A 72,089-nucleotide genomic window follows, 5' to 3' on the forward strand; every position below is an offset into this window, starting at 1 on the left:
ACTTGGTACTTGATGGAACTTTCTTTTACAGGGAGTCTTGGGTGATGAACACAACAAGATGGAACACATGCTTAGTAAGATTCAATTTATGAAGAACACAAACAACGTATCTCAGCAGGGGGCAACACTGGATTACTTGCAGACTTAAATACCAACAAATTATCCTTTGAAAACTACAGCACAATGTGAGGCTGCAGACGGATTTACAAAATGAACAAATATGTAAAGTACAAATAACAGACATATATTGAATATGCTGGTTAAAAAGCAGAATAAAACAGTAGCCCTTACCAATGACAATAAAGGACAGGCCAGATATCATGCATGATTAGGCCTTCATAACTGTGTTTTTTTTTCCTTTAAATATAGAGGCTATATCATCTTGAAATAAAGTATCATCAACATAGCATTGGCGATTATTTTGAATTGACGTGAATTAACATAGGCCCCAAACCAATTAGGTTGTAATGTGAAGACTATCAAATTGTTCAAGGGGTTAAATGATGAACTATAAAAACGGGCAACTCTCTTGCCTATCCAATTAGTCAACATTTTGAAGCGAAAACTCAATTAGCCAATCACAGCCTGCCTGTTGAAGTTTTTAACCACAATGCCCCATGAAAACTATTAACACAGTAGGCCTAAGGTATTTTTCCCCAAGTGTCCATAATGTCGGAAGTAGAATGATTTTGCCGGAAAAATAAAACTGAGAGCATCAATTTACACAAGATGTCCTGTCATAATACAACGAGCATTCAACAAAGGTTTATACCTCACAATAAACACACTGAACCGAAATGAATCATTACCAGTTTTGTACGTACGGTATAAAGTATGACGGTGTCTAAAGTGACTCAGCCTTTATTTTGAAGGGGCGTATAAGGTTGCCCGATACTGACTTCTGTCTGACTTGACGTCGCCATTTTGGCTCAGTTTCTTCCTGAACTTTTGAAGCTTCGTCAACTTCAATCGGAATTGAGAATTAAACAACCATGGGTGCTTGTTTGGCACTGGGTTCCCTTGCTAGTTGTGTGAGTATACATTAACTGTTGTTATCGTACATGTGTGATAAACGTAGATACGTGGTTTTTTTACGTATTTAGCTGGATTAGTGTTGTTTTTTTGCGTCGTTTGTTCAAGGAAGCGTTTACCTTGAGGCGATGACGTCATGCTGTGAAAGTTGTTTTTTTTATTTACTGCTTTTTTACAGAGAAACATACATGATTAAATAGACATTATATTTTCAATTAATAATTAAATGAAAGGGTTTAACCAATTTATAGTCTATTGCTATAATTTGAAATATAGATTAAAGTAATGTTAGATTAACTTTGATGTAAGCCGCCCTTCCTGCTTGACAAATTGTTAAAAGAAAGCGAACAAACTATTTTGAAGAACTTGTGCCGAGTTTCAATGTTAACCATATACCCTACCCCAACTTACTCTAACTTTTAGACATAGACATGTCAAATCTTGTTGACAAAATGGCTTTCTACAAGGAAAAAAAAAAAAAAAAAAAGTCCCTTCATGAAAGGTGGAGTTGCCAGATTTCTTACAGAGTTTGGTGTCAGAGCATGGACTTCATTTTGCTTTCGTTTCATTTGTCTTGTAAAATAACTCACAAAAAGGCCTAACCGCGTAGATAAACAGATTGTAGTGCTGTGTTTACATCTGTTGTTTCCTCAAATTGTTTCCTAAAACGGCGCCGTTTCCGGGTTTCAGTCGGGAATCTGCACAATGTCCTCCGCAGTCGGTTGTCGCTGTATTGTTGTTCTTACGTTTCCTTCATAAACATCCTTGCGTTAACTTAGATTGTATCCTTGTTTGTGTATGTTTCTTTGACTTTAGCATCTTATATTTTTACAACATATAATCTCAATGTGTTTATTTATGAGATTCTTGACACAATTCGTAAAACTCCAAGCTGCAAAATGTTGTGTTACAATACGCGTTAACCTCTTTAAACCTGACCCCCTTTCTAATCTTCACCAGTTAAAACAGTCATTGAACAGAGTTTTGTTATAATTGCAATGTAGATTTTGTTTTTTTAGTTTGAATGTTGATGAGGTCAAACACGTGGATCGGGAAGATCAACATGCAGCTTTGTCAACTTTAAAAGTTGCATATTGAAGATAAAGGAAATTCCAAACAATTACACAACTAGATTGTGATCACATGCTCTTTGTAACATTGGAAACTGTAGCTTAATCTGCCAAATAAATAAATAAATAAATAGCCCTCAGTACATTTAAGTAATAAAGTAAAGTGTACTTTGCCAATATAAGAGTTGAGTAGTCTTAAATAGTTTTGGAGTAAAAGATGATAGTTATCTAATTTAGTGGAAATTGATTTGAAAGCCTTTATTGTCATTGTATGACAAAAGACTGTGAGATTAAGATTTCTACTCCTGTTCGGTGCACAGATAACACAAGATAAAAACATGGGCACAGATTAGGCAGATAGAAAGAAACATACTCGAATGCAGTACCTTCCCGTTACAGATCTGCAGAAAACAACAATGCTTAACATGACAAGAGACAGTGGTGGGAGAGGTTACAGGTAGCTTGGGGGTTGGACTGCAGTACCAATTTTAAACACCATGTGTCAGAGAGTTACATATTACTTCTTTAACTATTATTTCAGTGGCTGCCATTGGTGGAGATCTCTATATTGATAGAATTCAATTGTAAATCCTAAAACAATTAGCCTAAATCCTAGATAATTTTGAGTGATGGATTCATTTTTTTTTTTAATCTTAAAGGTTTTGATACAGAAAAAGCTGTTGAATAAATAATCTGCCGCACACCTGAAAAATACTTTTCTGTGGCTTAATTGCGTGTGAACAACGTAGCGTTTCTTCTGTGTCTTCCTCAGCTTAGCCCAGAATAATCACATAGGCCTATGCAGGGTGGTCTGTCACGTGACCCTTCCGTATTTAAGTCATTTTTCAGTGTGCTGCTGAATAGTCCTGCAACTGACCAACGCTTGAGTCGATAGGTTGGCTGTGCGTGGAGTAACCGGTTTATCGTTTGTGTAGAGACAAAACAAAACTAGTTTTCTCTGCAGCAATGTCTCGTCCAGCTTCCGTTAAGATCTCTGCAAAACTTTGCCAGTGAAAAAGTACACTCAAGCATTTTCTGGTCTGCGTGCTGTGATTTGCCTAGTCAGAATCCCACCCACTGACAGTGATGATGATAGGCATTAAGAATATCCATATTCAAATCATCACTTTGTCATGGTTGGTCCGGTTCTTCTTTTGTCGGTCATATAAATGTATTAGCATAAGCTTAGCCTGTTTCATAACCATAACCTACCAGTTGTAGGTTTGAGTAGTCTTTGTATTTGGGTAGCTTTTCTCTTGACTGTTCAGGAATATGATTATTTGTAAGAGTTGTTTGTTGCTCAGGTAGTGTGGCCTGTCGGATCTGTGGAAACTGGATTCATCCCGTCACGGCGGCTGAGCTGTTTACACCCAGGGCTTGTGTACTCTGGTGCATAGTTAGTGAAGGATGGCTGATCTCAGCTACAGACTCTGCCTCAGTGCCTCACACACACACACACACACACACACACACACACACGCACCTCTCAGCAGTGTTCATCTGAATCATGCAGGAATCCTCTATGATCGTGTTTCACAGCACAAGATCAGAAACAGACAGGGAGAGATTTGTGATGATGGCTGCACCAATCACAAGTCTGATTGCTGCTGCTGCTCTAAACCCTTATTACTCTGTCTCTGCCTCTCCTGAAGAAGAAGAAGAAGAAGAAGAGAGATGGTTTCCCTGACAGCAGACACAGTGCTATTTGTTGTTTTGTCATCGCAGGCCATGCATGCATTACCCTGATTAACTGGCCTGCCTCTGACTGTCATAAAATCTGAATCTGAAGAAGGCCTCGCTAATTCTCTCCCTCATCTCTTCTCCAGGCGTCCTGTCTGTGCGGCTCGGCCTCCTGCCTCCTGTCATCATGCTGCCCGTCGACGTACAACTCCACCATAAGCCGGCTGGCCTTCTCCTTCCTGCTGCTGCTCGGGACGATGGTTTCTGTCATTATGATTCTGCCTGGCATGGAGGAGCATCTTAAAAAGGTACATTAGATAAGACGAGATTAGATCACATTTAATGGTCCCCACAGGGCTGCTGCATAAGGGTCTGTAATTGTTTCGTTATGTTTTTCCTCAAAGCACATGGCATTTCGAAAGCTGGAAGAAAAATAACTCAAAAGTGGTTTCCTGAGCTGTAACCCCGGCAACAGAAATACTGTAGAGCAGCTGGGCAGGGTGCTTGGATTATGTGTTTATTAGGAATGTTAGTTTTAATTTTGAACCCAAATGTGCTGTTATTTTACGACCATTGAATTCATGAGCAGTAAGTAAGGATTGTTTCTAAAAAAATTTTTTTATCACTTTGAATACAACAAAGTATAGTTTACTGGTAACCTGCTGCTGCCCTTTTGACTTCTCATGGTCACTGCAGGAGTCGGAGATGATCGAAAGAGCTGGAAAGTTCTCCCGCTCTTCTCAAGGCATCGTTGTTGAATTATTTAGCCTTCTTTGTCAGACTGGAGTCCAACTGTAACATATCAACGACAACATTTCATTTATCAGTGTCCTGATTTTGACCCTGAAAGGGGAACATTCCACCAAAGCAGTTTTCGAAGTTAATTAAATTGAATATACATATTTTAGAATCCCATTTACTAGCAGCTGTACTGTGTTTAACCACAGCTTTAAAAACAGTTGGCTAGTTTTCTGTTTACAATTCAAAGAGCTAACCATAATCAGGCAAAAGGTCAAGGGTCACAAACTGAGGTTAAAACCCTAAATCAGGCTTATTTCTGAATGTGCGCATTTCCAAGTATACCCTCTTAGACCTGAGTAATGTCGGCACATCCCCCATGTTTTAACTAGGAAATGTTAGGCTATGTATTAGGCCATTTATAATTGGGGATATTCATTCAAACAGATATTGCTTTTTACATGACGATGTCTGTGATCTGTGTAATGGTACATCAGGCATATTGTTTTAAACTTGTTGAACTGACAACAAGTTCTCAAACAACAAAAGTTGTTCAGTCCATTGGATTCTTGCTCTGCCTGCGCTTCATCAACTGTTCCCTTTGTTTGTCTTCTCACTGTCAGATTCCAGGTTTCTGTGTTGGTGGCTCTTACATACCCAGCGGGAACAAGGTGAACTGTGATGTCATTGTGGGCTACAAATCAGTGTACCGTATGTGCTTCGCCATGGCCTGCTTCTTCTTCCTCTTCTCCATCATCATGATCCGTGTTCGCAGCAGCAAGGACCCCCGAGCCTCCATCCAAAATGGGTTCGTACTGTAACAGCAGCTTCAGTACCACAGCCCTGTGTGATTAAAAAAAACCATGCTGCACTCTGGTGGCTAAACAAGGGAACTGCATCTTTAATATTGTATTTATATTCATATATAAAAAAAAAAACATGTGTATTTTGTGTCTTTTCAGTTTCTGGTTCTTTAAGTTTCTCATGCTTATTGGCATAACTGTCGGAGCCTTCTTCATTCCAGATGGCATCTTTACTACAGGTAAGAAGCACACACCTGAGTATTGTTGGCTACACCTGAGAATTACCGGCTCAGTTTTTCTAAATGTTAGGCTTCATGACTTTTTAACCCAGTTTGTGTTCATATCAAAATCAAGTGAAGTTTCCGTTCCAAGCAGAACTGATCAATGTTGACCTGCAGTGCCGCTTACTATCCTGAGAGCCTCCTTCTGCTGTGAAGTGAATGTTTTGGTCATTGAACACTTTCAAAACCTTCCATGACAAACGTCTTCAATCCTCAGTGTGGTATTACTTTGGCGTTGTGGGCTCCTTCATCTTCATCATCATCCAGCTCATCCTGCTGGTGGACTTCGCCCACTCCTGGAACCAGGCGTGGCTGGAGAAAGCAGAGGAGGGAAACAGCAAGTGCTGGTTTGGAGGTATCCTGTCTATCTTTAAGTCCAAGTGTAAAATTCAAGACAGTGAACTCGATATGAGTCATCTGTGAAACAGCGCTCACATGTTGTCTTTCAAATCTATGCACTTTGTTTTTCAGCTGTGTCATTAAACAAAGAGCAGTGCAGAAGTAACAGCATGGCAGGCTCAAAACCGCCACTCAGTGTTCATCATAAATAGGGTTTTTATTGGAGCTGATTACCAGCAGAGCATTTCATGGTATTCACATCCTGTAAAAACACTTATAGGGCTTTCACACTTCCAAACAAACTTCTCAAAAACTGCTGATATTTGCAGGAGGAATGCAAGTTTTTCACCCGGAATTTATTTTCTAAATCTTTTCAGAAACTTTGCATACAACACTGAAACCTGACCTCATTCTGTTGTAGTTTGGAGTCTCTGATCATTTTTTTCCAGGCTTACAAAATGTCAACAACTGCTATCCTATGCATTTATAATAGCACCCAAAAAAAATGTTTCAGGAAAAAGCAGAAGCTCCACCTATTACTTCTTCATGAAGAGATATCGACAGTCACTTTAAAAAAATGAAGGCACTTCAACAATATTAGTCACCCCGTCTTCAAAACATTGAAGATGCTAATTCAAGAACTATTGACAGATAACTGAAGGACATGGCTGACCCTCTTAAAAGTGACAGGATGTGAATGAGGGAGGGATTAGGGGAGAGTTAGTTGTTACCCTCTTCTTTTTTTTCTCTCTTCTCTCATTTTGCTTGTTGACTGGTCAGTTTGCTTTGCCGTTCTTCTTAATTGAAAATGATCTGTTCTTGTAAATGTTTTGATTCTGCTTCCTCATGAAAAGAACAACAACTATTTCAACCAGAACATTTCCCTACCTTTAACTCGTGTACCAGTATAGTAATGCTACATTAACTTCCTGGTGTCAGAACTAAGAAACATGTGACTTCATCACATCCGAGTCAAGTGTCATGTGATGCCTGACGACTCTTTCTTCTCCCCTCTCAGCTCTCCTGACCATCACCATTATTAACTTCGCCCTGGCTTTCACTGCTGTCGTTCTCTTCTACGTCTTTTACACCCAACCAGACGGCTGCACGGAGCACAAGGTCTTCATCAGCCTCAACTTCCTGTTCGGCATCGTTGTGTCCATCGTGGCGATTCTGCCCAAAGTCCAGGTGACGTAGAGACTGTAGAAGAAATATGTTTATTGATATAATTTGATTGAAACGATTCATTTTTTTTTTTTTACATGTTTTGCAACCTAACGTTCCATGTGTGATACTCCACAAGTGGTTCAGTGATATTTACAAATCTCTGGATCTGTTTTACAAGTTACAAAAAAAGTTGTTGTTGTTTTCCTGACTCCTGTTGTTCCCACAGGAGGCTCAGCCCAGCTCAGGTCTTCTTCAGGCCTCCATCATCTGCCTCTACACCATGTACATCACCTGGTCAGCCATGACCAACAACCCCAGTAAGTCCAATGAATCTGAGCCACAACATGACTGCATTTTCATTCCCTTTCATTCCATTCAGAACCTGACCCAGGATTTTAAGAAAGTTTGTAAAAGGGAATGTGTCACTCTAATCCTAACCACTTAGCCACAGTCGCCGCTGTGAATGTGACTCTTAATGACAGATGTATAATGGTTTTCTTTGTTTCTGACCTCAGACAAGCAGTGCAACCCCAGCCTGTTGAGTTTGGTCCAGCCCAACGGTCCTACTCTCCCTCCAGGAGTTCCTGCTCCCACTCCAGCCCCTGGAAACGTCCAGTGGTGGGATGCACAGGGCGTCGTGGGACTGATCATCTTCTTGTTCTGTACTCTCTATGCCAGGTATGCTACTGTTATTTTTACTGAGGTTCATTTTTTTTTTATTTTAGACCTTGTGCTCATATTGTACCTCCTCAATTCATGAGAGGACTGAGGCCAGAATGATTCAGACTAAAGTGGGTCTATGAGTACACATGGAATTTAAGGATAAGATTTTACTTAGAAAAAGAACAGCATCTCGATGAAAAGAAAGAAATAAGCAGTGGAAAAAAAGACTCAAAGATGATTCAGTGTCATCCGTATATCTGAAGATGTCTACAGACCAAAGGGACGTTCTATTACGTACACAGTCCATGCAGAGTGTACAATGGACTGACCTTATGCGGGATGATATGACTCTGATGCAACGCTGAGATTGCATTTGAAATTAAGTAGTCCAATCCAAACTCTAGTCTATTTAATTAGTTTGAAGTTTTCTCATTTCTACCTGAGGAGAGAGCTGATCAAATCTGTCACTTCATGCAGTTTTTTCAGCATCTTTTTTGGCTTAATTATTGTTGTTAAAATAGCAAAATCTTGTTATTTCTGCGTCATACTGTTGGAGAAAGCCAGATTACAGCTGATTTATGTTAGCTGGTTTTCATCTGAACATACTGGTTCCCATACTGAGCCTAGCCGACCCTCACCTAGCTAACACGTCATCGAACTGGAAACTGGTCAGCCTCAGAGAGCTTGAAGCTGCAGTAAAGTTTTAAGACAGTGAAATTAGTCAAGCTGTGTTTGCACCGCTCGGTTTTATATTTTCACCACAGACGTGACAGCTGCCTTTTCTGACTGATGTGGAAGTGACAACACTGACGAGTTTAAGTCTGTTTAATCTTTGTTTTTTATTTAGATCCCCATCACAGCTGCTATTCTTCCTGGGATCAACATGATTTCCAAAATGTCGATCCAAAAATACACTTACCATCACAGTACAACCAACAACAATACAGACGTAATGAGGCGCCATAGTCCTCCAAGCTGGAGTCATGCTCTGTCATAAACATAAAGGATGTAAAGATAACGTCTCTCGCTCTCTCCTGCCACAGCATCCGCTCCTCAAACAACTCCCAGGTGAACAAGCTGATGCAGACCGAGGAGGGCCAGGGTCTGACCGCTAATATTGAGTCTGCGACAGGAGAGGACGGGGTCCGGCGAGCCGTCGACAACGAGGAGGACGGAGTCACCTACAGCTACTCCTTCTTCCACTTCAGCCTCTTCCTGGCCTCGCTCTACATCATGATGACTCTCACCAACTGGTACAAGTAAGTGTCGGTTCTTTAGTCTTCTGACCAGCTGACTTTTTTTACGTGCATCCTTTTTTCTGAAAAATTTTTTGTTTCGTCTCATCAGGCCTGACACCGACTACAAGGTGATGCAGAGCAGCATGCCGGCCGTGTGGGTGAAGATCTGCTCCAGCTGGCTCGGCTTGGGCATCTACCTGTGGACCCTGGTGGCCCCGCTGGTGCTCCCTGACAGAGACTTCAACTAGATGCACTGAAATCTGACATCTGATCACCAACCTCTTGCTATTTGCACCTTGTAAAAAGATAGCTTTAGCTTCCAATGGATCTGCTTGGTTTGCTTACAATTGCACATTTAGTGATTAGCTTAAAATTGATTTTGTGGCTGGAGCTGAAATTTGTATTTTTTTCAAAGAAGGAAGAATAATAAGAGTTGAGCTTTAACGTCACTGTCTAGCTTTTCCATCTCATGCCACTCCCCCCCCTCCGATACTGTTACACATATGCACTACATACCAGGACCAAATGCATCTTAAGTAATCCTTTTGAGGGGTTCACGCTTTTGCTTCGTTTCGCAACATCTTGTTTTTCCATTATCTTCACAGGCATACAAATGATTGAGTTTTTTTTAAAATTGCATCCCTTTGTTGTAATGCCCAGTTTTTATATCTAAAGTGCCTTTTTATCATGTTTTGCTATTCAAAGAGATTACTGATATATCTTTTGACATTTAGATGAGAGCGTCATGTTCCAAGTTGATTTCTCAAAGTGCCCTGTTTGTATGTTTTCATTACAATCAATAAAGAGGATATCCTGATCGTCTTAAATCAGCGTGTAGGAAACATTTCTGTCCTATAGGTGGGGCTGTTGTCCCTCAAATGTGACTGTCTTTGTAGGAGCTGAGCTGAAGTTAGAATTGATTTGGAAATACATGTGTGTGTGTGTGCAGTTGTTAAGCATGTATTACAACGTTTTTTTTTTTATTGTAATCAGTACTTCATGATTTATTCACAAATGTTCAACATGATGTCATCAAGTGTAGTCAGCAGGGAACTCTAAAAGCCTCACATCCCACACTCAGTTTATCACATGATCCTGCTGAAATGTGATTTAGTGTATTCCTTGGATGTAGGATTCCCCGCCGCAACACTCACACACTCGGACTCACACACATTTGGCATTAGTAATGTAAAGGGAATGTGTTTTCCCCAATCACAAGATCAGCATGAGTGAGGGGGCTGAACACAACACTTCGTTATGCTCCTTCTCCAGCAGAGTGTGGTATATGGATTACAACTCTCCAGTGTCAAGCAATGTTACTTTCCAGTTGAGTGATCATCTTGTCTTCATAAATGTCTTCCACACAAGTGTTTGACAACTGCATCTAAGGGATCAACGCAATAAATGTTCATAAACATATCTATCTCTACACATCTGAGCATTGATCTAAGAAAGATTTATCAGCATCAGATCTTTCTCTCTCCGATATCGGTATCAGTATCGGCCCCAAAAACTTCATAGCAGTCGGGCCCTACTGTTCACAGCTGCCTTTCATTAAAACGTTTTAATACATTTATGTTAATAAGATGCTTAACTATAACTCTGCACTGTAACTTGTACTCTTATTTTTGTATAACTCTTTATATTTTAGCTTCTGTTTTAGATAATTCATTTTTTTCTTCTTTTTGATATTTAAGATTTAAAAAATGTTCAAATATGTTTTACTGTTTCCCTTTGTCTTGATGCTTTTCATGTCTTGTATGAAGCAATTTGAATTGCCTTGCTGCTGAAATGTGCTGCAGAAATGAACATGCCTTGCCTTACATTCTGCCTTCAAACTTTAAAGAGGCTATAAAATCTCTTTCTCAACCAGCTTCCACTGGTAGTGCAGGGATCGTACATGAACACACTGTTTTCTACTGAAATGAAAAGAGTTTCGGTTATTTCATCTAGGAGATTTAGTTTTTCAGGTGGGTGGAGCTCAGTATTTAAAAAAAAAAAAAAAAACAGTGATGTTACGTACTGCCGATGACAAAACGCTGATGTAACCGCTTTATGTAAGATTTGATTGGCTGAATCTAAATAAGTTCTCCATCTTCATAGACTGATAACAGGTTGGTACTCTGTGGAGTTAATGCAGCACCAAGGGGCGCCATCATGCAACCAAAGACATTAACAAATATACTGTATACTGTATTTTTCTCCTTGGAAAACAGGAATAATGATTTTTAAAGCAGACATCAAAGCTGTAGGAGACAAAAACATTTTAATTTCTGCTGGACTTTAAAATGAATTCATAGTTTTTAATGTTGATTTCTGTCTTTGCAGTAGTTGATATACTGTAAAAAAAAAAAACGATGTAAAAGTAGCTTACATCATGAATACCTTACATTAGAGTCATGATACTATTTCACTGTGTGTTTTCTCTAAGCTGATTGTTGACATAAACAACACGAAGCAGGCTAATTCGGCACAGTGACCGCATGGTTATGTCAGTAATCTGTCATTGGTCCAATTTCTCTCTGGAGGTTCACCCTGCTCAGGCACGTTTCACTCAACATGTGGATGCTAATATCATGAGATGTAGGGGACATTTAATCCCCTGCCGCACCTTGGCACCCTCTTCTCACACTCGGGCCATCTCTAAACAGTAGCTAGCTGCATGCCTGAAGTTGTGATCTGACCCACATTGTTATGGCTGACAGTGACAGTGGTAGTCCCCGGCCCAGCTGTGAGCAGCAGGCTGATCTAATGCTGTTATATAAAGCTGAATGAGGCTCTGATCAGTTGCATAAGACAGTTTTAGGACCAATCTCATGGGGGCTCATAACACGCCTCTGCCTGTTGTGGTTTGGTAATGCTCGCCCTGCTCTTGAGGACCTTTACCATCACCATCATCACAGCCATTAACAGAGATAACAGGGGCTCCTTAGGGGTTTGAGGCACCCAGCAACCAGGTAAAAACAAGCTATATGGAGCTCTGAAGGTTTGCAACTGGCAGGCCCGGGAGTCCTCATTAACTCACTGCAGAACGATAATCTCACACTTTTAATAAGACAAAATGATAGTGTGAGAACAAAATGACATCAGTGGTGGAATATGATGAGGGTCGTGATGATACATCAGAATAAATGCTTTAAGTTTGAAAATTCAAATCAATAAACAAAATATTTGATGAATAATTGATGACTGCAACTGATGGACGATTCCAGAGACCCCATTAAGAATGACATCATATTTGACATCATATTAATTGGCCTGATGAAACTTGGCCTGATGAAAATTCTAGTTGTGTTTTGACTCATCATCAATGTGCTGTTTATGCTACCTCGTACTTTTTTGTGTTTCAACAGACCATTTTATTCCCAAGACGCTTTAAACAACATCTTGAAACACTGCATCCTTTCAGATTTGCTATTTCTTATTCTTATTCTGCCGAACTTAGACATGTGGTCCTAATGTGTGGACACTTTTTCTGCAATATTTAACAGAAGTACAACGTAATTGGCTTAAAAAAAAAAAGATGGCAGCCATCATTGACCAGTCTTTCTAGGACTGCAGAAAGACTACAGACTACTCTACAGCCAAACTGAAGAGGAAAATGGAAAAGTTACAAAATGCATTAAAAACATTTTACGGGGAATAACCATAGACTGTAAATATTACTGGACGAACCCTGACCCGTCTGTGACATAGGCAGAAAATGAGTCCAATCGACGGCCGCATCCATATTGGATTTGCAGTCTCAACCTAACTTCGGATCAACCTAGCGACAGCAGTAAGGCGGGACCGGCGGGACTTAGCTCCGCCCATTCAGCTCGACGTTAGCAGTCCACTTGACAGCATAGCTAACAGCTAGGCTGCTAGCATCAACTATTCCTGCTCGTCCTGAGAAAACTCTACAAACAGTAAGGTAACATTTAACTTTTCTACAACACAGTTAAAACGAATTATATTCAACACAAATATTTAATTAAAGTCTTAAAACTACACTTTTTTAAATATACAATTATGTTTATGAGTTATTTGTTAGAGAAGTTAGACTTTGTCAGTGTTAGCAGAGAAATACATTAACAAAGTTTTATCCATAAACTGTAAATAAATATGAGACATCCAGAAGAAATCAATATTACAAAGCATACAGTTCATGTTACTGTTCTGACAAAAAGAGGAATGTCTGAGTCTTATATTTACTGATGTCAACAGCGATGAGGTGAACATGACAATTGAAAAATAATTATTTAGTATTTATTATAAGACATTTGTTTTCTATTGAACCCTGTGAAGTCATGGAGTCTGTGGACAGTGTCAGCTTCACACCAAAAACTTTAAGTATTAGAAAAAATAGTATTTAAGACTGGCATCTATTATTATGAGTTGCAGCTACCTTGTTCAATATTATTCCTGCAGATGTGGCTCATAACAAAAAAACAGCCTGAGCTGTCACATGTAGTTAACTGTACATTTTGTGTTGTCTGAGGCATTAATTGAACACCTTTGTATTTCTCTTATAGACACAGTGTGCATTATTGGTGACTTGTCCGTCAAGGTGCCCAGAGAGCTGCAGAGACAGAGGAAGAAACCTGAGCCTCAACAACATCTGCATTTGTTGGTTCTTCTGGGGTGGACTTCAGTTGCTTCTCTTCAACAGCTCGCTGTGAGGGAGGTCTCCCCCGGATGACCTGAGTGATGTCACCCACAGGCTGAGAGCTGGAGCTGAGGCATGTTTTAAGCCTTTTGACAAACCGTTACACCGCGCCCACCTGTCAAGCTGGTCAGCTACACGCCTTATTGTGAATAACTCTTATCCTTCATCAAAACATTCACCCCCCCCCCCCTGTACAGTGTGTGTCCATCGAGACATGAGCTAATCACACCTATTTGTTTGTTTTGTACCAAGCTGTAAACATGTTCATCTCTGCTGTAAAAACAGACTTTTTTTAATGTTGTTTTTCAGATTAAATAAATATTTCTATATAAATGCACTCTTTTATGTCTACTTATGAGTATACATTTCAGATTAATGCTCAACTCAATAGCTTAGGGAAGGAAGTCTACTTTTACACAACTTCTTACTCTTTTGATAAATACTAATGTAGTTCATTTCTGAAAGTGGGATGGAACAGAGTCATTGCAAAAATTTGCCCTTAAACACAGCCCCATTCTTAAATCAAGATACGTGGAGAGTAAATAAGATCAATAACTGGTGAATAAAAACACAGTTAAAAATGATTTAGAAATGTAGTCTTCCCAGATCAATATCACATAATATCAACTTCTCCCATCTAAACTGGACAAAGGGTTTTAAAATGGGAAGAAAATAGTTTGATTGCAAGTTGTTTGGAGGAGATCTAGTTTTATTTGAACAGCATGAATACAGTCTTCCAAGGTGCAAACCCTCCTCCTCCTCCTGAAGCCTGTGGAGCTCGTTGATGTACTGCTGTCTTATCTGCTGGCCATCTTCTCTCAGCAAAACTTTGACTGTTGAAAAGTCATTCAGAAGAAGCTCGAGCATGTGACATGGATCCAGGAGAACATGGACTTTTAGTGCGAGGTCTTCAGGATGACAAAGAAAGAGAGAAAATATCAGTTATTCATTAAATCATTTTGTTTGTTCTCATCTATTTTTCTGTATTCATCTGTGTGTAAGAACACATTTATAAATTCAACAGTGTACTACCCAGACAACAAAGGTACAGTATTCAGGTAATCAACATCTATTCAAAGTTAAGAAGATAAACATTATTGTAATCATCATCTCTCACTCACACAATGATATTCCACATTAAATTGTCTCAGATTTTGTGAGGAAAAATTAAGCAATTTATTGTGGATAGTACTGTGTACTCTTAACATGAAACAAATATAACCTGAATTATTTAAATCAGTAACAGGTCCCAACTCTCTGTGCTTTAGTACAGAACATACAGTAACTCATTTATTATTAACATGAGCTCAGTACATGGCTGTATTCTTCAAACTATTTCTTATACTTTATATCTATGTGCTTTAAATCTTATTTTCATTCCATGTTATTTATATTTTATATTTCTACTGCTATATTCTGTGTATGAGTTCATTGAAAATTAATATGGTTATTAATATAGTTCTTAATGGTTACAGATGCTCTTACAAAGTGAAGTTTTTTAAAGTTGTTAACAGTTTGCTCAAATCTTAAGACAGCACATTAGGTTCAGTTCAGTTTATGTTACTGACGGATAATTACTACACACAGTTTGTTTTTTAATGTCCACATTTACGTGGAGTATAACATTCATCATAATGTCAGATAACCACCGAGGTGAACCTTTAGCTTCTAACATCACACAAACTCATTATTTTCAACAACAACATCTTAACAACAAACATTTCTAAACCATTGACCGTAAATAATGTAAATAATGTAAATAATGAGCTACACAGTTAGCCGACTGGTTTACAAGCTAACGCTAAACAAGCTAGGTCCGTAAATATAAACACATGAGTAAGCAGTAAATATAACACTACTATATCACTTACCGAAGAAAACTGAAGCATCAACTTGTTGGATGGTCTGTTAACCGCACAGCAAGCCGTGTATGTTGTCAGATATGTGTTAAAAAACTCTCCAAACGAAGTAAGAAAGAGGAGAAATCAGACGGATCAAGCTGTTAGCCTCCTGACCTGCTGACCTGACAGACAGATGCAGCGCGCACAGCTGTCAATCAAATCTGACACAACCAAATATGGGCATAGTCGTTTTCCTTAATAGAATAAAATCCGATGAGTTATAAAAAAATTCACCCCCCCCACAGTGTGAGGAGAAGGGGCCGTCAACTTCTCAGATATATCTCGTTTTTTGAACCAGGCTGTAAACATGTTGATTCCTGTGGTAAAAACGGGCTTTTTTGGCTGTGGGCTTATGGCACTTCCGGCGCTTCTGCAGCCAGCCTCAAGCGGAACCTCGAGGAACTGCAGTTTTTTGTACTTCCGCATAGGCTTCATTTTTCGAGACCGGAGGTTGCCCCTTGGGAATAACTTGTTTATGTATGCTTTAAGCAATATGTGGTTTGACCATAGACTGTAGACATTAATGGACGAAGCCTGAGTAACGTCAGCCATCTACTGTGTTACTGCAGGGGGGTCCTGAGGCTCATCGGCAGCAGCCGCCATGGTGGAAATCCTGTCTCAGCTTAACTTTTAGTCAACCTAATGACAGGCTGAAGAGCTGGAGCTGAGGCGGTTTATAAACCTCTCGATGAACTTGCATCGTGCTCACCTGTCAATCAGGTCAGCTACGCGCCTACCTATGAATAACACGTATCATTTTCAAAATCAAAACAGAGCCATTTAAAAATAATTCACCCCCCCTGTACAGTGTGTGCCAGTGATGACAATAACTAATCAGACCTATTTCGTTTTTTGTACCAGGCTGTAAACATGTTCATTTATGCCTGTGATGTGTATGTGACATCCGGTGTTCCTGGAGCCAGCCTCAAGTGGACACTCGATGAACTGCAGGATTTTGCACTTCGGCATTGGTTTCATTTTTCAAGACCTGATGAGGTTGCTGCTTGGGTTTGACATTTAATGTAAAATGGCACATTTTAGCAATGCTAAAAAACAAACAAACAAGAAAGTAGGCTACTCATTTAACAACATTGGGACTTTACTTTTGTTCATGGAAAGTGAAAGTGTAAAAGTAGATAAACATTGCTACATTAAATTAGGAGGGAGTCATTTTGTACCCTGCGTTTATAATGGAGATGCCGGTGCGAGGGCAAATTGCAGCATAAACTCTCAACTGCCAGTACGGCATCTGGACTAGACCATCCGGTAACAACTAAACTTCTTCTACCAGTCTGATAAAACAAAGTAAAGACATGGTATATATGTTTGTAATATAATCCATTGATGATAGGCTGTGAAGCCAGATATCACCAGCTGGAGGAGTCATGATGAATTAGGACAGGGATGGGCAACTTTGGTCACAGCAAGGGCCACGTTCATTTAATTCTCACGGCCAGGGGGCCAAATTGTGGGATACAAAAAACGTTTACAGTCAATTATGTCTCAAATTTAACTCAACATATACCAGTGATCAAATATTATTTTGGACATATTTCTGGTTCTCATGATTTCATGGCAGATTTTGTCATGTTTTCTTCATGCTTCAAATTAATTGATATGTGAAAATTGACTTGAGGGTTGATGGGGGGCCCGCATGTGGCCCCCGGGCCGCCAGTTGCCCACCCCTGAATTAGGAGAACTAGAATTATCTGAGGTACTGTATGAGGTGTCGCTGAAGATGCCAGTATCAAACCAGCTGAAATGAAACAGACAGTTTCCGGTCTTAACTTTTGGCTATGAAATCACAAACCAAAGCGTGGAGCTCCGACTGAAAACAGAGGAACACGGCTAAGTACGTGCAGAAGGTAAATCAACATATACCATTTTAAAATGAAGTAAGAGCCTGACATCTCATGTAGCCTACTGCTGTTTCAGCATTTGAGCTCCCACGCTTTGTCAACGCCCTAATGCTCGCGCGCTTACACTTTTATTTTGAAGGTCACATCTGTCATGTTTCCTGTCCACTCGTGACGTACGTCGCGTAACTTGACGCAGCTTGTGGAGCCGTGGCCGCACCGCAGAGAAGTGAAGTTGAGCATCCTGCAGGTAATGAACGCTCATACGTGGTGTCAGTGACGCTTTATTCCTAAGTAATACCCCGTGTGTGGTAGTTTTGTTTAACTATTTTATTATCACATTGTGGGGCATTCCGGTTATTCTTGTTCAGCATGTTTTTTTTTCTTGACGCTATATGTGCGGTATATCAAGATAAAGGTAGCTAACGTGAAGATGGGAAGGGGGTTACCAGAGCTAAAGGGGAGGAGGTGCTGTCCGGTTTCTTGAGTGTTTAGGTTGACATGAAAGTAGGGTGTAAGGCTACCTGAACCCGTCCTGGGCTAACGTTAGTTTATTCCCCGAGCTGGCTTCATTCATTGTCTGTGAGAGGAAGGAGGTGGCGAGCTGCGCCAAGCTGGCTAGATTCACATGCAGCGGCACCGGAAGTGAATGACTTCCGAAGTAAACGCCTTAAATGTGTCTCTCTTGGTAAAGTAAGCACAGTTGGAAGTTATTCGTGTTTATGAGCCGACGTGGTTTTGAAGAAAATTTACATTATATACATAAAGGTAACTTACTGCTGGGACAGTGGTGCGACTTAAATGACTAAGATTTTGTGTTGCAGTTTTATTTTGAAGGCGTTCTTTGGCGGACGTTGTTAATGCTTCTAGCTTGACTGTGATCGTAGTAAGAGAACTGCATGATTTAACATACACTGTAGTACTCGACTTTATGTTGCCAGTGTGTTGTGTAAATCGACATTTTCTGGTCGCACTGCTGCTGCTTTTGAAAAGAAACGCTGTGTGTGTGTGTTTCATGTTAAATGTCCTATAAAGGCAAACTAAAAGGCTGAAAAAGGTGAAATCATGAATTGTGGTCATTGGCGTGTGCTGCATGGGGCGATGTTATCGCATGCGACCTGTTAGTATAGCAAACGAAACTCCATTCAAAAAAAAAAAAAAGAAAAAGGCATTTAATAGGCTATATTTCGTCTAAAAGCGCGCATGCCCGTTAAGATCAAGTCATTTTACAAATTATTTGTAATTAAAAAATTAAATTGACTACTTTTATTTTTGTGAAAGATCATAGTGCAGAATTGCATTGAGGAATACAGAATGGACACATAAATATAATCATTATTAGGTCCTGTTCCACACTCTATAAGGCCTACTTCTAATAAAAAATAATAATAATTAAAAAAAAAAGCACAAGTAGACAAAAACTTGTGCTTTATGCAAGATTTTTGGCGTTGCCCCCCCCCCCCACCCCCCACCCCCCCACATGCAACAGAAAATAAAAGCGTTCAGCTCCAACGTGAACGCCTTCCTGCTGCTCGGTCATTTCTGCACAACCTGCTTCTAAGGAATCCAACATGACATCATGACATCATGACATCATGCGTGAGAAACGGAAGCGTTCAGGACGGATTTTTTGTTTTGTGTGTGTGTGTGTGTGTGTGTGTGTGTGTGTGTGTGTGTGTGTGTGTGTGTGTGTGTGTGCGTGTGTGTGCGTGCGTGTGTGTGTGTGTGTGTGCGTGTTGTTGCAGGATCAAATCGCCGATAATATTACATAACTGAGCTTAAATTGGAGGGCTGATTTGGTTGTTAGTATAGTGCCCAAGTGGATAAGCTCTTACCTCCCATGTTACAGTGGATTTCCCGTCATAAATGTGTGTTGTTTTTTTTTTTACTTTTTTCTATCCTGCTTAGAAATCAAAACAAATATGCAGGAGGATGTTTTTGCAAAGAGCAAGAAAATGAGCTACTGGGCGGATCAAGTCTGCAGCTCTAAAAAAAAAAAAAAAAAAAACACTCCTCATTGCAATGATGCTTGCTGGATTAGAGGGCATCTGAGGACAGCAGTGGCTTGCAACATCGCTCTGCTGCAAAACACTCGATGCAACAACAGAGTCCTTTTTTTTCATTTTTTTTTTTCATCTGCTCCATGTGAATGCGATTTGTGTATCATAGGATTTAGAATTATCCTTCAAAGACATCACATGTCTGGTTTGAGCAACTATCTGTCTGGATATAGACAGTGTCTGATCAAAATGAGAGAGTGTCTGTTCACAAATAAGGCTGCAAATGATTCATTTCACTCTCTATTAATCTAGTATTGATCCTTTTACATTAAATCTATGAATACTTTTTTTTTTATATATATATTTCTTTTAAATCCGGCAAACAACTATAAAACCAAAAGTATTCACATTTTAATGATACGAAACAGAAAAGGCATCAAACCCTCTCATAACAGAAACCAGTGAGTACTGAACAGTAGGGCTGGGAATCTGATTTCGATTCTTGGGGGTCTCGATTCGATTGAGACTCTATTTTTCGTTTCAAAACAATTCTGGATTCCTAATTCAAAGTTTGTCTTTGAATGAGTACATACTTCAGGATCTCCTCCAGTCATCTGTGCGACTGGCTGAATTTCTTGCTGCTCCATTTGGCATTCGACTGAGTTATAGAGCTAGCCTTAGCAGGGAGTGACTGATTAGCCTAAAAAAAAAAAAAAGTTAGGAATCTATTTAAAATCTCAGAAGAATCTTGAATTTTACATGAATCGTTTTTTTCCCACCTCTACTCAACATTTTTCAACTTGATAAAATGATAGCCGTCTAAATCGTACTTGTGTTGACTAAATGTTGCCCTGATAGACAAATGAATCAATCGACTTGTGTTTTGATTGGTCGTGTTGCAGTTTTGCTACATGGACCAACCAATGGAGTCGTAGCCAGCTTAGTCTGTGTCACGTTATAATCGAGTACACAAATGCAGACTGCCAAAAGCCATCATTCATTAAAGCACCCTGACTCATGCCTATAACATCACAGCATGTGGTTAACAGTTGCTATCTGATTGATCAGCCAATGAATTGAACGATGTTAAATGCATCTTTTTGGTACTTTGGTAAGTCTTGACTAATATCCCAAAAAATCATTTCCATCACATGAGGTTCGTATGCGATGGAGACATTGTTGAGTTACTCAGTAAACAGATAAAGTCTTACATATTACTTGGAAATGCCTCATAATATATTATAACAGGAAGGTGTGTTGATGGTATTGTAATAGGTTTCCATTAACAGGAATCAATGGACATGGTGCGGCCAATCTTTATGGACCAGGTAGAACCAGTCAATAGGTTATTCTGTATTTAATAAAAAATGTTTTCAGAGTTAAAATGAGACACGTTATGTGTAAAGCATATAGTTTTTGTCATGGTGCGTTTAATCACAGACGATGACTCAGGTTGGAGTCATCTTTGCATATTTACAGTAAAGTCTTGGTGCTTTCAGGCAACCTCCCATCCTTTAACTGGAACCTGAGTAACATCTCACTGTGTAATGTTGTTGTTCTGTCTCAGTCTGCAGTGAAGGGGTCAGATTTTTAGCATTCTTGTGTCAGACAGACTCCCGGACAGGGAGTTTCTCTCCTGAAAAGGCTCAGTGGAGAAGTCCAGTGGCTGTGACTGCGGCTGTTTATTATCATTTTTTCTCCCCCCTGAAGTTGTCTTCCACCTCGGCAAGGGGGACATAACATAATCCACTGTGTATTCCAGCAGTCACATTTAGTTCCGTGTACCTGCATCAATCACTCACTCAGATGATCCTGGGCAGGGCAGCTCCTGTCATGTTAGGCTTGTAGGACGGCTTGTCCAGGAAGCGCAGAACTTTGTGTCACCGTTTGTGAAACCCGAGCCTGCACATTTATAGACTGCATTTTTTTGTGGCATGTTTTTGTGACGGACTGTGAGGATTTTGAAAGACAAAAGAAATCACCAGTCAGGGAGTGCATGATGAACGACACTATTATGTAACTTTAGAATCCAGCCTTTTGGGATTTAAAAAGCAATAAGGACAAGATAAACGTAAGCGTTGGATTGGACTTTTTCATTTTCTGTTTTGACTTTTGTGTCTTTTGTTGTTGTTAATCTCACTTTTTTCATGTTTTTTTGGGGGGAATTTCCAAGAGATAACGATAAGGGCTGTCAATTGGATTTAGCCTCTCAGTCTATGTGTGGATAAAGGAGTTTATAATGCAGTGTAAGTGGTTGACTGGATACTGTATGACAGGCAATACGTTACTTTTCAAATTCTTAAATCTTTGCTCTGTTACCACCAGGGCTTGGAATCTTTGGGTGTCTCACGATGCGATTCGATTTTGATTCTTGGGGGTCACGATTCGATTCAGAATCTATTTTCAATTCTGGATTCATGATTTCAAAGTCTAATTTGGCATTCTACGGAGTTAAAGGGCTAGCCTCAGCACTTAGCAGGGAGCGACTGATTAGTCAAACAAAAAAAATCGATTTTTGGGAAGTTATGAATCTTTTTAAAATCTCAGAAGATAAGAATCTTGATTTATTTCCCCACCTCTAGTTACCACTATACAGGACATGCCTTAATTTGAATACAATCAAAGTTATAAAAGTATGTTCATTCTGATCAGGATACTTATACAGTAGTTGAATATATTTGTAACCATTTGGACGGCATCCAATAATTCTTTTCAATATAACCCATCTATTCTATCGATTGATTCATTGATCAATCATTGGGTTCAAAAACAATATTTCTGTATCGACATGTGAGGAAAAAAGTGAAATTGATTATTTATGTCGAGCAATTTCCAAAGCAATTATGAAGAACAACTTACCAAGCTGCTGATGGGTCTTCCAGTTTATGAAGCTTAATCTAAACCGTCGTCATAGCCATTATCAGTTAGGTTGTTGTGGGTCCCTGTAGGTCAGAGTTGTGTTAATCGATACTGATGTTTCATGGGTGTTAAAGTGGGAGCATAATGGCCTCACTGTGGAACTGATAGGCCCGAAGCCCAAATGGCTTTCACTGTTTTTGCCACTGGGGCAAGAATGTGAGGTGTGTGTGGTTTTTTTTTGACACTGGCCACGAGAGGAATGGCTCAAAAGGCGACCAGTCTTGAGAGTTAACCCTGCCCGGACCGGAACACGTACAGTGGTGGTACGGTAAACACTGATGCGGTGTACTGAGTCTCAGAGTGTGTCCTGAGGTCCCACGGCGTGCTGATGCATTATGAAATGGCGCACACTCTCGTTTTTTTTTTTGCTACGGCTCTGTCAAAGATCCCTCTGTTCAGCAGAGAGCAGCAGGACAACATCGATATTCATGCTGCCTGTTCTGATGGAGTCACCAGTGGGCGCCTCATCCCTCACATGTCAGTCATTACAGCGTCCTTGGTAGCAGGTGAAATGTGAGGGCACTTGTATCTCTAGAGCTTCACTGATGTTGTCCATCTCGCTATGTCAGGCACTTAACGCGGGGAGAAAATGCCAAGAAGACGTACAATCTGATCCTGATAGTGAAACATTGAGTAAACAGTCTTGCAGGTGAGGGGCTGATTCAACCAGGAGAAAACTGGGAATAGGAATCATAAATGCCCAAGTGTGAACTCTTTGAAGACAAAGTGGTATTTATCGATGATGTTCAATTCCTTCAATAATGTTTTCCCAATATAACCAATATAAGAGTTTTAGGCATCTTTAGTTTGGGATTACATCACTCATGGGTACAAAACGTTTTGGAAGTGCTATGCTTCAGCCAGCAGGCATGACATGGACATGTAGCTAACAGCTGTTTCTGATAAACAAAAAGCTTTTGCTCTCTCTAGTGGTTGCACACTCCAGACATAATTAGGACATCATTTTGCACATTTCAAAAAACATTGAAGCTGAAATGACCTCCTCATAAGAGGGAACTGGGAAGTAGGAAATGAGAAGTTGCCCATACTGAACATTTTAGCCTTTACACTTGGTTATATGGATATGTTTGTTTTACTCATAAACTGGCCTTATTTGGAAGCATTAAGCCCAAAGTTCAAGTTTGTCTAAACACAAAAAGTCATGCAGAAAATATGTCTAAATAATAATAAAAAAAATGATTCAAATTCTAAAATTGGAAAATAAAAGTGAAATAGAAGGATCACAAAACAAGTTAATAAAAATCTGGTTCCAAGAAATATGTACTTTAATTAACTTCCTGTTCATAAAAACCATTGGAAAAACAAAAAGGAAGACAAAAAGACTCCAACAATTATATGTCATTCTATCTGTTTAAATAGTAATCAATTTGATCGCTTCTCTGTGACTACATATGGCCATCTGGTAACATTAATATTAACTTTAATATATAATTAACTCTACACTTACTGAAATGAACATAAGAACTCTACATACAGTAAGGAAGTGAGTGTGTGCGTATTCGAGCTTCCCCCAGCTCAGGACATCAGAACATTAATCCTGAATCACTACAGATTCAATAGGAAGCAGGAAATGACCATTCACCACTCCCTACAGTGGTTACTGTACATAATGCTGAACTTGCATTACTCTCATTGGAACAAATCTCTTCCCAATGCAATACATCATCAAACTTCATGTTCTTTCCTTCCAACCTGCAAAAGCACTTTTTTTTTTTTAAATCCAAGCAGCTACAGCGGTAATAAATCATAGACTCCTCGTGCGAAACCTTGTGTTTATGATTTAAGATGTGTCTTGTAACCAGCACTCACATGCGAAATAGGATGTGTGGTGCACATACACACACATCAAAAGATAAGGGTGACAACATTCCAGCTAGTCATGTAGCAGGGGGACCCTATGGTGGCCCCGGTCATCAATCTTTAGGAGTTCCCCCAGCCTCAGAGACACGAGCTTAAATGTCACAACTGCCGTAAGCGAACAGATTTCCTCTCTGCCGGCACCCGTCCGATGTCGACGGGAGCGGAAATTGACTCTCGTCCTTGTTAATGAAAGGATACACTCGCCCTTGTGTGTTGACGTCGTCACCTTGTGATCGTGCACAGGAAAATGTGTTGGCACAAAGATGTGCACGTGTGCTCTGTGAACACCTTATGTTAGGGCGTTTAGTGTCATGATTACCTGCAGGGTGTCTTTGTGTGCGCACGCGTGTGTGTGTGTGTGTGTGTGTGTGGAGATGCATGGGACTCGAGCATGTGCAAGCTCGCTGTGAGTGGTTAGGCCCTTGGCTGATTTGCAGTTTTCTGGAAGGGGTTGGATACCTACAGTGACCCTGGAGGCGAGCGTATGGACCCAGCTTGGGTTGCTCTGCGAGGTGGAAGGGCCTCTGGTTTGTGTGACCCCCGCTGAGGGCGCAGCCTGTCAGGCAGAAGGCCGATCAGCTGCACTTCTCATTCACAAATACCGGACGGGCATACACGCAAACATACGCACACTGAATGCACCCGCATGTCCAACTTAGTCCCTGATCCCTTCAAATGTATTTTATACAATGCTGAAATTGTATTTGATTGTTATTATTATGTCATCACTTCAAAGAAAAGATTATGTTCAATCTCTTCCAATCAGATTGAACATAATCTCTGTAAACAGATATTTGTAGGCAAGGGACAAGATTTTTGGTATACCAGAGGCATTCCAATTTCTGTTTATAGTCTGACTTATATCGAGCAGTGACGTCTAAGCTTTGTGTTTATGCAGGAAAAAAAAAAGAGTCTGAGTGGAATGAAATCCCTGAACCCATCCGCTGACGACAATTAAGATTGTATTCTTCTCTATAAACAGATATCTTCTTATGATGTCAGACAGTAATCCAGCGGATGACGTTATTGTTGAACTCCAGCTCAAATTTCATGTCTCCCGACGCAAGTCAGACTGTAAACAATGACCCACATGCAAGTTATCAAGATAGCCGCTGCTAGTGATGGTGAACATTGGATGATACGCCTTCCTCGTGTGTGTGTGTGTGTGTTCTTTAACCTTTGTGAGACTTCAAAACCATTCTCCCAAATGATGAACTCTTCATCTATTATTGTACACAATGAATATAGTTTAATGACCGTTTCAGTATCACACATCAATGATTGACTCAGTCTCCTTGTTTGGCATTGAGCTCTGCTTGTTGTCCAAACCTCTTAATTAACAAAGCTCAATCAGGTCTTTGGATACAACCAGTTCTCATTATTATGTCATTGTATTATATAAAAATGCAAAAAATTAGAACTGATTTATAACTGTTGACCTTTTTTAAAGCATGATTATTATTAAAACCAGTTAATCGCTTCATCCCGCCCCCCCTTCGCATTTACTCACAATCCCCAGGTAGGGCTTGGCGATATGGACCAAAAATCATATCTCAATATTTTGGAGCAAAAAGTTGATGGGTGATATACACTCAGCGGCCACGTTACAGTTCTTCAACTGCTCCGTATTGCAAATATGTTATCAGCCAATGACAGGTCACATGACAGCATCTCAATACATTTAGATTTGTTATAGTATTTAATTTGTTATAAGGCAGAAATTTTGGCTAATTGTTTCCTGACAATCAGCTCATTGAATAATTGACCTATCGAAGCCCTCTGTGTGGTTGGGATCAGGACGCTGCATTATTACCTTTTAAAATATATATCTCTCTTAAAAAGCTGTCCTAGTCCTAAGAGAAATACTTAGAAAATTGATGAGATGTTATTTTGCTGGAATTTTCGGTAACGTTAATGTGTTTGCCAGGTCATGATTCTCTGCAGTCGTTTCATTCATTGTTTTCATGTGAACTCGTTGAACGCAGCATCATTAGTGTCCCGTTTAAAGTCTCATAGGGACACAATAACCTTTCCTCTGTACGCGCCTGTCGACATTGCCATCGTCGCTCAAGGTCGTGTTGTCTCCGAGCACAGAGACTATATGGTGCTACCCCGCAGGCTGTGTTGTGTTACGTAACTGCAAATTTTTCTCCATTTGTCCCACAGTAGGCTCATTGCCCATGAACCTCCTGTGATAGAGACTGCAGCGCGGCTAGTTCCAAACGCAGGCAAACTGCTGACTCAGCAGGTGGACTACAGGTATAGACCTCAGTATCACAGGCAGCCACGTCCTGATTGTTGCTTTGCATCGTGAGAGTGTGTGTCAAAATATTACGGCTGCCCACTGTAACACTATAGCTCCTCCCGTCTCTCTGTGAGGATGATATAGATTCTTGGACAGGCGGACGCTTTTGGCAGCCGGCCTCATCCTTGTCTGTTGATTCACTGTTGGTGAAATAAGAGAACATATGGCTGCTCTCTCCCTGCATTACATCACCTTGCAATACAAGCAGATTGGTTTGCATTTAAAGCCCAGCTCAGTAAAAAAAATTTTTTTTTTAGTTATTTTAAGTTATATCCGAACTGTGATTTCTGCAAAAAAAAAATGGGCATCCTCTACAATAAATGTTCCACTAAAGACTTATTTGTTACTTTTGCTTGAAATAAAACAAACTTGGGATGGTACTTTTTTAATGCTCTGCTTAACCCAGCGCACAGCCCGGCCAGATGCACCACACTCAACTGTGTTAGTATCGATCCATGTGAGTTATATCACATCACGCGGAGTTACACACACGTTCAGGCTCCCCGTGAAGACTTTGCATGTGGTTGTTATCAGCTATTCACTGGCTTCCATTAGCTTCCTGATTTGGCTGTCCTCCCTGGCTGCACTCTCACTGCTCTCATATTGGAGGTGATTTGGTTTGAAACATCTTTATGGCACCTCAGCCCGAGCCGCTGTCTCTTCCTAAAGGCCAAAGTCTGGGTAATTGAACAGAGTGTTGCAAGGTAGTGCTGGGCAATAAGGCAAAAATAAATGATCATTTTTTTTCTTTTTGATCAAAATCAATGCTAATTTATTAGGGATGAGCCAGATTAATCAACTGTACAATGAAAAATTGTCCCCCTGATTCGGTTGAACCAATTATTAGTAGCCCCATTATGACAGGTAAATGTTGTTAACGCAGCCCCAACCACCTCCCACACACTGCACCCCACCACTACTGTAGCTGTCAATGGGCCTGTCTTCTCTGCTCTACTGCCCAGATGTAAACCAGCACAATGGAAGAATGCTATCTCGTTGGAGAGACACAGGTAAACTGGCAAACCACATTTAGCACAGGCATAAAGACGTCAATCTGCAGGGACAACTCAAGGCTGGCGGTGCTACTAGGGCTGGGAAATTAATCGAAAATTAATCGGGATCGACATTCAGAACCTCTATTGACGTAATCTTGCTCATGTCGATTATTTTGATTGTTTCCAGGGCAGTGTTACGTCCAATCAGCGACATGGAAGCAATGTCCGTCATTTGTACACATTTTGTTTTTCGGGAAAATGACACGAACAAAAAGAAGTCAGATTTAAACACAGTGTAAAAACTGTTTGCAAGAAATGCAAGTTGTTTATTTTCTACTGTTTAAGAGAAGTTAATTTCTACTTCAAAACTAAAATGTGTCGTTTTCATTTCAAGCGATGCTTTGATTTCAGTTGAAAATATCCAATACATAACCAAAAAATAGTTCATCAGATATGCAATCTTTCATAAGAAAAAATATCCCAGCTTTAATAGTTGAGCAGTAGAGACCATGTCAGTGAACTATAGGTCAAAAAACAAAAAAACAAATAATCCTTCATTAATCGTAATCGGGGTCAAATGTTCAATTAATCGTGACGTTGATTTGAGGTCATACCGCCCAGCCCTAGGTGCTAGCACTGCTAACGTTAGCCACACTGGGCAAACACATTTTTCATAGTTTATCCCCAGTAGAGTCCTGCAACACATTTCAGCCTCATTTTAAACAGCTGTCAGTTTTGCTTTTGAAGAATTTTATTAACTGTTTGAAATAGAAATGTAATTAAATAGGCTTCATGAAATCTGGTTCTGGATGGTGTTTAGCCTCGTTAAATATAATGTGCCTAATTTTGAAAGTTTTATGAGTGTTTTCTTACCTTTAGAAAATCAACTACTCTAAATTCTCTTTAATCGACACAGAGACAAGTAACCACAGACATCCCTGGAATAAATATGTGTTTGATAATGCTTTCATTTTTTAAAGTTTCATATTAATGGCAGAATCCTGAAGAAACCAGAGTTCATCAAGTTTAATTAGGAACTTTATGAACAGCTCTTTACCACATGCATCTTTCCGACTGATTTATTTTCATATTTTAACACGGATCAAAATCATCTCTTTGAAAATCTTCAGTGGACACAGAAGAGGCTAAAGTTTTGTGTTTGTATCACATTTTGAATATAAAGAAAACTTCGGACCTTGCAGTTTGACAAAACCCTCCCAACACAAGACTCAATGAGCAGCTTCTTCAGTATCGTACATTGTCTTCATCAGCAGATGGAGTTTGTTGACTTGTTATAGAGGTGGATTGGTTGATGTGCAGCTGTCTTATCGACGCGTGAAAGGTCATTTTCTCCTCAGAATTCATCAGAGGGAACAATGAAAACTGAAGGTCCACTTAGGAGCTTTTCAATTTGTCAATGTCACTTTTTCTTGAAACTCACTTTGATCAGTCTTTAAAAAGATTTTAATGACTGTTGACATTTGTTTTGGAGAGGGGGGAATCTCTGCAGAGGATTTTGCTTCTGTTACAAATATCTTGGAACAATAGTCAAATACATGATACACAAACCAGCTCTGTACCAAAAAGCTACCAGCAGCTCAGATGCTTCATGTCTTTACATCCTGTGTTGCATCAGAAAAAAATTCTGCAACAACTGCATGACGTTTTTCAACCTGTCATTATTCTAGATTCATATAGTTTGGGGAGGAGGAGGACCAGGGATTGTCCTAGGCAGCTAATTTCAATGTCAGACTTGTCAACGAGTAACTCAACAGGGCAAAATGAGCACAGTCATATTTTTTTTAACAAGGCTAAACAATGTCAGATTGGATTGCGAAGTGTGGCTAACGTTAAAGGAGCTAGCACCACAAGGCTTTGGTCCTTCTTGCAGATTCCCATCCACATGCCTGTGCTGAATGTGGTTATGCATTGCTCAAGAGTGGTGCCAGGACAACCTTACACAGCCATACAAACAACTTCATCTCCATTTTGTAGATCAAAATCCTGCCAAACTTCTGTGCTACGAGATGCCAGCTCCAGCTATCTCAATTAGCATGCCATAAGTTACCCTCTCCAATGTAGCCCTTAAGCTATGGTTATGTTGTAGCCGTGGTCATGACTGTTTGTCAACACATGCACATTGTCGATGAGGGCAAAGCGTTAACAGCACTATGTATGTTAACAGCAGTGCAATTGCACTCAGAGACCTTCAGTGGGCGCCGAAGCGTACCAAAATAAATACATGTTGTTGCTTTAAGACAACCAATCACACACATCCCTAGAGGAGACCTCAGGAGTTAACTTGCCTACCAGTATAAAAAAGTGCTTCATTATCAGACTCAGTTTGTGAAAAGTCTACACTGTGGTTTCGTCAAAGTTTTGATTTATAACGATAAAGAAAACAAAAGTGCAGAGATTCCGCTGACTATACAAAATTGGAAATGTAGCTTTTGATGTCAGTCATCCAAATGTGTCATCACTGTCATCGGACATTGTAAGGTAAAAAAACAAACAATTTTCTGTTGTTAATAAGATGAAGTAGAAATAAGTAGTGTACGCTTTGTTTAACAGACATTTGAAAAAGCAAATGACAAAAACAAAGATTTAAGCTGCTGAGTGTAAAGCATCACAGAAATGTCCTGATGTCACAGATTCTTTTATTTGATTTAAATGGGATTCAAGGGCTCAGAATATAACCCTCTCAAAACTGGAGAAGTTGAAATTTGTTCAAGTATTTACGTCACCAGGAAGTAGTTGCTTCACACAGCCCTGTGGGATGTTTGCTATTGATTTAGCTGTAGGTGTAGCCTTTTAATAACATTCTTTTGTCATCGTGGTTTTGATGACTGAATACAAACAGTGTCAGTTTCAGGCGGCGGCCTTACTGAAAACCTACACTCACCCTGAACCACAAACACTTAGAGAAATGGCTTAACTTAGATGTGACGACAAATATAGCAGGTGGCGTCTCATTTTTGACTATATTTAGAAATCTCTCTATTTTCGACTTGTTTTCTCTTCTCTTGCACAATGCTTCCCATTCTAACGTCCTTTGTGCCATTTTTCATGTTCCTGATTTAGTTTTCTGCTCGACAAAATAGACCAAATGCTTTCTTCACTTTTGTCTAAATGAGTCTGTCGGTGAGCATCTGTCTGCAGACATGAATAGAACTCATTTTATTTATAGTGATTACCCTTATTTTACCTGTAGGATATTCTTTGGGTTACAATGCAGAAGAGGAATCTCCTGTTTTACAATTTTTTGTAAACTGTCGGGTTTTTTTAAGTCTCATGTACGGAATACATAGAGTTAGTCCACTTCTTTCCTCTGCTGCGTTTGTAATGTACGGCCACAAAGTATTGACTCATCAGCCTGTGCTGCTGACCAAGGAGGTGCGGAAACATCCAGTGTCCAGCGTAGTGTAAGCAGGGTTTTTCCTGGCTCGATATAGGTCTGTGGTTGTAGGCCACCCGTGAATAACAGTATGCAGAGCATGATCGCCTGAAACGGTTAAAAAAAAGTGTTAATGCTTTGGTGGTCCATGTCTAACATCTGTCTACGCATATCAGTTTCCTGTAAAGGAGGATGCAGCATCAGTATACATCTGATTTCATATTCACATCTAAAACTGATTTACCTCAAACAAAGAGTTACAATATCACTCGAATTCCCAGATACACAAAAACAACAGAAGCACAGACAAGTATACCACTTTTCTGTATCTTAATAACAAGTCAATGCAGGCTCTTTATAAAGCAGCTGCTGCAGCACTACTTAATCATTACAAACATACATTCCTCAAACATTATCTTTTGATACTCCTTTGTGTTTATCTGTGATTTTGATCGCTCATTATTTGAGGGATTTGTTCATATGCAGAGATAACCAGTAGTGCTGTGTATTGGCTATAACACGGCAATACAACGTATATGTCTTGATGCAGGGGCAACGAGTCAATTGAACCTGATGTTTTTTGATATTTTTAAAATCTTATTTCAGGAACATAGTCATAGTATAAAGCTGGGGTTCTCAAACTGTGGCGCGAAAAACCCAAGGGTCGAGCAGAGACATGTCAGGGGGGGTGCAGGGGAAGGGGGGGAAGGGAATGTCCAGAGGTGTTAGCAGGGATGGTCTGGGCATCCCTTGAGATATAAATGGCCACTATAACCTATGTTTTTAAAATGTAGAAAAATATCAAATTGAAACAAAAACAAAAAATTACAAGATAGAAATTTTAAAGTAAAAATATTTTTATATATATATATATATTATATAGTTATCTTTTTTTGCAACTTTTGTATGTAAATAGTTAAATTAGATTTAATTTTTCCACAGACAGTAAGTATAAATAATTGCTAAAACTATTTTATTTGTGTGGTGAATGAATGTTCAACATCTTGATGGTATTCTATTCAACTTAAAGTTCAGTTAATATAACACAGTACCTGTAAGAAACAATACAAGAGCACATTTTTAAGCACAGTCTGACTGAAAGCGAAAAGGTAGTAAGATCAAATACTAGTGGAATCTCAACACATAGCCGTTTTTGAAAACAGGAAAACAGATGCAATACAAAAATAACACTGACCTTTAAACTGACCTTTAATCCTTTAATACTGTATCTGTTTTACTAGTTTCATTTCAACAAGGACCCACAATTCAACCCTTTCTTGAAAAAAACAACATCTTGCTGTCCACTTCTTTGATGTAATAATTACTTGTAAAAATGTTATGCAGAGAGAATGGTACATGGATTGAGAAGGCAGTGGGCTATGTGGTTACAGTGCTGTGGTGCAAAGTAAAAATCTGAATTATTACACCTTGAGTACACATGCAGGCCTCTTTAGTCCATAAAGGTACATTTGTACATACATGGAATAAGTATGTTATTGGAACATTTGGTAGTAGGGTTTGAACCAGCACCACCCACCACAGCTGGGCTCTGCACAACATCTGTCAACAACGTCTACTGTTGGGAAGGCAGCTCGTCCAGCAAGTGGAGCTTTTTTATATGCAGACACTTTTTAGGGCTCACAAGGTTTTTTTTCTCTGCTCGGCGGTGTAGCATGCAGCGTGTCAGTCAAACTGCAGTTTTTGTGGCCATCAGGGCAGGCTGAGGTTGAGAGGGGTAACCCCTTGCTGGTTGTTTGGATGAGGGGGTCTCTCTGGTCTGTCTGTGTCTTGTTGTCTGGAGGGAGGAAAGTGGTGGGCTGAGGTTATGATTATATTTATGTATGGCTGGGTTTGCACATATGCAAACATGCAGAAAGATACACATCAAGGTTGCAGATCCAGACACGCTGTTATTTTTAAAGCCATGTACATGAACTGTACATAAAAGAGTCCCTCTTCCTCTTTTCTATTTTCAATGTGCAGTATGCACCTCCAAAGCTGTGTTACACATCAAAAAAGCAGTTTAAATGTTAAACTGACAGTGAATATGCATGACAAGACCACCCTGCAGTAGGGGATGCTGTGACCCATTCTGCTGTCTTAGTAGTCTTTAAAGGCCCTGACACACCAAGGAGATTGTTGGCCGTCAGTCCTAGTTTGACCGTCAGTGAGCGGTTGTCGTCCAAGTTTTTGCGGTGTGTCCGGCTCTGTCACTACCCGTCGCCCCAGGTCGGATCCCATCAGCCTTTTTTTTTGGCCGATTCAACATGTTGAATTGAGGTATCGGTGAGAGGTATCTCTCTGATTGGCTGTTGGGAGGTTTCATTTATCTCCAGCTCTCGACACAGGTTCAGGAAAGCCCCTTGAGCATGCCACTGTTAGTATCCATGCTTTCACCCATTAGTGTGGTTTCTCCTTATTTGTTGCCAGTGTCATTTTCATATTTTTATCAGACATTATTCTCGATAAGTAGGCTACCTATAATATGAGTGGTGCGCGACAGCGGTGTGAAAATGGTCTTCTCATATCATAACAACGAGCTACCGCCGCCCCTCACGCATGCGTAGAACGTACGTGGTGGTCGGCCGTCGTCTGTAGTCTTTGCAGTGTGTTCTAGTGCAACTTTTTGGCCAAGACGTGAGGCGGCGGCAGGCGACGCCACAGGCGGCCTTCGTCGCCAATAGTTCTTTGGCGTCTGCTTGGTGTGTCAGGTCCTTAAGGGACACATGTGAAGGAAGACCCTCTGACACGTGGCACAGAGCCAAGAAACAGCCTTGTTGAACCATAGGATGTAGTCATTGTCACCAACACCTTAACACAAACTACCTAAGGAAATTAACTTTGAAGAGTGATTGACAGGTTAGCCTAAAACAAGAGTTTTCAATGGTAGGAACTTAAGTTCCTTTTTGCCTCTGCATGCAGACAATAGATATGACAGATAGAGCTGCAACATCAGCATAACAGTAAAATTTGATTTTCTGATGGTGAATGATAAGATAGGAGGGCATCGCTTAAAGAGAGAGAGGACCAAGAATTTATCCTTGAGGTATGCCGCAAGTTGTTTGTGCAGCAGGAAAGATAAAAGAATAAACTCTGACATGACATTTTCCATTTGATTTTTTTGTGTTTTGACATCCAGCCAGAGGCATCAAAACCTGATTTTCCCTCAGGCTTTTCCTTGAATCCTGCACTCTTTATGGCCTTTTCTTGCTATTGAATGTATCACTGATAGAGATTGCATGATTGATCAGATGGACAGTACGACATGAAAACACAAAGTTTAATATCTCTGTTTGACTTGTTTTAAACTCAAACATCCTGACATTTACGTATACAAACGCTCTTGTTATGTTTCAGTTTTACGGTTGATTACAAAATGGGCTGTAATCAGTGTTGCAAATAAAAAGGCGAAGTATGTGCTGTTGGTGATTATAACAGATAGTAAATCTAACAACAACAATACAAACATAATAATAAAAGCTTTGTTTCATATCTCAAACTGCAGTTTTACCCTCATCTGCATCTTTAAAATAGCCCATCATTTCTATTAAGCCCCTGCTAAATGTTAATGTATTTGTATTGCTGTAGGTAAAAAGTAAATTCACAGTACTGGGTTTGGCGAAAAAGGATGGTATTGAGAGACCTTATCTCTTTGTTTCCAGCCCTTCCTCGCCCTACATTCCTAACAAAGAGAAATATTCGTGTTGAGAAAAGTGTGTTTGGAAGCATGATGTTCACACTGTGACAAGGCCATCCAGACAAATCCCAGCTGCACAGAGGCACACCTCCCCTGTGAAACAGCTCAACACTGGCAGCTCTGTCACCTCCAAAAAGGCTGACAAGTGGAGTAAGACTGATTTACTGAGCCAATATTAGCCGACATGTCATACTAAAATAATACGACAACAAACCGAAATATTTTAAAAGTGAAAAACCATCTTTATTTTCAGCAGTTTTATGCCTCAGTAAACAGTAATTAGTCATAAATGTTGTAGGATGTTATCGTACGAATCTTAAAATAAGAAACGTGTATTCTTTTCTGGGCTTTCTGGCGACCAATACCAAGGTGTATGGAGAGTGAACGTTTTGAAGAGGTCAAAAAGCTCCAGCAACACTTGTAGCCTGAAGATCAACTTAACTTTATTAGACTGACGGGTTTGGATAGAATACCCGAGCTGATCCCAGCTGTCATCGGGCTAGAGGCGGGGGTACACCCTGGACTGCCTCTGCAACACAATAGTATTTCTGTGTAATTGTTTTGGTTTAGATTTATTTTGTTTTCTGGGGTCTACAATGTAAAAATGCAATTAACTGTTTGGACTGGACGTGGCTATAGACTAACACATGCTGCATATTGTTAGTATCGCAGAGTAAACATGTGGAGTTTGTTTTTCAAATGATTGGTTGCTGCAGTGATGTTAATAGGGTTTCAATGAAGTGAGTCCCCAGGGAGCCACAGGTGGTGATTTGATCATGTCCATGGGAAACTGAATGTGTCCCAAATAGAATATGCGTCTCCTGAACAATTATAGTGTTAAAAGTGTTTGATGTTGGTATGGTATGCTATAGTTAATTTACAAAAATATTCATAAATATAGGAGTTGTTTTAGCGGCTAAACTAGCATCACTGTGGGACTTTTTATCACCGATAGTGACAGTAATTTTAGAGGGAAAATATAGATTATACTGATGTAGTAGTATACATAGTGAATCATTCAGCTAAAGTGAAAATAGATTCTTCAGTGTTCGTTTATAGCTATAATGCAAAGGAATTGTATATCAGCAGCTTGTATCCAAACATGTAAGTCACAGAGCTGGCCATCACAAATCATTTTCAAAATTTGGAGCCTAATCACAAGGGGACTCTCTGTTGTGCCTGGTGCAGGATGGACACCCTGGGCTCGCTTCCATTCCCCTCTCAGCTTCCCCTTTTTTCACGCCCAGCCAGATGAGCGGCTGACCGCCTGCCTTCAGCCCACCGGCTGGTATTCCCTCACTGCTCCACATGTCTGCATGCTGCTGGAAAGCCAGTTGGCTGAGTGGGGGAAAAAAAAAAAAAAAAAAAAAACCAATGGCATAAAAAGAGCATGTGAGAGTGATGTCAGAGCTGCCCGGACTCATTTCAGCCGGACCCCTGGCAGGAGCATGAACGCTTCGCTGTGGTGTGTGGACATTCTCCAGAGTTGCACTCAGAAAAACTGGATCCCTGTTCCGTTTTTTCCCCCCCATGTGGATCCTTATATGTTTCCAAAATGACCAGGGTTTTCTCAGAATGCTGCAGCAGCAATACCTCTCCACCTATGCTGGAAAATTAGATCTGAATGGGGAAATTGTCTTTTAAAAAAATATCAAGTAACCCCCCCCCTGCACCCTCCTCTTTCCTTTCAAATTAAAACACCGAGCGCTCCCCGTGCCCCTCTACCTCTCACCGCTTTGCCAGCTGTGCAGCCCGAGACCGCTGCCAAAAGAAACACAAGCTTACGTCAACTTCCAAATAAGGAGCTGCTACTTCACTTTGACCTGAAAGAAAGACACTAAAAGAGGATGGTGGGGAGGGGTGGGGGTGTGTGAAAGAGGTGGAGATAGACAGACAGCAAGAAAGTGTCCCCTCCTCCTCATTCATACGCATAATATACTCCGCTACCTGTTTATCAGCCCAGTGCACGTACAGCGGAGACTCGATTGCCCCTCTCTCTTCACCGTCACTCTCATTCATCCTTTTTCGCTCTCTCTCTCTCTCCTTCCCTTCACCTCTCTCTCTCTCTCTCTCTCTCACTCTGCCTATCTCCGCTCTCCCCCGTTTCCAGTCATTCACAATCGGAGGGCAGCTCCACCTGCTACCAGGTAAAACAAGCCATTGATAATTCTTTCTTTCTGTTGTGTACTGATTTTGACGCGTGTGTGAAGTGGTGTGAATGACGTGATGTGTTGTGAGGACAGTGGGGAGATTTTCTCCATTCAGGTCTTTGTTACTGCAAACGGCTGCTACATGAATGAGGCAAGTGGCGAGTGCTGGAAAATAACATCGTTTGTGGAATTGGAGCAAACTGATTTGTATGGGAATTAGTGTTTCTTGCTGTTTTAAACATTTGCAGAGAGTGCAGCCTCTGCAGTGAGGGTGTGTGTTTGTGTGTTTGTGTGTAAATGAAAAGTGCATACAGTGAGTCGTTCGTGGGCTGTGTATGTTTTAAAGCTCACAGCTCAGACTGGAAGTGAATGAGCTCCCTGTGTTGTGCATCCAGCCTCCTATGCTTGGCATGTCCTCCTGTGGACTGACTGGGGAACACTCCCGAGTAGCGTGAACACACACACACACACACACACACACACACACACACACACACACACACACACACACACACACACACACACACACACACACACACACACACACACACACACATAGAGGACTCGCTGTGTATGCGCTCACTCCCAGAGGGCTCTCCTCTCCGTCTCCCTGGAGAGCGCCGCTCTCAGGCTGCTGATGAAGCTGCTCTGTCTGTCTTGACAGCGCTGCTAACCCTCAGCTGACATTGTGCTGGAGACACAACAACAGATCACAGCATTTGTTGCTTAGTTCGGATGAGTCTGCTATATGACCCTTTAGGCGAGATCAGTCCAAATTAGCATGCTGTTTCCATTGTGTTTCTTTTTGCAGTGGAAAACAAACACTTCTGCACTCAAAGTTGTTCATTCTGTGATGACATATTTAATTCCCGTTTGTGTACATGTAAGGTGTAAAATGGGGTAACATCACAAGGATGCTGAGGGGGACGTTATGTGCATAATCCTGTTTAAATTGCTCCAATGTAAAAATCATGGTGGCTAGTTCAACAACTTAAGAAACTTACATAAACTTCTATGCAGAGTTTTGCAGATTCAGATTTCAAGCCTTCCCAGGTAGTCAAACAGAAATTTTTACAAGAGAATGATCCATTGAAACAATTTTTATTTTTTCATTTTTAAAAAAAGGTATGCGTTCAGAAGAGAACATTTTGATAATAACTGCCATGCACACAAGTCAGCAAAAATGATTAAAACGCTGTAGTATACATACCAGGTCAGTAGTTGCTGGTGTAACTTCTTTTTTTTTTTTTAACTACTTATAAGATGTTTTTTGGGCTTTTGGGGCCTTTATTGGTGAGACAGGACAGTGGATGGAGTCGGAAATCAGGAAGAGAGATAGAGTGGAATGACATGCGGGAAAGGAGCCACAGGACGGAGTTGAACCTGGGCCGCCCGGACTGAATCCACCATACATGGGGCGTGCGCACTAACCACTGCGCCACCAGTGCCCCAAGGCGCGTAACTTCTTCAATGAAACCATACGTGCGCATACCTTTTCTTTTACAGAGCGGTGAGGTGTAAACATAAAGAAATGGCTAACGCAGAAACATATGTGAGGACGGACAATGAGTTTGGGTAGCTACTCCAGGTGACCCTAAACTACAAAGCGAGTACACTTGATTTGATTCGGGTTTTTGAACAACAAAAACAGAACTCAGGAGTCCGCCATTGTTGTTGTAGTCCACATACCAGTCGTGAGGGTGTGCGTAAAGTTGCAACATAAATATGGTGACGGTAACAGTTCAGTTTTTAAACATTTGCACTCTGGAACCCGAATTCTCTGGAATTCTTTGTTTTCTTTGTTGCCAAAACGCGACAAAGGGTTACCATTTTAGGCTGCAATCGTTGTGTAAACCTGTCCTAAGATTCAAAGCCTCTTTAAACCCACTCAGGTGTTTTTAATTATTCTGGCCGATTAGACCAGGAAGTGATTGTAAATATGAGAAGCTATGTTGAGAATTTATCATTTTACAAAGTCTAAGCACCAACAAGTGAGATAAAAGTGATCCAGTCCCAAAAGGCAAAATTCAAAATAGACAGATTAGTGGAACTGTCAATCAATCAAACTTGGCTACACCCGACTGAGAAGAGGTCTAATCAAGGGTTCAGTCACTAACACCTGTGTGGGTGTACACAGGCTTTACGATTGTACAGAGACCGGATATCTAATGCAGGAAACTTTTCGACTTTTAACTTCCAGTTTTTTGTATCAATCTATTCTGCATGTTCTTTCTGCAAAGTTTTGTGAAGAAAACATCCAATTCTTGAATTGTTTTATAACACAATTTCTGTACTTTTATCAGTGATGATGGTTTTTTTGTCTTACATAACCAGTAAGCTTCGGTTTTTACTGATTTCAGGAATATTACGCATTGGACAATACTTCTAGAAATGACATCATAATCACCACAAATACCAATCAAGACCTTATCTGATGCAGAGTAGTGAGAGAAATATGTTCCCCATTTTTACTCAGAATAAATCTGTTATATAAACCTCTTAGACTCCTGTACCTTTTGAAAACTTAAAATATTTCCCTTTTAAATCAAGCCAAAGGGAATATGAATAAGAATGGTTTCAAATTGTTTCCATGGTTAAATAATCTAGAATCACGTGGCTTCGTTTTACTATGGAGGCTGGCCATGTGCCTTTTTTTGGTCATCCCTTGTACAGGATGCATTTCTTCTTTCTGGTTTCTCCTGAAAGGAACGGGGGAGTAAAAGTGTAGTACGAATTCAAGACTCCGAAAGTATTGATTTTCCTTTGAGATGTGTACCTCCTCAAAAAAAAAAAAAAAAAGCTAAGCTTCGAGGAGGGAGGCACCTTCGCCTGCCTCGCTCTCTCCCTCTCTCTGTAGTCAGTGAGGATGCTGGAAGATAAATTTAGCCCTCCAGCTCTCCTTCCATCTGCTACCACATGGTTTAGGGCCGTTACCATAGGAACCACCGCTGGGTGCCCATTAGTGTGAGAAGAGGAAATTGAGAAGATTTTTAAAAAGCCATTTATACAATATTCTCTTTCTGTGTTGTGTGTGAATGGAAGCAGCATTTCACAAATTTATACAAGAGAGAGGTTTTTTTTTTTGTTTACCTGAGGTGACTCGTTTAAGTACCTCCAGATTCGAGCATCCTCTGCAGAGTGTAGCTGTGTATGCCCACACTGCAAAGATATTACCTGCACAGATTAGGTAACATAAATATGGGCTGAGGTTTGTGATAAGAAGCATTTGGTATTTAGGTTGTCAAAAAATACTTTGTTTTGTTTTAAAACTGGTGGTATGGAAACGTATCAGTCTCTGTTGTTTTCATGACTCAGTATCAAAAAGTACCTAAGCTTACAAAAAGTCTCTTTTTCACAAGAAAGGTGCGTTTCAGAGGAAGCAACCGAAAAATATCCAACATATTTGTACATTTTAGACGGTGTGAGGGAGATCACCTGCAATTTTTGATATTTGAAATCAAGAAATTACCCAATACTGTTTGCCTAGGACTTCTATTTTTGTTGCCGTGGTATCAAAGCAGGTATTCATACCATTTGATTTTTTAGCAGCGTCAACAATGAAGTTTAAAATTCCGGTATCATGACAACTCTCCCGTCCATTATGGGTCCATCGCGATATGTTGGCATCGGCATGTTTGTTTTCCTTTAAGTGCTGATTTGACCATTTTTTTATTATCTTGTAATAAAAAAAAAAACAAGCTTGTGTTGAGTTCAAATTAATCTTATGTTGTTTACTCACTTAGTTTGTGGTCCTCGCTGCACTGTCTTCTGTATACAGTTGCAAAGAATTACATTATAGCAGACACATGTCCACACCAAAATTGGTAAACTATATTTATCATGTTAGATTTTCTTCATTAAAATATTTCTAAAGAAAGCAGCGTTTGGAGAACCTTTACATTGTAAAGTAGCTGCAAAATCTGTGCACATTAAAATATCTGTTTTCATTCCAGATTAAAAACTCACTATATCATCCACCATAATCAGATCAAATAATGATAAAATAAAACTTGGACTAGAATCAGACTCAAACACTTAAATCAGCTCTTTAAAAAAAATGAATCTGTTAGCAGTCATGGAAACCGCCAGCTATCGTCTGACGAACTCAGTGAACTTTTCAGCTTTTCTGGGCTTCCAGTGTAGCCAGCAGGTAGGGACATCATGCCATGACTTCCTTTCCTGTGCGCTGCATTGTTACAGTCCAACCAGCAACTTGAGAAACAAGAATGGTGTTACTGGGAAGTGGGAGACGACATCAATTACGGGATTGTTAGCGTCACTTGCATGCAGATATGTGTTTTATTGACAGTAAATAATGTGACATCATCATCACATGTCTTTTAATGGGAGAGATGGATTTCATAGGAGTGGACTGCGTTCTGCTCTCATTCAGTGTCTTACTGTACTGCCTTGTCTCCAGCACCAGTGATGCTGACTCTTAACATCACAAAAATCAGGAAAAGGAAAATCTGGAAATCTGTCATATATTGTTAAACAGCTCTTGACGCGTTAATTTGGATTTGATAAATCAAAAGAGGATGTTTTGACACGGAAAAGATACCGGTAATTACACTTTTTGTAAATTTTTAATTATTTATTGTAAATGAGAAGATTGCAAGAAGTTTGTTTGTCAGCTGTGACTTATAGCTGTTTACCTTGAGAGAATAAGATTGAAAGCAAAGAGCAGTGGGGAGAACAAGATCTGAGTGGAGCGAAGGGTTGAAGGAAAAAAAAAAAATCTGCCTGCTAGCTTAATTTGCACCTCTCATGGTGCAAATTAACAGACCTCAGTCAACTCTGGGATAAGTGTAAGCCTCACAAGTGTAAATGAGCAGATGCCTTGTCTGAGTTTAGAAATGTCACTTGGTTTTGGGTGCCAGTGTTGTACTGCATGAGCTGTGTATCTGAAACCAGTTTCTCTCCAGACATTGTTACTCTCATGATGACTATGATGGTGCTTTGGATGTCCCATATTCTGATCTGAAGAATATATGCAGAAATAACTGCATCTCTGAATCTGCTCCAAATGATCTTACTATATCTGTGAGACTTGCATTGAACACTATTTTTACTAATTGTCTCACTGCAACAAAGTTAGTTTTATGACATCGTAATACTCTACTGCAAAGTACAATATGTAATCATTTTTTTGTAAGTTGAATTTGTTCAAATTTATCAAGGCATGCAAAGACTTCGAACAGGTTTAACCCAATCCATTATCAACCTGTTATAAGTAATTTGGATGTAATCCAGCAGTTCTACCGTCTTTCACCAGTATGTGGGTGTAGAAACCAGCTGGTCAGTGCGTGGGCTGCCTTGTTTACTGTTTCAGTATGCTGGCACAGTAAAACACTGAGAGTTTTCTTCAATATATCCACTGATTCACCTTGTGTATGTTCTCATTGCCAGCAGCCATTCTCTTGAATTTTGGCTAGGCCTTTGATGACACAGATAGAGCCATTCACATGTGCACTTTAGCACCGTCTGATGATCCTGATTCTGACAACGCATGATCTGCTACTACCGTTACATTTCTATGCATGTAACGTCCTCTAAAAACTACTCTTACTCTTGGGCACATTTGTTAAATGCAGGGTTGGTAATTTTCAAAAACTAGCATGATTTTGAAAGTAGCATTCCCTCAGTGCTCCGTCCACATCCACCCCCTCCCCTCTGTGCTCCCTCAAAAGCCACGCCCTGCACTTACATGCACAAGCGCCGTTGCTCTTCAGCTCATCTCTTGCATTGTGTAGAAACTACGTCTTCTCATGTCTCATTCAGCAGTAAGTAAACTCGCAGTGTTAAACTCCGTCAAGGGTGACGCGCTTTGGGTGTGGGCTAGTGCATGCAAGGGGTGGACGGGGAGGCGTGATTGGTTCATCAGATTGGTACCTCGTAGTGTAAATTTTTTGAGGTTTTTACAGGCTCATAACTGCTACAGATGACAGATTTTCTTCGTTCCTTTTGCCTTTTGGATTATTCATTTCTGTCAGGACCTAAAGACAATTTCAACCAAAATCTTAAAAAAGTGTACCTTGAGAAAATTACCAACCAATGTCTTTAAACACACTTCATCTTGAAGTTGTGCACAACGTAGATTATAAAATTGCTTTGATTCATATTACCGGAAATGCACCTCTTTCCTTGTTGACTGGTTGCCATGGCGGCAGCTTTACAATCAGGTAGTCCTGCTTTATTGTCTGTTTTACTTTAAATGGGACAACAGTGTACGGTACCAATAAAACGTCATGCTAGTATTGAAAAAGATTCAACTCTAGCAAGTGATAACATGACCTCATAGGGCCATTGTTACAAGGCAATAAAACAAGAGAGAAGTAGGGTCACTAACTGGTAGATTTAAGGTCAGTCCAACTTATTTTTATAACCAACGGAGTCTCGTCCCGGTGGCCATTAGATTGCAGCAGGTATAAGGCACAAAATGACTGTCGAAACAAAAAAGGCAGCATCCTCTTTGGTTGAGACATTGGGTAGGTTCACTTGCTACTGTCCCCTATTTACCCCAGTGTTATTAATTATGCAGGGAAAACTTCAAGCAAAGCATTTTAATTGAGACCAAAAATAAAAAAGGTGCATCTTGGCAACACAACTCCCTCCTAAATTGCAAGGATCTCACACTCTCATGTGAAAATAAGGCCTTCATTAGAAGACAATTTTTTCGTATTGCAGAAGATGTGATCATTTTAAGGAGAGTGGGTGGGATATGTAATGCTGTCCAACAGAAGGATACTGTGGTTCACAGATTTGTAATAAGCAATGCATGGTTGATTAGAAGTGTTGGTAGGGCATAAAAAAACAAGTTATGCAGTTTTGGGAATTTTCCTGTCACAGTCATTGGAAAGATTTCCTCTCTCTAGTCTATATATCTGCCTCTCTCTCTCTTTCTGGGATGGTTAAGAGAATCATCATTTTTTTACCGACTGCCTGCTGATATATTTTTATACAAGAATATTACATAAACCATTCTGCTTTCAAGCATTCAGCAGCCAGAGGGAAGAGAAGGCTGGAAGTTATGACACATACAGGACTTATGTAACACATGAAGCATAAATATCCATATTAAGCAAGCAGCGGGTCAGGAGGTTATCTGTGTCTAAAGGTTGAAATGTATGTTCTTTTCTATATAATGATTTGTTTGTCTTCACAGATCTCTATTTTTAGAAGATTGAAGAACCATATTTCCAAACGGAGTCAACTGAGCATCAGAGCGTGTGGCAGCAAAACTGGCTGAGTGCTTCATGATGGGAAACGTAAGGCTGGCAAGGCAGAGGACTTCCTCAACAGTACATGACATATCACAGCTGCACTCTTTGATAACCCAGTTCTGCATTTGATGGCATCATTCTGCTGTAAAGGAATAAAGAAATCAAGTGACAACTATGAGTCATGTATACTAAGGTGGATACAATTTGAAAGGATTCACTCGCATTAAACCATTATCCAGTTAATGATTTGACTTCAAATCTGTAGCCTGGCATAGGCAGACACATCCCACTTGACTACCCGAGGCCGTTCTTCCATTTTATGGAGGCCTTGCATAGTTGCATGACGACTGGGGAGCAGTCTGGAGGTCAAGATCATCGTCTGCCAGAGTCTGCTCCCCGACGCTCCCAGTCTAAGTCTCCCTCCAAGCCAAGTGAGCAACAGCAAACTGGCTCCCGAAAGCCCCATGGCACGCAACAGCAAAACAAACAGTCCAGAAGACAGCATCATGAACGTAAACGTCTCCGTCACCAGCGGCAGAGCATTGACTCAGAAACTGCACCGGAGCCTAAACATGAGGCAACAAAAGCCACTACAGTTTCATCAGGAGTCCCACCATCCTCAACAGGTGGACCCTCCCAGTCGAAAACAGAAACCCAAGAGGGCACTTCAAAACAGAAACGTGAGCGTAAGCCTCAGAGACCAGGCAAATATGTCTGCACTTATTGCGGCCGTGCATGTGCAAAGCCTAGTGTCCTACAAAAACATATTCGCTCTCACACAGGTGAAAGACCGTATCCATGTGCCCCATGTGGCTTCTCTTTTAAGACAAAGAGTAACCTGTACAAACACCGCAAATCCCATACACACAGGGTTAAGGCAGGCTTGGCTCTTGGGGAGCCGAAGTCGCTGGAAGAGCAAGTCACTGAATCAGAAGATGAAACCAAACAGCTATCATCAGCATCTTCCCTTACAGAAAGACAGAGCAGTGTAGCCTCAATCACGAGTCCTGAAGCAGACAGGGCCAAAGAGTGCACTGGAGGAAGCGATGACTCCTACGCTGTTAAAAAGAGACTGGCTCTTCGTCTAAGTAGAGGAAAACAAGGTCCTTGTGACTCATCTGTTGAAAAGACCTCAACTCTAATTTTAGGGAGTAAAGGTAGTACAGAATCAGGCTATTTCTCTCGCTCTGAAAGTACAGATCAGTCACAGGACAGCCCCCCAAACACAAGTGCCAAAAGCTATGCAGAGATCATCCTTGGCAAGTATGGACGTTTTGGTCATCTACAGAGGATGTCTCGGCAACGTAACCAGCAGTCCTCTGGTCAGGAGGACAAAAATATCCCATTCACAGTCCCGAAGAAACAGGTCATTGACCATATCACCAAACTTATCACTATCAATGAGGCAGTGGTGGACACAAGTAAAATTGACAGTGTAAAACCAAGGAGATTTTCACTGTCAAGAAAGAATAGTTCAGAGTCTCAAAAGAGTTCATCCATGAAAGACCCTCTTATTCATAGCCCTAAAGCTGGAGATCTGGGCTACAAAAACAGTGGCTCCATCACCATGGGAGTTCCGTGTGAGAAGTTTCATCATCCGTCTGTTAACGTGGAGCAAACAGCTGGCCAAACATCAAATTCCTCTCTGGTGCGAAGTCATTCAATGCCCTCTGCAGCAAGTACTTTTGACTCCTCCAGTAGTGACCCAAGCAAACTCTTCCCAAGTCAGTCCTTTGATGAAAGAACTCATGCATCCCGTCGTTATGGGATGCTTAGACGGCAGCCAGCTATTGAAATCCCACTTGGTGCTGAGTTCACTAAAGATGAACAAGAGGCCTCTCATTCGTTTTACCATGACAGCATAACCACTGTGCCTGACCACAAGCAAAGTCATCCGCAACCATATGAGTGTGAAGCCTGTGGGACTGGGTGCAAAGATTGGGAAGGTTACAAGAGACACAAGCAAAGCCCTTGCTTAATACATAATCCCAAAAATGAGGTTGTAATTAGTCAAATGGAGTGCTCCCAGTTATTTAACCATACATTCAGAACAGGAACTTCAGCATTGCGCAAGAGAAGAAAAGAGGAAAGTTTTGAATTTGATGACCAGTCTTCTCCTTCATTACCATTTCCTGCCCCCTTGAAAGGACAATGTAAAGATGAAGGCAATGTAGCCTATGAGGGCCAAAGAAGACCTACACTGCAGACCTGTTCTGTAATTCAACACACTAGTTCATTTGAAAAACAAGAATCATTGTGCAATGAGAATCAAGGTATAGAGGCAGCAAGAAACTCTCCAGCTAGGGAAGAATATCAACTGGTTCCCCAGGTGCTACCCCAACAACAGATAGCAAAACCGACAACCCGAAAGCTGGTTCGCCAGCCCAGTGTGCAGGTTCCGGAAATACTGGTAACAGAGGATTCCAATATGAACACAGGGGCAGGGAAAGATGCAACTTCCCAAGCAAAACATTCAGAGAAACCTGATGAATTTCAATGGCCTCAGAGAAGCTCCTCACTTGCCCAGCTACCTATTGAAAAGCTTCCTCCAAAAAAGAAGCGCTTACGTCTAGCTGAGGCCGCCCAGTCCTCTGGAGAATCCAGCTTCGAGTCCATCTCCATGCCCCACAGCCCTAGTCAGGACAGTACTGCATCCTATGCATCAAGTCGTTCCACATCCTTTGAAGAGCCAAATAGACCAGACATAGAGATAGCATCAGCAACACCACTGAGGAGATCAAGAGCTCCTCATATGTTGACAGTTCCTGGGGTACATCAGCACAGAGAAATGAGGCGCTCAGCATCTGAGCAGGCACCTCATGACCCACAACCCAATTTCCTAATGGCAGAGTCACGCAGCAAATCCTTTGACTACAGTTGTTTGTCCCCTGAGCGCTCTGCAGTTGGTTGGAGGGACAGAAGAAAATGTCTCCTTATGAGACACACAACTGTTCAAGATCCAGATGAGGAGGAGGAGGAGGAGAAGAAGTGTACTAAAACGAGTCGTAGCCCTGATCATTGCAGCCCTAGAAAATGTTCCCAAGCAAGTTCAACTCCTGTGTACTGCAGTAGGTCCCCTTCATCCCCTTTGTCAGGTGACACAGCCTTGCAAAATCCCGGAAAATTGCAATGCAAAGAGCTGTTCTCTCAATGGAAACTCAGTCAGAATATTCAGTTGACAGGCAACACAGAACACTCTCTTGCCAAGTACCCATCTGTAGACCCTGTAAAAGAAGAGGATATCCATGCAGGGGATCCCCCTCCCCAATTACCACATCTCTATCCTAAACATGGACCATCTGGGGCAGCTAGAGCTCGCTATCTTCCCTTATCTACAGGGCTGAAGCTAGAGATTCCTTTACTCCATGATGATTACTCAGAAGTTCAAGTAAGCCACTCCAACATCCAGAACTCTGTCCCTCAAATCACTTCCTGTCTAGAATTACTGAGGCCAGTCACATCTCCAGCAGTAGCAGTGCGTCTCCAAACAGACACCCTCACCCTAGCATGTGCCATATACACTACATTGTCTCAGTCCAAGTCCTCCAGGTCCCAAGAGAAGGTTGATTCTCTTCCACAGACTATGGTTATCCCTACAGCTGAATACAGAGACAGTAGATACATAAGTTCTGGCCTCCATTTCTGGTCTGATGATGGCCTGAGGATATCAGGCTCAGGAGGCAATAAGCGCATGCTTTCCCCTTCAAACAGTATAGAGATCCCTCCTGAGTCACAGCAGCAGCAGAAACGGGTAAAAGAAGAAGAGGAGAGGGAGGTGGGATTTGTTGATAAGGCATTGGTGGAACCATGCAATCAGGAACTCAAACGGGAAGTTCAGTCATGTCTAGCTAGTGTTTGTCCACCCATCACACATGTTGGACCCACATTCCCCAGTCTGCTATCCAGCACCTGTAATAGCTGGTGTTATTTGAACTACATTAAACCAAACCCATCTACTTTGGATGAACACAAGCCCTCAGTGTATTCATCATGGTCCACTAGCAGCTATGACCCCAACCCACCCGGCCTCTCCAGCAAGACGGCTCTCTCTCTGCTGCACAGTAAACAGAGGCTCAGCCCCACCATCTACACTACTTCACCCATGTCAGTCAGGAGGACAGAGTCAGTGGAGCAAGAGGACAACAAAAGACCATGCTCTACTGAGGTAATTGCATCCCTGACATTGATCACAATTGTCTTTAAATTTATTAGATAGCACTTTGTATGTAAACTGAGATTTGGATCTTATGAGACCTATCACAATTTAGAAGGGCACAGAAGTCTGAAGCTGTGTTCAGGCCAAAAGCAAGGACATTTTCAGCATGGAGAAAGTCATTACCTGTTGTTGCAAATAATCACAGGGTGATGCACATCAGGATTGTACAAACATTTTAGTTATTTTCAGTTGAAAATATTCGACCTTAAAAGGACATTTGAGTGACCCTATTTTTCAATCGTCCGTCAGATTTCCCATCTGACCATTGTTCAAAATTAATTTTACATTTTGGAGAATATGCATCATAATGTAGCTATTTCTATATTTGACCATTTGATTGCAATTTAATCCCAGCAGAAACGTTGAATAAGGGTTCATACCACTATAGGACAACTGAAGTGTTACTTGCTATACCATAAAGCTGCGCCCACAAGAGGCAGGTGGACAGGAACTCCAAATCAAACTGTCAGTAGTTGGTGCCAGTAGGTGGAAGTAGCAGTTAATCCATACACAATTCTTGTGGAAGCAGTAAAACTAACCATCTGTGGGAACCTCTGGCTGCTGTTATCAACCAAGAAACATGGATGATGTTAGGATTTCCAACCTACCTAAAGGGATTTTTTTTTTCTGTTCAACCAACCAATAAACATGATTTGGTCAAAATAGCATGATTAACAGCAGGCAAAAATGTACTTTATTTTTTGGTCTGAGCACAACATGAAAGACGTGACATGCAATAAAGTTAGTGTAAAAAAAAAAAAAAGAGAAACCATATATGATTTTTACCCAAAGTTAAATTTGATTCTGGGGCCCCTTGGCATGATTTACCTCCTCACCAGATTAGCGAAGTAAGCCTATTTTTGCCTTGTGTTCCTGTGTCATGATGACAGAGGGTACGGCATAAGTTGGGTTTGTATCACAGGATTGTATCTTCACCATTCTTATGGTTGCCTCAATACACTGAAAGGCAGAAAAGATTATTGTGCTAACTTCAGCAGGGCTTATGTACTTTTCTATTAAACCAAACGTTCAATGAGAATTCCCAATTTCTGTCTCCCTGGGCATGCTGGAGCAGGGTTGGTGAATTTGCCCATGTCTCTTTCGAGTGTAGGTTTACAACAGCCAGTCGTACTGCGGAGACCAGGAGGGATCGAGGAAGGGACAGCGGTCAGCGGGTGACATCAGGTCAAACAGAAAAGAGGAGAAGGACAAAGAGACGAATGAGGAGGAAGAACCCTCATGCTCCAGAGAAAATAAACCTTGTGATGTGTGGATCTCTAAGAGAGAGTGAGTATAAACTCATAACTTCTCAGCACTGAGTTGTATAAGAACCAAAATAATTATCTTTATCCTTTAGCCTTTTGCCCAAATCTGATCATCTTTCAAAACTTTCAATTTTTACTATTTTTGTCTCGCATCACATATTGTGATAAGTTGTGGAATCTGTTGTCTATCCGCGTTGTTGGAAGGGCCAAGGGTTGGCTGCCTGCACCAACAGAGCCCTTCTGTTAAGGGGCTGAAGCCAGGAAACTACCTAGCTTCCTTTGCGCCTGCAGAGATTCATTAACACCAACCAGCACCACCATTCAAATGGAGCAGCAAGCAGGTTTCATTCCCTTACACTGACAGCAATGGAATGTGTAAAAAAAAACACTATGATCATACATAATCATCAAAAGGAGCCTTTCACTCTAAATTGAATTATGGAGAAAGAAAAAAAAAACTACAAAAGTACTACTGGTGTCTGAAAATATGCAGACAAAACATGTAAAGAATATCTGAAAATGATTGAATTTGTAGTCAGTTAAACCGGTGTGCACTGTCCTTTTTTATTAAGAATGAAGTATTCTTGTGGAGGCTCCAGGATAGCTACACATTTATGAAATAACAGACAAGTGTCCATATGAAAATTAAAACAAGAGATGTTAACTGTCTTCATTCCCCTGCTTATTCTGGTATTGTAAAGGTCCATTCTTTAAGAAGGATTGGGATTGAAAGGCTGTAATTATTGAGGGTCTGGATCTGCATTTTTCAAAACCCTAAAATGAATAACATTTGATCTTATAGATACTGCTATTGGTTCTTGGGGGTCCTATGACACAACGCTATATCTCGAGTCACATAATTTTAATCAAATCACTGGTGCAAAAACATACATCCATTGTCTAATAAGGTTTCGAATAAAATAAAATTAGGTATTTAATTATCCAGAGAAGAACTCTAATTGCGTAAGGATGCCTAAAGTTTGGCTACATTTTACCAACGCAAAAGATAAGGAGGGGGGCAACATAACTTCTCGCAAGGGGGAGAAGCTTGTCAGCATTGTGCATCAAATTCAAACAGAATGCAGCACCTTTAACAGTTTCTGGATTGATAAAAAAAACGTAGTGAACTCCGTCAGCTGCCACTGAAGGACATTCACCCTCCTCCTCGACTCAAAGCAGCTGTTGAACGCACACCAAAACTTTCAAGCAATCCAGTGTTGAAACCAGAGTTGAAATCGGCACGATGAGAGCTAGTGAGCTAACCAAAAGGAGGTGACATAAGGATCCATTATCACGTGTGTTGGAAACTCTTGCAAAAGCCTTTTTTCTTCAGCTGCTATTTATCTTAAAAAGTTTAATTCTGATGGTTAATACTTTGAATGCTGATGGTTTTTTTTGGCTGAAGAGAACCAGTTTGTAGATCGGTCTTTTAGGCAAAGGCAAATAAAAACATCATTACGATGTGTTCAAGTGCAACCTGAAGAAAATGAAAAAGTCAGATTTTGATGAGAAACTTGATTAAACACAGTTATTTGGAGGATAGATTTGTGGGTTTCCAAAGCAATATAAAATAGATAAAACATACCGTTGTCTCAGTGGTATCAGTAAGAGTATAATAATGATGGTGTCAATATCATAAAAAAATATATGATACCCATCAATATTCTTTATTCACTGTAAATGGACATGATGTCAAATGTGTAAAATTATACTTCAAAGTTGATTTAATACTTACAGTATGTTTAGCTTTATTATTCTGTGCTACACAGACTTAGTGGATATCTTCCAAAGAACACTGTCTGTGTTATTAAATGACCACTTTATGTTATTATCCTTCCCAAAGGCTGCCTATACGGGGGGGGTAAAGGGGAAAGCTTTCTGGGGCCCAGTCACATGGGTCACCTACAAAAAAATGCTCCCATGACCTATTACAGCAACAAAAACACCCATTTTATTTAGTATTGCCCTCAATTTGTAGCATGTTTCAAAATGTAAACCCCCATTTTCTTAAAATGATGTGATATTCTGTTATGGATGTAAGTGGGCCCAGTGAACTTAAGTGTTATGCAAGTTATGTCGGAATAAGTTTGTCCATTCCAGGACCTGCACAAAGTGAGGATACCAGGAAAGAAAGAAGAAGATAAGAAGGGAGCTGGCCAGGGCATTTGACCCCCCCCCCCCAGCTCCAAAGGCTGATGGGAGCCTGGCAGAGGGAGCTAATGTTGGCCAGGAGGCTATCGCTAACATTACTGATTGCTGATTAACATTACAGCGATTTATTCTAATTTGCTTGTTCATTTTAGGATAAACGTGATGTGACTTGTATGGGGTGAAACAATAATTAGAGATCAAGGAGTCATATGAACCATGCTAAAATGACAGCAACAGCAATAACTGACCCTCGTGATTAGTAAAAAAGAAGTTAGCAAACATGTTAAGTAAATGTGTCTCCCTTACTTCTCAAATTAATTCAATGTGAGGTTAGACCAGACACACACAGTACTTTCGATGCCCATCAGTAATAAACACCGCTGCGATGAGACGCAGGAGAGTGCAGAGAGGTGCCATCTGTGCGTCTCTTTTTGGTTTGGGAGTGTGTCTGTGAACAAATCCCTGTTGTGACTCATGTTGACGCTCCTCACAGTCGTCCTAAAGGAGTGAGTCATCCTCACGCCTGCTCGCTCTCTCCTCTCTGTCTGAACAGTCTGTCTGAGGGACAAAAGGACAGAACTGATGCAGCGGCGTCGTCGAACATTGCCTTCTTTTCTTGTCGGCTGAGGAAAGGCAAGGGCCACCAGACTTAAAGCTCCGGTGTGAACACTAGCTCGTGAAAGGCTTCAGCCACTGTAAAGTGTAAATGCATAAGGGCAAAGTGTTCCTCTTTCATTAACCCGAAAGTTTTTAGAGACCATTAAAGCCCCCATTTACGATACCTGCCCAGTTTATACAGCCGCGAAGCCTGTAGTGAAAATAGCAGAAAAAACAGAAGATTAAAATCAGAACGATTGTTTGTCATTGGATTTGTTTTCATTTAGTGTTTTTTCATGCGTATTTGGAGCAGCAGCTGGTCAGGTTCAGGGTTTCCCTCCCTCTCTTGCCTGTTTTTATTGGCTGGCTGCAGCAAACCCCCGGACCTTGGGCTACATTGCAGGCTCCCCCTTGTTTAGACTTGGAGGTGGTGTGAGCTGTGATGGGGTTATAAGGCAGCGGGGTGTGGGTTGAGAAGAGTGGGGGGGGTTCTGGTTTTGGCTTATGAAAGCTGCTCTGTGTAAGTTGAAGTGGGCGCCTTGCTGAGGGACCTTCAGTGTACATGGAGGGGTGGACCCCGGGCACAGCTGCCACAGTATGAGCGCCCTGTGTAGCAGAGGCCAAACAGATAGCATACTCACACTGGATAAATACAAGCACTGAAAGCTGCTTACAGGTGCTAGAGGGCCTACGGCCTGTCTGTCAGCTCCAGTTACACTCTTATTGATTGTGTGACCATCATCCAGAGAGCAGCAGCATCAATAGACAAGTGACAGGGCAACGCTCTGAGGAGGAAACTAAGACCTCTTGCTGTCTTCACACCCACAGATCAAATGAGAAGCATGCTACCGGTCAAGGTGGAGGTGGGAGGCAGAGCCAATGTGATGATTGTGTTCTGCAAAAGGGAACCCACGGCGTCACACAATCATCATCATCATCATCATCATCATACACCTGCAAACGCTGTAAAGTTTCTCTGACAGCCAAAGGTAAGGAGAGACGTGTCTTTCATGTGCCAAATCCTGACGATGTTTGCATTCATGTCATCCCCCACCTCCTCTCCCCACAAATCCTGTCCCTCTAAAAATGCCTGTCAAATAAAAGCCCCCCCCCATGTCTACAGCCATTACAAAGATTTTCAAAGTAAAACTATTACAACATGTTGATTAAACATGATTTTTTTAGCAGAATTCTGCTCCTGTCATAAGATTAGTTACACATTTAAACACATATTAACAGCGATTATCGAATCTTATCCCACATATATAGTGGATGAAATGATGTTAATGTGTTGTGTCAAAGAGCACAGAAAAAAAATCATCATGAATGAAAAAAAGAAACGTAGGAGCGATGTATCATCAGTTATACAATACAAGTGTAGTCTTCAGAGGAAGCCTCATGGAACACCTGAGACTTCTTTTACATTTCTGTCTTCTTCCCCTCACTTTTTAAAATCAAATAGACTTCATCTTCACGGTGAACAAATTCAATTGTGATTGCATAACTTTGGATACTTGACCGTTTACAGCAGCCAAAAGGTTAATCGAATATGAATGTTTAACAAATATGGTTTCTCTAATGTTTATTTCATACTTTTTTTGAAATCGTTATTATAAAACTGTCTTGCCATGATGAATGACTAATATTTCTCTACTTCCCTCCCCTTAAGTATTCAGAAGTACCCCGAGAGTTGACCCTATGCCCTTTTGAGAAACACATTACATGACTATCTGTTTGTTGAATGTTAACTTCAGAAATATGAGCAAAAAAAAGGAAAATGTTTTTAAAGACATTTTTGTCTCTCTTAGGAATCTTGGATGAATCTTCAGTCCAGCCACAAACCCAAAAAGAGCCAAAGCTCTCCGACTCAGGGCAAAGTGGACAGAATGTGGATGACGATGCAAAAAACACAGACTGCAGATGTGAAGACAATGGGAGCCGGGTGTCTGAAGGCCTTCACACGGCTCCCTCTGAAAGAGAGAAACCTCACACAGACCTCCAGCTGATGGAGCCTGAACCCCGCAAAGCCGTCCCACCTCCCCCCAAGGATTCCTCCGAGAAGAGCTCGGCCAGCGCCAGGAGGGCCCTGTTTGCCCGCAGACGCCTCGATGCTTCGGCATCAACATCCTCTGGAGGCTCCCAATCTCCGAGTACTCAATCCCTGATTCCAGCCAAGGAGCCGTCTCCGCCTCGCAGCCCGTCACCCAGGCCTCTCCAGGACCCCCTTCCTTCTTCCTCCCTCTCCCCATCCAGTTGTCATGTCTCCTTCTCCACTTTGAAACCGGTCTCACCAGTTACAGGTCTTTCTCCCGTAATAGTTCAGTCCCACGGTCCTGAATCCTCTGGGCCACCAGGTTCTCTGCCGAACACCTCTGCTCGATGTTACGGCTTTCTTCACCCAAGAGGTCGACCGTCTACAACAAGACTGGTGAGTCACTTCAGCTTCTGCTGCAAGAAAACAAGGTGACATAACATCTTTCCCGGCATCTTCATCTTGCATAACTGTAACTGTTGTTTTTTTTTTTTTTATCTCAGTATGAATCTGTTATGGTGCCCTGTTTGTGTCGCGTTTATAATTAACGCTGGTGACAAAAAACAAAACCTTGCTTTTGTTCAAACCACAGTCTTCCATCACCTGTGACTTCATCCACATTTGTTAGTTTAGCCTACAGTTTTAAATACATCAGCGTTTTGCCCACAGAGCTAATCTTGTGGCGCTCAGTTAAATCCCAGTAAGTCAACACGTAGAACAAATATAGATAGGATGGTACATATGAGGTTATTTTAAAGTTGTACATTTATTGGAAAAGGAAGGAAAAGGCAACTCTCTGGTTTTATATCTCAAACCGAGCCTGCAGCTCTGGAACCTTAAAATAATGCAGGAGAGATCCCAAAAAGGCACAATGTGTTTTTCCCTGGCCAGCCGCTGATAAACTGAGAAGCTGGCCCATCGTTAAACACCAACGACCTGAACCACATGTCGACATGAACTCCGTGGTTAAACGTCTTACTTCACACTAATAAAACATAAAAACATGTCTACTTGAAACCTGTGGTTATGTTATGGTGTAACCTCACCACTTCCGCCTCATACTAAAATAGGTCTCTGAGGGGGGAGATACTAATTCACATATTCTTCAGGGTTTGTTTTCCACGCTTTTTTTTTTGCTTTTTTTTACAGGTAATCGAGACGCCTACGAGCTAAATTTATATGCCTCAATATTTAATCTATACAGAAATGATCTTCTATGAATTGCACCTGTGTATACAATGATTTGTAGATACACCTTTTAGAAGTGATGTAGTTTTTCTCATACTTTATTTGAAAGCACAGATTTTAAATTACTGTGTGTTTGTTTGTTTTTAAGGTTTATTCTTTTAGCTTTAAGCCTTTATTTGATTGGGGAGTTTATAGAGTAGGAAATTGGGGAGCGAGTGTGGGGAAGATATTTTGGTGAAGGAGCCACAGGTCGGTCTTGAACTCGGGCCTCCCGCTTGAAGAACGCTTAATGGCTTTAAAAAAGGGGCGGCGACACTTACTGTAACTCCAAGTTGCTCCCACTGCTTTGGCCGTCGCGTTTTAAAGTATGTGAATGGGATTAGTTACTTCTGATGGTCTAACTACGTATCAGCCTCTGCCATCAGTGTGTGAATGTGTAGGTGTGAGCTGCGGTGTAAAAGCACTTTGAGTAGTTAGAGACTAGAGAAGCACTAAGATAAGATAATCCTTTATTTATCCCACAATGGGGAGATTTACATTGTTACAGCAGCAAAGAGCAAAGATTGCAGACAAAAAGTGAACGCTATGCAAACTCAAGTCCATTTACCATTCACCAAAAACATTTCTGTGTTGAAGAATATATAGACCATGAACTCACTTGGAGGTAATATGTTACTGAGGTAATAAGTCAAGTGAGAAGTGGGGTCATTTTTTACGCTGGCTTCTTTTTACGACCTGTGGAATTTTAAGACCGTAAGAGAATTAAGAGAATCACAGGACTGAAAGGAAAACTCAATGTTCTCCTGTGTTTAGGATTCAGGCTTCAGTGCTGCCACTCAGCAGAATCACAGACTCTTGTTTTCAAAGAGAACAAAGTTATGAATGATGGAACTGTTTCTCGGTACAGCCCCCCTGCCTGTGACATAACGTTACACAATGACACACCTACATACAGAGGCAGACAAAGGACTCTAATCATATAATATCACATCATTACTCCAAATATTCCCGGTGTTATCACTTAACGTTGTTAAGAGCATGTCTTTATGCCGTCTCATTGTACGTCCCCAGAAAAAATCGACCTTTTGAAGTAGATTACTCAGCAACAAGGTCAAGTAATGTTGAGTCATTGCTTTTGATCCACAGCATCAACAGCGACAGTAATTGGTTGTCACCAATGGCACTTAGTAGGTTAGGTTGGCACTTAGTACCTGTATACTTCTCATTCTGCTGGTGACCTACTTTCCATTCAAGGTTTATTGTGTCTTGTTTCTTTTTGTAGTCTATGGATGAGGTCGGTCTGACCCACATCACCCTGCATCCCACTCGGCCTCGGGGAGCCCGCAACCTCCTGAGTCACCTCCCTCTGCACTCCCAGCAGCCGAGCAGGGCCCCGAGCCTCCTCATTCCCATCGGTGGGATTCACATGATTCAGCCCAGGTCCCCCCTCCCTATGTACAGCCTGGTGAGCAGCCCCCCAGCAGTCCTAAGGAACCCTGCAGGGACAGGGACATCCTGGAGACTAAGTGACACTCCAAAGGGGAGGTTTTCTCTGCTGGAGCGACAGGATACTCTCAAAGAGACGTCGCCGGACCCCGAGGCGTTAGAGGGAACGTCCAGGAGCAGCTTATCAGACACTTTACTACCCAGTCAAAGAAAGAGTCAGGGATGCTTCAGCGTCCAAAAACAAAAAAGTGCCGGGACTGAGACGAGGCTTCCTGAGGTAGACACAGACGCACATTTTACAGACAGGTGTGTTTACCGCAAGCCCGCCGTAGGCCAAATAAAGGCTCCTTCCTCCCAAACACAACCGTGAAAAGGAGGGAGAGTCTGAAGGGACAGTGCAAAAGATGGAAGTCTAAAAACCCAGAGTCTGTTGTTAAAACACAGCACCGGTTTGACGGCCGAGGATTTAAAAAAAATAATAATAAGGCAAGAGCACTTCAGCACCGCTTCTGAATGACGCTGTTATGTAATTATATGAATAATATATACAGACACTATGTTAGATATGCAGTATGTTTTGTAAGTCTTTTTTTACCCTCTTGTTTGATGTCATCGGTGTTAATTTATTTATGTGCTATTATGCAAGTTCTGTACAATATGCAAGAGCAGCTGGAATGAAAATAGACAAAGTTTGAATCAGTTCCCTTCTTATCTCCTTGGACAGCTCGAATATACTATTGCTGTGTAAATGTACTGTATTACCAAAATGAATATAGAAAGGTACTACACATATTTATTCACCCCCTACCAGTATTTTGAAGTGCAATTTTATGTGGAGATTCGTGGTTTGAAATGTCATTTTTTTTTAAAAGGCTGTGATGAATATTATTTGTCAGTTCTTTGTTTTTTTCTTTGTTGTCGTCGTCGTTCCTTGTTTGTGTTCAAAGAAGCAGGGTTACGATCGCCTCCTTTTCTAACGTCTCTCGAGGGAAAGAAGTTTCAGATCAACACATTTGCAGTGCACTGACAAAGAAAAAAAAAAAAAAGTTTGATATCCAGAGGAAACCTGTTTGACGTACATGGTAGCTACGGTGCCGTTTTTTTCATATACAGATTACATGTATTTTTGTGTTGGTGCTTTTCTAAATGATACAATCACTCTGTCATTTTCATGTTTTACCATTAAACTTCTCATTTTTACAGATTTTTATTAAAACCGTGTTACTTGTGTGGTTTGTTTCCGTCATTTTCTTCAGTGAATCACACTTTTTACATTTTTAAAGTATTGAATGGACATGAATGTCAAATGGTAAATGGACTTGAGCTTATATAGCTCTTTTCTAGTCTTCTGATGGCTCAAAGCGCTTTTACACTGCAGGTCACACCTTCACATTCACACACTGATGGTAGAGGCTGCTATGTACAAGTGATCATCAGTATTTGATAATCACATTCATACACAACCAACAAAGCAGCAGGAGCAACTTAGGGTTAAGTGTCTTCCAAGGACACATCGGACATGTTCTTGCAGGAGCTGGGCCTTGAACCCCCAACCCTTCTGGTTGAGAGACAACTGACTCCTCCACTGGGCCACAGCCGCCTCTGTGAATGAATGGCTCTTTTGGAGGTAGGTAAACCACATCTCAAGAATTTGAAAGCTGGCAAAAAGTAAAAAAGATCCAGTGCTTCCTGGCGCTGTTGTGGGGAGACTATAGTCCTCCAGGCGGGCGGTCCGGGTACGGGTCCGACCTGCGGCTCATTTCCTGCACGTCATTTCCCAATCTCTCCCATTTCTTGCTCTATCCACTGTCTTATCAAATAAACTAAAAAAGGCAAAAACCCACAAAATAAATAAATAAATCAACCAATTCAAATTCAAATTCAACCAATTTGCCAACAAACAGATCAAAATCAAAGTTTTGACAATTGAAATAGACCTATGTTATAATGTGAGACTTGAGTTTGATAAAAATAAATATAGAAGAAATGTGAAGTATTTGATCTGTAGCTAATGGGTCAGCTCACCCAAGTTAACCATAGTGTTATATTATGTCAGAAGTTAAAGTCACTTTTTAGCTCGTCATCTTTCTGTCATCGACAACTCAAAACAAAGATGAATTAATTACATTTTGTCTCTGATGATCATTCTTTTTGCCTCTCTGGCTCACATCGGCCTCTTACACAACACCAGGAAGTCTTTGTATTGATGCCAAACTCGGCTATTTGAAATAATGTCAATATTTACCACCCAAAGAGTGTTCTGCTATGAATATAATATCCACATCAGTTTATAACATAGTGCTGCTGGTATTAGGTACACAGTTGGTAAACCCAGACTTTAAAAACACAAATGTTTTAACACCTTTTTTTTAAATTTAGTTTAACTGAGGTTTAAAGATCCTATTTTAGCAAATTTAAAAACGTCCTTTTTTTATGCATTTCTAGAGTAACAACAGTATAACAGTTCTGCTTCTCTACTTTAAAAAAAGTATTTTTCCTGTCTCTTTTCTTGCTTTTCACTTTTTTCCTTCACAATACCAGGCACAACCTTTGTCCTTTGTTTTTTTTTAGCTAATTCAAGGTGTAAAGGAACACCGTTTTGTTTCACTGAGAGCGGCAGAAACATTGATGATGATTGTGGCACCACCTAGTGGCTATTATAAGAAGTGCACTCTATGTTAAAAATTCCACTTCTCAGAGGAGATAACTATCATTTTTCTTGATATTATTATCCCCATGGCCTAATTTTATTTTTTTCCTTTGGTATTTCACATTTTCTCCTCTGTGCCTATTATGGCAAAATTCAGCTTGTCTTTGATTCCCTGGACTGGACTGACGGTGTCACATATAACCACTAGGTGGCGGCAGTAAGCAACTTTGAGCCCATTTTGTTGCCTGTTTACAGAAAGAGATGACATCATACACTGGAGGTGCTGGCCTGAATACTGAAACCTTCCCCTTTTAAATGATATGACACACATAACGAGAGCAGAAATAATCAGGTAGCCACAAAGAGAAGAGGGCAAGATGATTCAGAAAATCCCCACGGTCAACAGGGGTGTGAAGAATGGAGAGATATTTTAGATATGTAGATATGAGTCACTTGTAAGGTTTTCCTTCTTTTCTCAGCAGTCTACCGATACACTCCCTGTATCTGACGCACGGGTCTCCACAGCAACACAAACAACAAGAGCTTAAGGATGTGACTTCAGTAACCGAATAAGGTCCAAACAGCCCATCTCTTAACCAGCAGAACGACCAAACACACGGTAACACAGACAGTAACCACAACACATGAACTTCAGTTCTTTCATTTCCTAAACTACTAAACTAAGACGCAATCTTAAGTGTAAGTGAGCTAGAGATGACATCTTTTCCAATGAAACATGATTTTTTTCCAAAATTTCCCTTAGTTTGCTTGATGCCACCGCGACAAGACCTCCGGTAAGAAAAAGAAAAGTGATGGATGGATGATGATCATAAAAAAAAATCAACCCCTGCACAGTGTAAGCCAATGAAGACGAGCTATTCAGACCAAATTTGTTTTGACACTCAAGGAACTGGAGGGTTTTTTCGTCTTCGCATTGGCTTCAACACAGCAGGTTGATTGCAGCCTGTCAGTGGAGGGAGCCCCACATGTTCTGGCTTCACTTTTGGGGTTCTTTCATGTCGTCCATTTTTTTTTATCCACTTTACGGTTTAGATATGAATCCAAAGATGGCCATTGCAAACATGTGCAGCTGACACCCTCATCAACCTCCTCGTCATATGTTTTGAAGTTTCGATCTCTGAATTTGACTCGCAGGCTTTGATGTTGCTATCAAAAGCCTCTATCTACCTTTGCCAATATTCTTCACCTCAGTCATATCGGGGTAGTGTTAAGTGTGTTGTTTGAAAAATGTGAGCCACCGTCACATGCTCATCTCTCAAATTCCATTCCATTTGCTAATAAAGTTGATCTTCGTAAGTGCTGCTGGAGCTTTTTGACCTCTTTAAGCCTTTCTCACGCTCCATGCACCTTGGTAGTTGGTGAAGTTGTGCCAGAAAATCCTCTGCTTCCAAAGAAAAGTTCAAATGTCTATAGCCACTGATGAAAAGACCTTCAGAAGCGGTTCAAAGGGTCTAATTTAAAGTTTGTTTAGTATGTTCTGTCAGTATGTTCAGACCAGATTTCAACAGTCCGGTTTTGTCATTAGAGCCATTCCTCATTCAAGCCATACCTTCACACACATATTAACAAAGTCGCGTTTTAAACCAAAAATAGCTGCTACACAGTGACACAAAGGCAAATTGTTGGCGCATACAGATTTTAAATAAAAAAACACCCGTGCTTTTTGTTTTGTGTGCAAAAGGTTACAGAAGAGGAGATTCTGGAGACAACAGTTGCTGCTGTGACGGTGCTTTGCTTCAGAACCTGGCGCTGTCCACTGCCTGCAGTGCTGATCCCGCCCTGTCATGTATATGTTTGTGTTCATCATTGATTGTCATTGGGTTATAAAAATAAAATGTATGAATAAATGTCAATATCAAAATAATCTTGTGGGCCCAATATTATTATTGGCCCAGCAAGATTATTGGCTCGAGGGCCGCCAGTTGCCGACCCCCTGTTCTATGTAGTGGTACCAAAGCTTCACATAAAGGGCTGGTCCCACCAGAGGGTGTCAGATTGGGGTGGTCCTTTATGACATGTTGCACAAGATCAATCAAATATCCTCTGCAACAAAATCCCATCAGCGAACTCCATACGATTTTAGGGTGAGCCGCATTTGTGAACACGATGAGACAAATTTCACACTGGGGCTCCGGCCTGCCAGGCTTGAGAAAGATTCTTTTGATGAGCTCCCTTTCTTGTTAAGTTAGATTATATCCACAAGTCAACCTTTCAAATGACTAGTTTATTTGCGTTATATAGGTCTGTTTATGTTGCAATTCCATTTTCGAACCGTCCTTTCAATAAAAGGGAGTATTTAACAATTTATAAATTTGAGTTTTTCAAAATACAGGATTCAAAAATTGCAAAAATACATGACAATGACATGTCAATCTTGAGAAGGCTTTCCCTGTAAATTGTAGAGTTTGGCTATGACAGGATGATATTGTAATTCAGATGGTATTTAGCTGGACAGGCGGCAAGAGGGGAGAGGAGTCCTCATCCAATCTCCAACTGGGGGGGGGGGGGGGAACCCTTTCAGGTGTGAGCTACACGTCTAAAGCAGACGCCATAGTGATGCAGTACCAGTTTACTTGATCTGTGTGTCCTGTATGATTCAGCTAGTTTCTGTGTTATTGTGTCATATGTGACTGTCACGTCAGAGGAATTTTAAATGATTCTTCAATCACGTCTCCGCTTGTTTGTTTGTCATGGTTGCTGCCTCACATTCCTCTTGTCGCCCTCAGCAGCAGCCGGAAGTGGGGATTAGATAAGAGCACATTTTTTTACACTATGGGTGCAGAATCATTGAAAGCAGCAGAGGAAACAGAAAGAGGGAAAGGGGAAATGAGGGGGGGGGGGGGGGGGGGGTTGGGGGGGGTGTGACCCTCAGATAGAGCTCATTCCTCAAATGGACAAATATTTGCTTTTTTTCTTTGTCTTCATTGCAACAAATAGTTGTTAAGATGCATGTCTCTGGTTTCATGGTGACATCCTTTTTATCAACTCGCCCATGTGTTCATCGTCATAAAACAAGACAGCACACACACACACACACACACACACACACACACACACACACACACACACACACACACACACACACACACGTACTGTATGTTTTTTCCGGCCTCATTCTGCAACTCTTTCCACCGTCTGGATTTCCGCTGGAGTGCTGATGTAAAATTCCTCGACATTTGCAGGATTTTCCTTTGATGGCTGCAGCTTAACAATGGCCTGAAGTTTAACAATTGCGCTTCTTCCTGTTTTCTATTCGGCTTCTACGTCTGTTGGAAATCAAACCATTTATGGTAAATAGTATGGGAAACTATTACATTCTTTTAAATACCTGAAGCATGACCAACAAAAACATCTACCCAAATGTCAGAGATCCAGAGACAGTAAGTCCACCAGTCTGCTTTTGCATGGCAAGCAATGCTCTCTTCCATTAATGATGAGACTATCAAGCATTCATGATGTGGTCAGGATATTCAATATTATAACTTATGATATATAGCGTGGTTCTTTCTGGCAGATTGGCAGATGAGAAAACATCGACTCACACAGGAAAGTTCAAATATGTTTGACTGAAGAAGGAGTTTGGTGTGAATTATGCACGAGTAATGCCTCCATCTTTCCTTTTAAAATGAAAATTAGGTTACAGCACCTTCACATTTGGCGATTAAGCATACTGTATAGGGAGAGGACCAAGATGCAAACTGAAGGAACAAATTGCCACTTAAGGTTTCACCAAACTTAAAACAATCTGTTGCAAATGATTTAAAGAATGATCTCATGTTTATGGTCAGAGGCGCTGCTTCTCAACAATCAAGATGGGCAATTAATTGGGGCCCCAGGCCAGTAAGGAGGGCCCCCCCGAAGGCCGACAAACTTGAAACTGCAGCGATAGAATTGACAGTAGGAAACCTCCCTAATGGAGCGCCATCTGACAGAATTCACTCTCACGTAATATTCCTGTATTCCTGTGAGAACCATAGTTAATAAAAGTCACTGGAGGAAAATGAGGATTATCTGTCTGGGAGTGAAAAAGAAAGAAGAAGAGTGTCAGGACACTGGCAGACACAATGGTAGTCGGAGAGAGGCCCCCCAATTCAATTTTACCGAGGGCCTCAAATGACTCTAGAATCGCCGCTGTTTATGGTACAAGAAAGGGAAGGCTTAGCCCTGGTAGCACGTTTACACCAGCTGATGCATTAAATAGTTATAAAACTGTATTTCACAGTTTATATATTTTAATTTGCTTCAGACTTATCCATGGAGTCAATGGAATAATTGATGCTTAATTATCATCTTATGTAAATAACGTATTTGTCTACATTTCATGAGTTTCATTTCCAAGTTCATTCAGTTCCATTCTTCCCTTTTCATCCTGATATCAAATGCTTCAGTAGATTGTTCTGATTAAATGTAACAGTGTGTTTTAACTTGATAATTCATTCAATAATAATAAGAGCAAGAAGAGCTTCAGGGAGTTTGTATGACACACTTTAACATGACGCAGTGGCTGTGTGGGCAGACGGGCCGTGGTCAGAGCCGCTGTTTGTTTTGTTTTTCACTGGAGAGATAGGCTGTGTAAACTGACAGACCGTGTGTGTGTGTGTCTGTGTGTGTGTGTGTATGTGTGAGTGTGGGTTTGCTAAGAGCTGATGTGGCAGGCGGCTGCCTATCTTTTAACGCAGTTCAAAGCATGTTGAACGTCGAGATGCTGTTGGTGTGACAGCATAGGGGCGTGTAGGCGACGATCGTGCCATGACCTCATCCTGTTGCGCGGGGTGCCGACAGTGCTCCTTGACTTCATGGCACTCGTATCTGTCCTGTGGCACATGCAACCCCACGCTGTCTGTCTGCTCATCTCTTCCTCTGCGGGCTCCAGCCTCATCCTGCATTCCTGTCGTTTCTGGAAACATTTTTTGGAGCGAACACAGAGCGAGTCACGGCCTCACTTGACTTCCTGTCTGCCACAATCATCTGCAGCCACTAGTTAATAAGAGTATCCTCACTGTTCTGCATGACAGACTGAAACCTGCTGCCTTTGCAGCCTTATATGGGTTGAAAGATCACAAACTATTTTTCTGGATAAACGTTATATTATTCATTTTTAATACTTAGTTGCATAAACACATTTCCCCATTTGATAGTGTCCCGTTATTTTATGGTGTCTGAGTTTTAAAAGTTGAACGATAATGAGAGAAAAAGGGATCACTATCACTATCAGTTTTTTTTATTTATTTTTTTATCTCTAGCTCAACTAACTTTGCAATGTCAACAACAAACCATAAAGGACAAGTTCATAGACGTTCAGAGATAATGTTAAAGCTCGCAGGGAGCAGGTAAGCTAGTAATATAGCTCAGTGCTAACTAGCTACATTAATAATCTCTCACCAAGTTCGGGTTCCCTAAGAATGTTTGCAACCTCAGGGTCATTTGTGACTCGGACCCAGAGGTGCTGTTTGCTAACACGCAAGGCAGGCAACTCATTGGGGCCCCAGACCATTTGGGGGCCCCCAGTGGCTGACAAACGTGAAGCCAAAGCAGTGGCTGACAGCACTCCCTCTGGTTGCCCTGCGAAGCGTGGCATGCATTATTTCTGTGGAAACCAAAGTCTGTCAATGAAAGTCACTGAAGGAAAATGAAGAAGAATGATCTGTCTGGCAGTGTAAAAGAAAGAAGAAGGAAAGAAGAAGGCGAGTAAGTGTCAGGAAACTGGTAGACATGATGGGAATGAATTCTGGTTGGAGGGGCCCCCAATTAATTTCTTGCCTGGAGCCCCAACAGACTAGAATTGCCACAGAACTGCCCATGAGACCTCAGTGACTAAAGTGAACTGAGACAATTCAGGTCAATCCTTTCTCCTGCTGACTTAGAAAAAGTCCTCCATGCATTGATCTCCTCCAGACTGGACTTTTTTTTTAATACACTTGTGTTATAGATCATACTGTATCCAATGCAAAAATGTAGATTATCATTGATGAATGTTGATGTTCTAGAGGAAGGGGCACATTCCTCTCGCTCACGGGTCAATGTTAATGTAAAAATATGTAAATCATTGATTTCACTAAAAGTACTTAAAATGTCCAAAACAAATTTGGGAATTAGACTTTGATAAATATAATTTTGATATGTTTGGATTTCAGAAGGGAAGATTGGTATTTTTCATTTGTTTAATCATGCTGATCGAGTCTCATTCACTCCAGGGGAGGTGAGATTGACTACACCTGAAGTCAATCTGGCACTGATTATTATTATTGTCATATTTGACCTTTTTCAGTTTCCTGTATGAATCACAGCCTGTGAAAATCTGTTTATGTTCTCTTTGCTGTTTTTGGCCTGTTGGTGGCGCCTACAGTCCCCTTAAGGTCACTTCAGGAATGTGAGGAGCGCAGGTGGAGTATTTTAGAGTTGTGTAACTATGCTGCTCTGCAAAGACAGTCCAAGGTGGGAGGGGCCTGCGTGATGTCACTCGCAGTAGGGGGTGTATAAGTAGACGTCCTTGCAGCAGCATGAACACAAAACACCTGTTGGTGCTCTCCAGCCTGAACACACACAAAACTTTAAAGAGTCATCCAGAACTCTTAAGAGAGAGAGAGAGAGAGAGAGAGAGAGAGAGACTACTGCGGCTACTATCAAGCATCAAAACAGACAAGAGATGATGATGGCTTCCTTCATGTGCAAGACTCTGGTTTTATTCATCATCTTCACAGCTCTGCAAGAAGGTGAGTTACTTTGCTTTTAAATTGGGTCTTTTTTATTCACTTGAGACAAATTTGGAGATTTCTGTAGACAAAATCTGATTTTGATGTTTTTATTCCAAAAATGGTATGGCCAAAATAAGATACTGCATGGATGTTTTGTTCAAGATAAGACAGAAGAAATAAAGCAATCCTTAGCAGAGACAATGTCACAAATAAATCCAACGGAATGGATTGACCAGATGTGACATTGTATAAATTAATTTTTTTAAATTTTATTATTTAAGAAATATTTATACATAAACTGGGGCCCAACTTCAAGTTTGTCAAGTTAGTTTTGGCTATTCAAACAATGAATTGCAACTTATTTTTGCAACCTTGTTTGGGTTGGGATTGTCAGGGTTTGGATTTCGGGCTGAAGGAAGTAACAGTCTAAACATTTGGTTTAAAATAAAAAAAGTAATCAGGTTTGATGTAAAAATGTTTTTATTTAACTTTGAATATCCACATACTGTAGAATGTTCAAAACAAGAGCTCCTTTTGATATATGTTCATATCACATAATTATTAATATAATCTCCTTTGTTTAACGTTCAAGGTTGTTTGACATGGATGAAGATCTTTGATCCATAGTATGACAGATCTATTCTGAATATAAATCACAAACACATTTGTCAAACCACACAAGTGTTTGTAGTTCTTAAATACACAAGATAAGACAGTCACAGTGAAAAGCATTAATGTACACTTTTTAATCTCGGGATCCTTTGTTGTTCTCTAGGTTGCGGACTCCCCTTATCAGAGCGGACAGAGCTGCCAGCTCAGGCTGCACAACCACACCGCAGGACCAAGCGCTGCTCCTGCAGCAACTGGGATGATACAGAATGCATCTACTTCTGCCACCTGGATATTATCTGGGTCAACACGCCAAGGTGAGCCTACAGAACGATGAGGACATGAACTAAGAATGATGCATTGCAAACATGTTTGGAAGATTGAGTGTAAACCTTTTTTTTGCTGAATGCACCCAGATTCCCTGTTCTTAGAATTTTTGTTTTCCATTTACAGTAAAGTCCTTCCTTATGGCCTTGGAAGTCCCCTGACTCGTCGCCGCCGCTCAGCTGACCGTTGTGAATGCCTCAACCAAGCTGATAAAACCTGCTCTGGATTCTGCCATACGAGGTGAGCGTCTACAGCGAAGCATTGGACTTCCCATCACGTAGCCTTCTAGATGTTCAGATCAGATCGACTTAGATTCTGCGTCTCCATTCAGCGTCAGTCATGCGTGGCAGGCCTTAACACTGCTCTGATGTGGCAGACGATTCGGAGAGGCGGCTACATGATTCAGCCTGTGATAATGTAGCCACAGCATAAGGGTAGTAACCACATTGCAGATAATGGCCCGCATTTCTTTGGAAGCCTTGAAAAGAAATGTCCAATGTTTATGAGCAGTGCTTCTATTTTTGGAATGGTTTTGCTTTCCTGAAATGAATTCTTGTTGCCTGTTTTGGTCATGAATCCGACGCTATGGATTAGTCATTATCTGTAAATGATATCTGAGGTGGTGTTTTGTAAGCCTCGCCCTGCATACCTGCCCATAAGGCATCCAAATTAATATTAGTTTGGAATCCAAAGAAAATTGCTTTGGAATCCAAAGAAAATTGCTTTGCAACATGAACCTACTTCGCTTCAAGTTAAAAAATAATGCAAAACAAAATCCTCAGTGTGTAGAGGTTAGATTGCGAGAGACTTTATGTGAGGGTTATTTTCCTGTTTTTAATGCTGAGTTTTTTTCTGTCCACAGCCCAGATGATCTAAGAACAAATGTCGTGGGTCCATTGGGAGAATCTGAAAGCACAAACAGCAACAAACTCCTGGAGTCTCTCAGGTAAACGAAGATGAACTCAAGCATTAGCATCTGAATCCATGTCGTGCATGTGGATGGCGTTGATTTCTCAGATATATGAAGCATCACTGACCTGTTCTCTTTTTTGTGTTCTTTAGATCTGTGGTCAAGTCCAACATGGCGATTGCAAAAACGATTCAATCGTCAAACGAGAACCCAGGCGGAGTCAACAGGCTGCCGAGCAGAACGAGAAGGTAAAGGACTGGGCAAGCACCACAAGCAGCTCAGCCTTGATGGAGTCAACCATCTTGGAAAGAAGACTCGTCCCAGCTGGCTTCAGTGACAGCGTCAGAGTTTTAACAACTACTGTGGATGCCGAGGTGGCAACAAAAAATGGGAGCGCATCCAATGTTTGATCAGGAAAGCAGAGCTAAGGGACTGGCAGCTAATCAAGACTGACGCCCTTCAGCAAAATCTATGTTGGGTGGGGAGACGTTTGAAATCAGTTGTTGAACTCTCTGAACTTTTATGAACTTACATGCCAAGGAAGAATCCATTAAAAGCCAAGGACAAAGCCAAGGAAACTGATGGAGGAACCAAGTCCAGGAAGACTAAAGGGTCACTGGTCTGTCGTCCTGTTGGGCCAAAAGTCCAGCGGCTCATCTGAATGGACATTTTTAAATCCTCCACTCAACATCACTCACGATTAGAGGATAGCTGAATGTCACAGAGTTAAATCAGCTCTGTCTCTGGCTTGGAATTGTTTTCCAGTGTTTATTCGGGCATTGCTGACCTTTGGGCCAGTTTGATATTGCTCTGTATCAGAGCTGGAATCTGTTGTCCTGCCTTACTGTTTAGGGCAAACAAGCAAGTAGCATTTGTAATTACTAGGCAGTACTTGAAAACGGCAGCTTGTTCACTCTTGGCACACATTGCTTCATTGAAATGAAGGTCATCCATTCGGGAATTTATCTCACAAACAATTAGCTTTATACAAGGTCCATTGTAAGCTCCATATGCTGCATACTTTCTGCAAGCATAACAACTGCTCTAGCTCTATTGTGTTGGCCTCAGTGTTTATTGCATATGTCCTGTTTAATGTTTTTATTGAAGATAAGCCAGAAGGTTTCAATAATGTGCAGCTTGCCAAAAATGCGACAATAGTTTTTCCCCCCTCTGACAAATGTTCCCTTAATTCCTCTGTAATTAGCCTCTGGAGAGTTATGACTCTCAACCTGTGTTGTGCACTTCAAGGGCTGTTTATCCATGTCTAGCACTTTTTCTCTGCCCTGTTTGATTGTCGTCGGCTCATTTTTAAAACATTTTAAAAGTTCATAGTTGTTAAGAAAATATTTATCCTCAAACATCTCAATGCTGTACATGATGGATCGTCACCAGCTCAGAAGTTTACTGTTTAATGCTGAATGATAGAAAATATTGTAAATAGAACTTTTTATTTATTCTCTAACTTATTCAGATATGTATTTATATTTGTATGAATAATGCACTGAACTATGCAAATGAAATAAAAAAAAAATGGAAGAAAATATGACAATGCAAGAATTTGTTTTAGTTATTTGACTCATTTTAATTGCTGTTTCACTCAGCAGATCTTCTATAACAGGGGTTCCAAAACTTGACAGCTTGTGACCCCCAACATAAGGGTGCTATTGACTGCAGACCCCCGCTGTCCCTGGAGGTGGTTAAGACATATAACGTAACATGCAGCCATGCAGCCATGCCCACACACTAATATGCCTATAACTCTGGCAACACAAAAGAACAAAACAAAAAAATACAACAGCATATTAATCATAGCGTTACTTTACATAGTTATTTATGTTAAGACAGGCTGGAAGCAGAATACAAGTCAGTTCCATGTTTAGTGGACTTCTTTTTACCTTTGAGCTTTATTAATTGATCAAAGGCCTTAGCTTTCAAATGAACACCAAAGAATTCAGATAACTAGCTAAGCAACAAAAAAAACAGCAACAGATATTCATTGTAACGAGGCTGGAGCACTTTTTAATTACTTGACTCCGGAGTCCTCTACTCCTGAACGATGCCTTAAAATGTATACGCTTTGGTAATGTCTTTGAACCTTTTCACATCCAGAGGCTTTTTTTAAAAAACAGCGGGGATGTTGAAAATCCCCCCCTCCTTCTCTCACTCTCCTCTACCTGGCTCTGTGTTTCCTGGATGGGCGGAGCTTCAGTGCCAATAAGGGCTGTCAGCTCACCTGCTGCAAACTCTTTGGAAATAATGGAGCTGGCTGACTTCTGATTGAAAGAATCTCCCTGTCTTACTCTTCTTCTTCTTCTTCTTCTTCTTCTTGTATTTTGTTGCATCTGCCTTTTATTTTGTGTTACTTGCAACTGGATTGGGGAGATGACACTGCAATGTGTGATTGCCTTGTTTCTGTTGTAATCAGACGTATTCAACCTATCGTATGACTGCATGCACTGTAAATGGTAAATGGACTTGAGCCTGTGTATCTTTTCTAGTCTTCTGACTGCTCAAAGCGCTTTTACACCACATTTCACGCCTACCAATCCACACACTGATGGTAGAGGCTGCTATGTAAAGACCATCAGAAGTAACTAATCCCATTCATACGTCGCCAAAGAAGCAGTAGGAGCAATTCGGGGTTAAGTGTCTTGCCCAAGGACACATCGGACATGTGGCTGCAGGAGCTGAAGAAGGAACCCTCTTCCGGTTGAGAGACAACCGACTCTACCAACTGAGCCCCAGCTGCCCACTGTGGAAGTTGACAGTTTGTACCATACACCCCTCCTGTAGCTGTTGGTATCATTTTATATCCTGAAAGATCAAGCATTTTAGCCATGATCATCTCCTGCATTTTCTGTCAAATAATCTCTTGATGCTCTTCATGCATTCATTTAAGCTTGAGTCTGCAGAAAACAATCAGGTGTTTGATTCTACTTTGAAGCCATGCTTTACCTTAAAATAACAAAAGGCAAAATACATTGCATGTGCTTACTCCATGTCGTTGTGTGCTATGAAACATGTACTAGTTATCTCCTCATGGTCCCTCTGTCCCCTTGTTGCTCCACATGCTTATGTTTTCTTTAGATTAGTGGAGGGATGTGAGCTCAGAAAATGTTTATTGTAGAGGATGTAGAAGACTTTTTGGCCTTGAATTATCTTCAGGACGTCGAGGTTACAGGTCAAGTGTTTGAAGAATGACAGATAGTAAGACAAAGTGGGGCATTAGCAGCTTTTTAAGTCAACCCCAGGTTAATAAAATAGTTTTGCATGAATTTTAAATGAAGTGGCATTGGTCCGGATTTCTGTTTGTGTTGCTGGTGCTGAGGGTTTTGAAGGATGGACATGCAGTGACAATGTGCACCTGTGTGCATTCATTAGTTCATAGTAACGTCGTCGTTATTTACCGTGACGTCAGTAAAAAACAACAACTCTCAGACCCTCTGTGTTCATCACAGAGTGTGAATAGCTGACTAAGAGTGCAGAACGAAAACAGGATGCTTTTTCTGCATTCCTCCTGAATTCCTTTAGCACAGGAGAGAGCCGGGGAGAGGAAGAGAAACAAAGGAAAAACAGGAGCATGTCTGCTGTGTGCACAGGGAACTGATACGGCCTATATGGAGGATTGAGATTGCAACTTAATCATGCTGTTGTCATAACACTAGCTGCATTGTTTAGCTTTGTTTGAGTCCTGATGAAACGTTGTTACCCTATTTTTTCAATTCTCTGACATGCTGGCTGATGGTAAATCATGATGGTGTGATAATAAGTGTTTATGAAAGTCTACCTTGATGCCTACCTGTTGTTTTTGCAGTATAACCCATGTTGCATAACTGTAGTTAAATCACTTGACCGAGGGACAGTTTAAATGGATAAAAAATGATTGGAGGATGAACGTTTCTGTTTTTAAAACATTATTAAATCAAGTGGTGTTGCCTAGTTTATAACTTATTTTTGAATGGACACCTGGAGACAAGAAACCTTTGTAAACAGAAAACCGCA

General features: G+C 40.9%; 3 protein-coding genes and 1 long non-coding RNA gene across 5 annotated transcripts; 3 read left to right on the forward strand and 1 right to left on the reverse strand.

Annotated features, from left to right (window-relative positions):
* Nucleotides 1–891: 891 nt before the first annotated feature.
* serinc2 (serine incorporator 2) lies at nt 892–9,838 on the forward strand. Its single transcript, XM_020638032.3, has 10 exons — nt 892–1,031; nt 3,929–4,090; nt 5,144–5,328; nt 5,483–5,562; nt 5,822–5,959; nt 6,962–7,131; nt 7,337–7,427; nt 7,626–7,788; nt 8,817–9,032; nt 9,121–9,838. The coding sequence occupies exons 1-10, from the start codon at nt 993–995 to the stop codon at nt 9,257–9,259; spliced, it is 1,383 nt and encodes a 460-aa protein (XP_020493688.2). The 5' UTR covers nt 892–992; the 3' UTR covers nt 9,260–9,838.
* A 4,092-nt stretch (nt 9,839–13,930) lies between these two features.
* On the reverse strand, nt 13,931–16,016 carry LOC136177064 (uncharacterized). The gene is made up of 2 exons (XR_010664714.1): nt 15,531–16,016; nt 13,931–14,567 (listed from the first exon to the last, which is right to left on the reverse strand). It is a non-coding gene; the product is annotated as an uncharacterized lncRNA (long non-coding RNA).
* Nucleotides 16,017–17,623: 1,607 nt separating this feature from the next.
* Nucleotides 17,624–58,105, forward strand: hivep3a (HIVEP zinc finger 3a). 2 transcript variants are annotated; one of them, XM_065948308.1, is made up of 6 exons: nt 17,624–17,666; nt 43,923–48,145; nt 49,308–49,483; nt 53,038–53,198; nt 54,018–54,637; nt 56,712–58,105. In XM_065948308.1, the coding sequence occupies exons 2-6, from the start codon at nt 44,300–44,302 to the stop codon at nt 57,243–57,245; spliced, it is 5,337 nt and encodes a 1,778-aa protein (XP_065804380.1). In that variant the 5' UTR covers nt 17,624–17,666; nt 43,923–44,299; the 3' UTR covers nt 57,246–58,105. The 2 variants fall into 2 exon arrangements, with proteins under 2 accessions (XP_065804380.1, XP_065804379.1); XM_065948307.1 differs by lacking the exon at nt 17,624–17,666 and adding an exon at nt 36,459–36,754.
* A 7,801-nt stretch (nt 58,106–65,906) lies between these two features.
* On the forward strand, nt 65,907–69,414 carry edn2 (endothelin 2). Its single transcript, XM_020638036.3, has 5 exons — nt 65,907–66,259; nt 67,017–67,167; nt 67,304–67,417; nt 68,040–68,123; nt 68,240–69,414. Exons 1-5 carry the CDS (start codon nt 66,193–66,195, stop codon nt 68,337–68,339), a joined length of 516 nt encoding a protein of 171 aa, XP_020493692.1. The 5' UTR covers nt 65,907–66,192; the 3' UTR covers nt 68,340–69,414.
* Nucleotides 69,415–72,089: the final 2,675 nt, after the last annotated feature.

This window comes from Labrus bergylta, chromosome 19 (assembly GCF_963930695.1).
Source record: "Labrus bergylta chromosome 19, fLabBer1.1, whole genome shotgun sequence".
Classification (NCBI taxonomy): Eukaryota; Metazoa; Chordata; class Actinopteri; order Labriformes; family Labridae; genus Labrus; species Labrus bergylta.

Coding starts and splice junctions, on each gene's coding strand:
- serinc2 (XM_020638032.3), top strand. CDS start 993: ATGGGTGCTTGTTTGGCACTGGGTTCCCTTGCTAGTTGT. Junction 5,960..6,961: donor CAGCAAGTGCTGGTTTGGAG/GTATCCTGTCTA, acceptor CTCCCCTCTCAG/CTCTCCTGACCATCACCATT. Junction 9,033..9,120: donor ACTCTCACCAACTGGTACAA/GTAAGTGTCGGT, acceptor TCGTCTCATCAG/GCCTGACACCGACTACAAGG.
- edn2 (XM_020638036.3), top strand. CDS start 66,193: ATGATGATGGCTTCCTTCATGTGCAAGACTCTGGTTTTATTCATCATC. Junction 66,260..67,016: donor CTTCACAGCTCTGCAAGAAG/GTGAGTTACTTT, acceptor GTTGTTCTCTAG/GTTGCGGACTCCCCTTATCA. Junction 68,124..68,239: donor AAACTCCTGGAGTCTCTCAG/GTAAACGAAGAT, acceptor TGTGTTCTTTAG/ATCTGTGGTCAAGTCCAACA.
- hivep3a (XM_065948308.1), top strand. CDS start 44,300: ATGGAGGCCTTGCATAGTTGCATGACGACTGGGGAGCAGTCTGGAGGT. Junction 53,199..54,017: donor AGTTTCTCTGACAGCCAAAG/GTAAGGAGAGAC, acceptor TGTCTCTCTTAG/GAATCTTGGATGAATCTTCA. Junction 54,638..56,711: donor GACCGTCTACAACAAGACTG/GTGAGTCACTTC, acceptor TTCTTTTTGTAG/TCTATGGATGAGGTCGGTCT.